The 52511-nt window shown below is 38.2% G+C and overlaps 1 protein-coding gene across 1 annotated transcript; it reads left to right on the forward strand.

Annotated features, from left to right (window-relative positions):
- The first annotated feature begins 7715 nt into the window (after window positions 1-7715).
- On the forward strand, window positions 7716-42050 carry LOC149289344 (alpha-protein kinase 1-like). The gene is made up of 13 exons (XM_089490732.1): window positions 7716-7833; window positions 14886-15040; window positions 25561-25759; window positions 26727-26786; window positions 28016-28102; window positions 29697-29773; window positions 31185-31280; window positions 32125-32229; window positions 33520-35224; window positions 36948-37101; window positions 39057-39219; window positions 40436-40622; window positions 41803-42050. Exons 1-13 carry the CDS (start codon window positions 7716-7718, stop codon window positions 42048-42050), a joined length of 3354 nt encoding a protein of 1117 aa, XP_089346858.1.
- Window positions 42051-52511: the final 10461 nt, after the last annotated feature.

Consider the following 52511-nt stretch of genomic DNA (forward strand, 5'->3'; position numbering starts at 1 on the left):
TAGCTTCCAGCATTCAAATGAATTGCAGAAACAAACAAAGCTGTTCGTCCATAGCTTTAAGCTCACCTACAAAACAGTATTTCACTCAGCAATCTGCTCTATGGTCAACCCCCTACTGCTATGAGTGGTCTTCTTAAACTTCTTGTTCAAATCCTATATTTAATTGAATGATTAAAAGTTAATTAGTCCCATGTTTTTCTGATTGTTTCTATATCAGTCAGGCCAGGGCCGAATGTGGAAAGAACAAGATCCTGCCCCTTGTGAAACAAATTCAGGGGGCGAGGAACGAATCACCTCATCAGGTGATGGCTAGGAGAATAAATGTTTTGAAAGTCAGGAAGCTCAGAAATACATCCTGAATAGGACAGATTCAGGTCACACCTATATGAGCTTGTCGGAGATCCTATTTCAAAACCATGGGCATTAATATGGACCCCCCATTTTGTGGCTATAAAAGCCTCCACATTTCTGGGAAGGCTTTCCACAAGTTTGGAGCGTTTGTGTGTGAATTTGTTCCCAAATTAACATTACCCTTCAGTGGAACTAAGGAGCATAGCCCAAACCCTGCAGAACAGCCCCAGACCATTATCACTCTTCCACCAAACTTTACATTAGGCACAATGCATTCTGGTAGGTAGTAGTTTCCTGGCATTTGCCAAACCCGGATTTGTCCATCGGACTTCCAGATAGCGAGGTGGGATTCTTCAGTCCAGAGAACACGTTTCCACTGCTCCAGTCCAGTTGTAGCAGGGGATAGTTTTCAAGATCTGACTTGTGGCAAAGTTGGCATCCTACTGCCACATTTAAAGTATCTGAGCTCTCCAGTACAACCCATTCTACTGCAAATGCTTGTCTATGCGACTGCTTATGTGCTTGATTTTATATACCTGTTAACAATGGATGTGACTGAAACACTTAAACTCAATAGTTAGGAGGCGTGTCCACATATTATTAAATAGGTAAGATCAACAGGCTACTTCTAAGAGTGTTTCACATGACCTTCATTACCGACCTGCCAGAGTCTACAAACAAAAATGCTACCTGAACCGGCCATCAATATCAAGGTGGCCCCCATCCACAATGACTCCTTGGCCATTTATATCCTCCCATATCATTTATATCATCCCATCAGAAGGAACAGCATTTCTGCCGCCTATAGCAGCAGTTTCACTTCCTCAGTCTGGTTGAGAAACACATTAATTTACCAAAAAGTCAGCAACAACCTTTACATCGAGCCATTTGCCTTGACCTTCTTTTCCTGCGCCATTTCCCCTCTCCTCCTGCATTATCTGTATTAGCTCCGTGTTCATCTTACATCAGCGCCACATGCATCCAGAATCATCTCCATCCATCTCCAGGAAGTTCCCTGACAATGCCCCATTCGGCCTATGCTCATGGGATAGGGTTATTTTGCCCCTCTGTCATTTTGCCCTGCATCTATCTGCCCCAGCATCTGCACCATTAGCCTCTTTATTCTGCACAATTTGTTTCCTGCCTTCTGTTTAAACTTTTTAACATCACTAGCAAAGCATTGAACATTTCAGGGGAGGAAGTAATAAAATTGCTCAGGACCATCTTAATTTTGTTTCCTCTCTAATGGCACAAGAGAGATAAAATTTAAGATGCTCCTGAGCTGGGATGCACCATGCGTCAGGCTATTAAGTGTCTGTCCATACTCGGTGAATTAATCTCAATTTTTTTTGTACTGTTTAAAAATAGTCTGAGAAAAACATAAATTTTCCAATAGTTTGATACATTTAATGGTCCATTTCCCACCACATATTTATACCTGGGAACAGCTCGTTCTCAAAGCTTTGCTTTAACTGATCGGGATGTGGAAAGCCAGTGTAGCCGTTAAAAAACTAGGGGGCAGGTAACAGAACCGAGGCAGATCCAAACGCTACTACCTCCACCGGAGATCAAATGCTGCCTCAAAGGCTTGGTATTATCAAGTGATTTGGGACAAACCCAGAGTTCTTAAGAGAACTGGGAACAGCCATCTTAATGTTCTCTTCTTCTTGATATAGATGATTATAATTCCTTATTAAGTTGTTTCTCTGTTTTTGTTAACGTTAACATGTTTTGTTAAGTTGCTGCCTTTATAAGCGTAGGTAGGCACTAGTAGGGAATATAAAATCAGGGCAGTAAATTGATATGCTAGTTTTCCCACCTTTTTGTCTCGACAACAATAAGCCAAAAAAAAAGGCTATAGATTTGTTAGACCCCCTTAGACAAGTTAAAACGAGTTACTTGTCCAAAATGGCACTATTAATCATGAAAAGTTTCAGACTGGAGAAGCACATTTTCTTTTCTACCTGTGTGAATATATATTGATTATGCCCTCAACAATAAATATTGTACGATATTTAATTTAATAACAGATTTTATAAACTCAGCTAAATATACTTTTTCATGGGTAACAGATTTAAGATACTGTTACAGGTCTTTGATAAAGTGATGTATACCTCCTGTGACTTACAACTGATCCTTCAGTTTTCTACATATTGAAAAATCGCTTAATTAAAAAAAAACCTCATAAATGACTGCCACCTAAATCTAAAGTGTTCAATTATCATTATAGCAAGTTCGACGGCTTAAGGTTGCATGTAGTGGTGTTACTAAATAGAAGCGATTCACACTCGCGTTTTCAGACTATCCAAGCGACACCTTGCTTATTCATGTTTTTTTGGCTGGTAATTGGCCGAGACCACCAGAATTCAGAAGACACAGATGTCACTGATAGCTTGCCTAGGGAGCACATTCATGCCCATCTGTTGCAGTCTAGAAACGGGTTCGTATATCCACAAGGCCTTCATTAAATTCTTGTCAGAAAGTAATGTAAATCCAGTTTACTTTCAGAAGTCGCCGGAGAGATTTATGCCACAGACCCCCCTGCAATTTACACACACTGTGGTTGTATAGGGAGAAAAGGCCAAAGCCTTTCATGTCTACGCATATTAACAAGAGAAGCCTGCCTTTTAAGAGAGTCTTTTTGATTGAGCTCTCTCATTATTTTAATGCAGCCTGTGCCGCTTCACCTTCATGAAAAGGAAACTCGGTTGTAAAAAACTAAATATGGGGGCAGGGATGTGGAAATAGCATGATACAATGCCACGTCCCAACGCTCGGGTAAATGCTGATGTTAAAGGTTCTCTGTAGAAATAGCAGAGTTCTGTGCTCTGTTGTAATGGTGGAAACACGATGGTTTAATTGACAACTGCTCATTTCTTAGATTATGCCTTCAAAGTGTGTAGCATCTAGAAACTGTAGTTACTGCCAAAGTGTATGAGCATGCTCTTGATTATTATTTTCTATGAAGAAGAAAACATTATAAACTTAAATACACGCCAATAGTTATGCGCTCGCTCTTCTGGTTCAATAGTTTTGTTAAGGTTGCTTTGGTGACTAATCTAGTCTCGGGTTTTGAAGGGTTTTATGAGGTATCCTATGGCTTCCTAGCTCTTTAAAAACCAAAACAGAAATAAAGCTGTCTCTTAAAACTTTCTTTCTTGGTTCTAAAATGCCACCTAAGTTTGTCAAAACCGATCTATAAACGTATAAGTTGAACTTGACGTTTTATGGAGTCTTTAAGTTTAATGAAAAGCCCATTATAAATGACCAGTTTTTATTGACCAACAAGTATGATAAAATACTTTTTTGTAGAACCACAAGAGAACATTTCTGATATGTGCTCTGTGTGGAAATGTCCAAATTCTGTATAGAAGGAAATATGCTAGGTTTATATATATTTTTTTAAATGTGATTCAAAACATGGTGCTAGGTAGCTTGCGGACTCATTGGTCAAAAATCACATCTTTCACTACTCCAGTTATCAAGGACTGCAAACACACCAGGAATTTTGATGATCATTGCCTGAAAGGCAAGTAGTTTAAATAACTTTTAATTGTGAATTTGGTGCTCAAGCTGGGATATCCAAGATACAAGTGGATCATCAGTTGTTGACTTAACTTTTATATATATATATATATTTGTATACAATATAAGTACCTGGGTTCCCTTAATGAATTTTCCATAGAAGCTTAAGGTATGGTAGTCTGTTATCAGGCTTGTGGGCAGTCTTTTGATCACTTGGATGGCATGGGCCATGAAGCCATGCCCGTTACCAGCAGATAACTGATTATCTAGATCTCATCTTTCTCCGCCGACCTATTACTGGCCCATCTCACTCGCAGTTGGCTCCACCCTGCTCCACCAGTTTGGCTCCAGTATGGACAGAAAGCCACAACCAGATAAACTGGAGGCGTATTAGAATATTAACCCCACCCCAAATATCCCTATTATCATTACCATTACAAAAAAACTCTTTAATGGCCATAACTATATTGACAGAATTCAATGCCATAATTCATCTTACCTAAATACACTGGCTCGTGGGAGTAAGCTGACCTCTTACTAATTCTATCAAATGGGCTATTTATCTTTTCTGTATGATATTTTAAAACTTATAATTAGTTATTGTAAGATGAGAAATGTAATTTCATAAAGAAAAAATAAAATGGGTTGCCTAAGTATTGAACTCAAGTACAGTAATACAGTAATATTTGGTAGAGTTACTTTTAAGCGTTTAAATGTAAGAATGTAGCAGCCTTGGACACAGAGTGATGCTCTTTGTTTGTTTGATGTTACCTCATTATTTTTGGTAGATTTGTTCCAGGTTCTCCTGGTTGGTGAGATCTCACATGAATGCCACAATTTAAAAATAGTGCAACAGATTGTTGATGAGATTTAAATCAAGTCTTTGAGTGGACATTAACCTTTTTGTTGTTAAGTGACTCTAATGTTGCTTTGCATTTGTGTTTTGGAACATTGTCCTGCTGGAAGATTCATTTCTCCAGTTTTTAGTGGACTGGTGTAGGTTTTATGATTTGCTACATCCTTCCACATTAACAGGCTCTGCTGATAAGAAGTGTCTACGCAGTACAATGCTGCCACTACAGTGTGGATGGTATGGTTTTAAGTGTTTGTAGTATACTTTGTCCTTTAAGGCTTAGCCACACAACTCCTCTGTCTTGGTCTCATGTGAACACTAACCTTTTTTCAAACAAACCCCAGACTTGCTGCCAGTTGGTTCTTTTCGAGTAATGTCTTCTTTCTTGCTGCACTCTCATACATGCAATTTTATGCAGAGCTCTTGGTATGCTTAACTGGTGTTCCATTACTTCACTCCCTGCCACCAAACTCTTTCGGGCCCATTTGGTCTCTCACGGTGGTCACTCTGTCTTTCATAAGTCTCCTCCTTGTTTGAGTGGGGTGTTTTGAGAGGTTCCCATTTCTTGGCAGTGTCTGAGTTATTGATCAGTGCTCACTGGGATATCCAAACCTTTTTAACCATATTCTGCCAATTTTCTTAGTATATAATTGGTATCACTTATCTGTGAATTATCCTATTTTGTCTTCATTTTCCTCCATGATCAACATCCCCACTAATAATATTAGCGTGGGGGGGGGGGGCGACAGGGAACTTTAAAATGTATAAATTGTGAGTTTACAAAATACAGGAGTTTTATATATGTGTGCAAACAGCATATTTCAATTTCTAATTTTCTTAATAAACAATAATTGATTTTGATCTTTAGTGTTTTAAATAAAACATCATTTTAATGTACCATTTGTAATTTAGGCATGTGAAATAATTGGTAAGGGGTCTCCATACTTTTTTAAGGTACAGCATTTCAAGATCATATTTTAGAACATAGTCTTATTGACTAGCTGCAATATCAATGTCAACCTTGGCTTTTTAGAACAAAACCACGTGTGAAGATGTAAGTCATATGATTGTCTGATTTCAAATTTAATTAATATTATTTTTCACCACTAGAGGCTCACTTTGCAAGTTGCTGCATTCCGATTTATCAGACCCAGTATTATTGCATCCAGAAGTCTGTCATCTTGTATAATTACTATATAATTGATTCTGATTTACTTTTACTTTCAACAATATATTAATGCAATATTTCTCTCTGGATAGGCCAGCTACTCGAGTAATATGCAACAAGCCCAGCTGAAACCTTTCCTTATTAGACATGTGAGGGCATATCACGCTACTTCATATACCACATGCTAACATGCTACTTATACACTCATCTTTGATGATCCCTGGCTCAACCAAGCCCATACCTGTCCTGATTTAGTATGAAAATCCCAATATCCTGAAAGTTATGCTTCCTTTGAGTACAAGCACGTGCACTAACGTACACATCCCACCGTTGCATCCGCTCAATTCCCACAAAAGCCATGCCCCAGCATTGAAATAGAAGAACATGAGAGTTGTAGTAGTAGTGCAGGTCAATACTTAAAGGTTTTCTGTATAGAATAGTAAGTATGGAGTATAATGCATTATTGTAACAATTAAAGTATACGGCACATATAGATGTAATCTGATGCATGCAGGGCCTATTTTTATAAAACCTACACGTTTTCGATATGAAAACGTTTGAAACAATGCCAATATAATGTTTTCACCTGATACTCAGAACAGGAGCTTAAGGTATATATCTAGCTTTAATACATACACGGGTAACAGAAACAGGGCAAAAAGTCAAATGTATACATGTTTCTATGATGTATATGAAAAATATAATAATTAGACCTGCTTAACGTATAATCATATATGAATTCATTATTCACTAAAGCTGCAGGTGAGCTCAGTAGTGACCCACCAAATCCACTATTCATTATGAAGGACCAACCCTAGTGAGTTTTCCTTCAAGATGAGCTTGGCTGGCCCTGTATAATACATAGTTAAATCACTGATATTTCTGGAAAGTTACCCGTTGAAAATATACATTAGACAGGGTCAGCATAGCTCCTCTTGCAGGAAGACTTACCATGGATGGTCCTTTAGAATACATGTTTCAATCTGTGAGTTAATACTGCCGCTCACCTGCAAATTCACATCTTAGGGAATAAACCCCTATACTAGACCATCAGGACTGAGAGTCATACTTCAATGTTATGAGTTTTAGGGTCCAAGACCATTTTACACCCGCAAGGTGCTTAGTGTCCATGTATATTATTGTTTCCTCCCTTGATACATTAATTTTAAACATACAATTGAAGCCAAACCTCCAGCCTTCTTAATTATAACAATTTGTTGAATGTAGCTATGTGTGTCAATAGCCCAAAAGTTCAAAGATATATCTGTTTTTATCTTTAAACTCTTTGAGTGTGGACCAATTGCTTAAGGAAAATGTTTGGAAGTCTTGTCCCTGACTATTTTCAGGTAACCCTTGTTATTTTAAGGAACGCAGTCTTACTGCAATTGTAGGCTTTCCTTATGCAGAAGGGTTATGAACTATCAGATATAAGTAAAATCTTCATCACGGCTAGTGTACACTCAACCATGTAATCCAACATTTGTTAATAAAATCTTTACATGAAACAAGACTATTATGCATTTCGTCCTTTCTGCTGTCTAACAGCTCGGCACCCTGCTGTAATTTCACACACTTCTCCAATAAAGCTCTCAGAAGCTGCCATGTGTTTTCATGTATTTTTTCCCTATTATCCATCCCTGGCTTGAGCCTTGCTTATAATTGATGATGCTTTAGTTAATCATCTCTTTTCCTCTTTTGTTCGGCAGGTACCTCACCCTTGAAAGATCCTTTTTATTCAGAATATGTGTCTTCTCCTAGGTCATTGATCACAGTGCACCAAGGGATACTCGATTCACAGTCAAGTGGGAAACAGTCATCATGAATAATCAAGAGGTTGTGGCATTGCTGGATGAGTGCAAGCAAAAGATTGTAGCGCTCGCTTCAGAGGTGTCACAGCCGTCTGAGGAGGAGAAGAATGACTACCAACGGTGCAGAGGTGAGAACCTTATGCAAGAGCACAGGACTGCCAGCAGGTTACCCCACCGCCTCTGCATCTCAGCCACACGCACTCGCTCCTGCTCTATTTTTCTTCTTTTGGCAGGCGAAGCTGGGGGAACTGTTGGGTTTGTGAAGAATGAATGGGGTGTGGAGCGCAGGCAGAGAAGGAAAGCTTACTTTGTTGGAGTGAATTGCTGTCACATCTAATTTCAGGCTTCAGTAAACACAGGCAGTCTAGCATGTATTTCTGCACGCAGAACAATAAGCAAAAGTTTGATGGCAGGTGATTTTTTTTTTTATATATATATATATTGGATAGAGAAGGGGCTATTAAGCCAATATGGCGCATACCCTCAATGAGTTAATAATTTGAATTTAATGACTTTGATTGCTAATTCGATTTGCATGAGTATTCCAAGACGTAGTGATTAAAACCTTTTTCTTCTATGAGGATTAAACAAACCATGAATGAATAGAAAATGAGTTCTAATGATGTGAGTGATAGCTTCTGGCCTTTTTATATGTTCCTAGTAGTGATGTTGTAATGTCGGCATTAAATAAATAAACATTATTATATGACCATTAAAAACAATTCCTATACTAGTTTGTTGCTGTGTGATGCAAGCCATCACTAGCAAGGGTTTGAAACTCTTTTCATTTCAAGGTTTCAACAAACAAGGTTAAATAGTATAATACGCTTTTCGGGACCAGTTGTTTTCATTTTGAGGAGAAACAGAGTTTGGGACACCAGATGGCAAATGAATTGGCACATCTAAACTTCCAATTTTGGGGTATGCCATACAAATTGTACTTTAGAATAAGTATTCTTGAATGTTCTTAGTCCATTACAATTGACATTATATAAGGTAATGATCTTTTCTAGATATGTGAATCTCTTCTAGATAAATGAATCTCTACACATACAATCAAAGTCGAAGGACATAATGACTGGCGTTGCTCCAAAGAGTGAGCACCCCTAGGTACTGTGGAACCAGTCAATGAGCCCAGGCTTTTAAGTACAAGTAGTGTTCTGGTTTTACACTAAATCTTTAGGGGTAGCAGGGACATATTGTTATTCCTATTAATCTTACAGTTTTTTAACTTAAGTAATAGCAGGATAAAAAAATACTGGTTTCGTGAGCTTAATAAAGATTATTTTGCAGAGAGGACTGGACATGATAAAATGGACCATACACCATTGTTCAACTTCAAGCAGCACCTAAGATTACTGTCATAAAATTCATATAAATCCAATGTGTGAGGTCCAAAGCATAGAAATGAAATTGTATAGTACTTTCAGAAGAACGAGCTGTGTATTAGATAACATCAATCAAAGCAACTCGTTAACTAGAAGTAGCATCCTACCTGAGAAGTTTGAAGGCCTTTGACTACATAGTTTCTTCCCAACTTGATCACATTCTCCCTAGAAAAAATCCTTTATTGGCTTTTATGCTATCTTTTTGTGTGTAGCACATTTTTTTGTAGACTAAGAACACTTTTAAGGACACCTTTCACCTCTTTAAAACCTATTAATTTGCCCTCCATCTTAGTAGCCCCTTGAACCACTTAATCAGATCTCTTTCTATGGACCATGTTGCTATTTCAAGGCTTTCGCCACCACAACAGGTTAGTGACAGAAAAGGAGAATGCAAAACTCCATAACTAGATTAGACACAGCTCTTCAGGTGAAGGGCTTTAAAATGTGAGAATTGATCAAACCAGAGGAAGGATTAGTGATCCACTGCAACCTTCTGGGGGCAGGCTGAAGTGACCAACTAGTCGGCAAAAAATGTATTAATAATTTCAATAACAATATTGGGTTAATTAACCTTTAAAGGGGAACTTCCTTCATATTATTATTTATTGTTTTATATTAATAAAATCATAATATTCTGTAGCGCTGTACAATGAGTAAACCGGACATAACAAGTAGTATATAACAACTTGACGTATAGAATCAACAGGTGAGGAGGGCCCTGCTCAAACAAGCTTACATACTTTTATATTCTTTAGTTTTTGTACTATGATTATAATTATATATATATATATATATATATATATATATATATAAACACCCATGCAGGTATTTCTTTAACTACTATGTGAACCATAATGTTTCAAGCTACTCCAGAAAATTATTTGTTTGGTACTTGTATGATCAATATTGTTTTTATAACATGTAAATGATTATTTTGCATTGCAAACTTTTAGCTTTTTTAAGAATATCGTTTAAAATGCATATGTACCCTAGTATATCATTACAATTAAATGTTATTTGTGAGCTACGTGTGAGTAATAATTAAAAAACACAATTATATTACCATTTTTTCTTTATTAGTAATTGGTTAAAATATTTTACATTTGATTCAGTATATTCAAAATGGCAAAAATACGTATTTATTTCTAAAGTTCTTTTGGATAACGTACTGCTGTATGAAGCTGGCAAGTATGAACTGTGCTACCAGGAGTTTCCATGAATGAAAGATGCAGGCGTCAGAGTTAATTAGGGATGGTAAAGCTGCTCTGGGGCAGCTAATGCCCCATGTGGTAGTCTTTGACCAATACCCCCAGAAATATTGTAATGGAAATAAGAATAAAATGGGAAAAACACTAACTTATAATAGCCTGTAAATCATTTGTTAATGATCTCGGCTTGTGTGACCTCTTGCCGTACTTATATTGTGGCATAGAACACTGCGGCACCCCAGACCCCTCTGTGCATTAGTCCACTTTAGCAATTAAGCCAGCCTTTTAGATATGCTGATGAAGGAATTAATGACTTGCTTTGCAGATTCCGCTTCAGGGCACTGATTTAAGGCAGTTGAGCGGGGACTTCTTCCGCAGGCAGGTGTCTTTTTCAGCACCAACGTTCACATTCGGATAACGGACTAATGAAAAAAAAAAGAGACAGGAGCCTACAATACACGAGCTTTAGTTAGAGTCACTATGGGATTCAGAAGGCTTTTGTATTTCCTCTTATCGCCCACCCCCTTTTTATGAGTAATTCAATGCTAAGTGGCATTGTCAAACCAAATTTTCTGCCAGAGTTTTCTATTTGATATATTTAAGTCGTTTATGGGCATTAACAGTACTGATCTATTAATAGGAATAAGGACATTGCTGCAGGATTTTCCCTTGTTATATATTTACATATATCATAATTATATAATTGTTTTAACAAATCAGTGAAAGGTCAAGTTAGAATGGGTATACCATTTTATGTTTAACAAACTGAGCATTTTGGCTTTTTAAGTAGAATTTTACAATAAATTGATTGTTTCATCTAGATCAAAGGGCTGGCATATGGTCCTCAATGTGTTTTTCCCCATATTGCCCAACATTCCCATAGGTTCTGTTGCATTACATCATACATTTCATCATATCTAGCCCTCTTATTTAATTTTCTGTATGGGATATGGTTATGCCAATTTAAAGGGTCAGTATTCAATAAAAATAATTTGATTTTATAAAAAAAAAAAAAAATGTGGCTTTTATTGGCAATTCAGTTGTAGCATGTTAGAGAACATTCGTCAAAAGCATGGCAGAGAGACACTAAGATAAAGAAAAACTGTAACACCTGAAATGAAAAAAAATATATATATATAATTTAACGATAAGATTAACTCACTCGACATTACTGGCAGAGTAGAAGAAGAGGGCCCTTCTCTTGGTATCTTACAATCTATTAGGAGGTTGACGGCGGATGAGACAGAAGGAGATGGACTTCTTGGGTAAGCAGGGTGCTTTTCCGTGAATGTTAGAACAAAAGTAGTAGAGAAAGTAGAGACTCTGACACAATGAGGTGAGCAATTCGACTATAGGTACAGATGCTGGATATGCAAGTGGGAAGGGTTGACAATGGTAGAAGTATGTAATACAAAGAACAAAAACAGCAGTTAGGAGAATATTTGGTTAGATATTATAGATTAGAGTATAGATACAGAAGGACACAGTTTTGTTATGGGTTTTATGGGTAAGGAGATTAATTCTGAAAGGTATGGAGAGCCACTAGAAGACTGGCGCAGTGAGGCAACTGATGAAGAGCACTGATAATAAAGTCTAGCAGAGTGGGGAAGCCGGTTAATAGGGAATCCAAACAGAAGGATGAATTGGTATTTTAGTTGAGTCTTGTGTTAAAAAAGAACAAACGTAACAAATTTTGCAGAGGAAAGCCTCATGATTTGATGAACAACTGGATATGAGGAGCGAATGGAGTCAAGACGACATACTTAGTGTGTTGGATAGATTAAGGTATTATCCATAGTCACAGAGATATAAAAAAAATTGTTAGATAGAGAGATATACTCTTTCTAATTGCATACAACGATACTAACACATAGACAAAGATGAGTATACCGTATTTGCTCGATTATAAGACGAGGTTTTTTTCAGAGCAAATGCTCTGAAAAATACCCCTCGTCTTCTAATCGGGGTCGTCTTCTAATCAGACCTCAAATAGAGGTCTGATTAGGAGACTAAGATCCAGATCCCCCGCACCGCTGCAGGGGACCTGGATCCTCCTGTCTCACCCGACTCCCCCCCCCCCCATCATACACACACTTACCGGTGCTTCCTGCTGTGTTGCCGGGGCAGCGGGTTGACGTCTACGCGATCCGCGTAGACAACGTCCGCTGCAGCCGGAAGGAGGTGTGGCTAGCAGCGGGGGTTGTCTGCGTCCGTCGCATAGACCTTCCCCGACTGTCAGAGATCAGAGTTCCCCGCACCGGTGCGGGGAACTCTGATCTCTGACAGCCGGGGAAAGTATACGCGACGGACGCATACAAACCCCCGCTGCCAACTCCACCTCCTTCTGGCTGCAGCAGAAGGCGACGTCAACCCGCTGCCCCGGCTGGAAGCACCGGTAAGAGAGGGGGGAGAGCGGGGGAAGGGGGGGGGAGAGTGTGTGTGTGTGTGTTAGTTAGTTAGTTAAATGGGGGTATAGGGTGTGTGTGTTAAATGGGGGCATAGGGCATTTCTGGAGTGGCGTTAAGGGGGCATTTAATAGAGCACTCTGCCTCCTGAAATGCCTTATACCTCCCTATATGCCACTCTGCCCCATAATATGCCTTTTAACCCCCTAAATGGCAGAGTGGCATATAGGGGTATAAGGCATTTCTGGAGGCAGAGTGCTCTATACAATGCCTTTTAACTCCCTTAATGCCACTCTGCCTCCTGAAATGCCTTATACCTCCCTATATGCCACTCTGCCCCATAATATGCATTTTAACCCCCTAAATGCCAGAATGGGATATAGGGGTATAAGGCATTTCTGGAGGCAGAGTGGCACATAGGGGGTCAAAAGGCATACCATGGGGCACAGTGGCATATAGAGGGTTAAAAGGCATATCATGGGCCACAGTGCCATATTGGAGTGGCAAGCCTGGGGGCAGATGTGCGTAACTGGGGGACAGGTTGGAAAATACAAGAAATAAAAACAAAAAAAATCTTTTTCTCAATCATAGCTTTTATTAAAAAAAATAGTTTACATGAATTAACATTTACTGGTAAAACTTTTTTCCTTTGGGGTCGTCTTATATTCAGGCTTTTTCTTTTTTTCCTAAGTTAATATTCAGATTTTGGGGGGTCGTCTTATAATCAGGGTCGTCTTATAATCGAGCAAATACGGTATATTCATGCTTAGTTTGTTTATCGGAACTTTTATAGATAAATCCATATCATAATATTTATGTGTATACATATATAATATATATATACATATATACATATATATATATATATATGTGTGTGTGTGTGTGATTTTGAACATCTTAAATGTCCCTAATCTCATAAATAAGAATAATGTAATAAGAGGACACACTTTTACCCCATTCTGACAGGGGCCTTTTAATTGGACAGTTGATCTTATTACAAAGTGTTATTTAACTCCTTTTGTCCGACCAACAAACAAATGAACAGATAACTCTGTTATCTGCGCTAGACAAGCTTCACTGGGTACTCCCATGCCGCTGTTTATGTGTTGGGGCACCCAACCAAAGAGATGCTTGCCCTATAGCCCAAGGCAATATCACTTAGATTCCTCTGCTGAGTGAAAATCTCTATTTAGGAAGCATATCCGTCATGCGGAATTCAGACTCACTTTAATGTACATTTTGGGTGGCCTGTTTGTTAGCCTATGTTAAATGAAGTAGTTATTTGTTTTTAATTACGGAGATGTTGCAGGTCACTACCACCATAAATATCTTATGAACGTAGCATTATTCTTTTCTTGGGAAAAGGACAAATTGTATCTTTTGAAGATGTAACGCTGCATTGTACTGTAAATGCAGGAAACCATATCTCTGTCTAGAAAGAATGCAAAGTAACATATAAACCAGTACACAGATCCTTTCAACTGCGCCACGGTAATTTGGTGCAATTTATTAGAGGTCAGCGGCCGTGTTCTCCATTGATGTTTCCAGAAGCTTCAAGAATTTGCAAAACACATTTTGTTATTTGGAGTAAGACAGAGATGTCAAAGTCCAAGTCATCAATACCGATAGAATTTTTAATGCTAGTCTAAAAAATAGATTTTTTTTGTGTGTGCGTTCAGCTTTAATACAAACTCACAACAGAATAATTGAGTGGTCAATTGTTAAAGGCATGAAAATGACCACAGACATTGGGATGTGTTTATATAGCTATCCTGGGGCAATGTTCTTAAGTGGCAGACCTGGGAAAACACTTTGTTAGCAGTTGTCCTTTTTACCTCCTGATTATAAACTTGACAAATTCACTTCCTGATAAGAGAGAAAGACCATGTTCAGTATGGCGTCTTGCAGAATTTTCCAAAATGTTTTGCTTTCCTCTAAAAACCTTTTTAATGGATGATTGCCTCAGTGTACCTTAAGGGTAGAACAAAATAGTTCTCCAGCTGACAGACATTGTCTTATTATTAGTGTTTTGGTGAAAGTCAGGAGTGTATAGCAACTACAGGAAGGTGTGTGGAAAATTGATCTTGTGAGGTGCACAGTTTAATGCTGGGAGAAGAATAGTCCCTTAACCTATTTCACCTATAGTAGGTTTGCTAACATGTACTTTGACCTCTTACAGCATCCCTCCCGGATGATCTGAAGACTCTTATTGAGGAGGCAAAAGAAATGAAGTGGCCCTTTGTGCCTGAGAGGTGGCAGTACAAGCAAGCTATGGCCGCAGAAGACAAAACAAATCTACAAGACTTGATCAATCCGAGGTTGCATGACCTTCTGGTACGTATCAGCTTACTTTGTTCTTTTGGCTAATAATTGAAATCAAGAGAAAAATCAGGATATGATATGCCCAGGATATGCCCTATTACCGGGAGGGGGGGGGTCTGCAGTAGGCCACTTCATCAGAAATGTATGTGTCCATGGGCCGGACTAATATTTCATTGAGAGAAAATATAAAGCATGACTCCTATCATTATATAGTGAGCCAGACACCGGGGGTACAGCATAACACCCATCACTATTTACTGAGACAGACATAGACGGTGGTACAGCATAACTCCCATCTCTCATCTTCATTTGCATTTCACTGCTCTTACTCCCTTTCTCGCGCTTACTCCCTCTCTCACTCACTCTCTCCAAGTAACTCTCTCACTCTCTCATGCTCTCACACTTTCTCTCAATGATTCCATAGCTTCCCCGCCAACCACTTCCTCGTCACTGTATCCTTTCCTGCAGCTCCGCTTCTTCTTTTGCCTCTTCTTGTTCTTCTGTCTTCGTTTTTCATCCGCTTCTCTGTAAAGGCCTCCCGGAGCACTTCCACAAAAGGGCAAAACTCTGGGCACACACTCTCCCACAATTAGAGAAACAGGGGAGAGGCTGTCTCTGTGGCCTCCACCTTTTGCAGACAGATTCCTTGAGAAAGAGAGGTGCTGAAAGAGAAGAAGCAGTCGGTGGAGGAGGTAGGGAGACCCAGCCAGCATAGGCTTCACCCCCTAAGCGAGGCTCTGGTTGGAAGTCATGTTACCTACATGTCTAGTGAGCTACATTTGGCCTGTGGGCTGCGTGTTGGATGCCCCTGTCCTATGATGACTGGCCAGTTGGGGACATTATAAGATAAATTTATAACCAAACAAGTTGTACAAACAAGGTATGTGCAGACCTCCATACCATCTTTAACTTGTAAACTAATGCACAGTGCCATGATATATAGAGGAGTAAGACTAAGGTATGTCTGGGAGGGGAAGGATGATGATGCGCTCCTGGGTCACACTTAGGGCAGAAACCACTATATACAGATCACTGGGCCCAGTGATGTATTTACCTTTAGGACTGCCTTAGGGCCGACCTAGGGTCTCCAGGACCTGCCACGCTAGGCCTAGTTAGGCTAAACTAGGTTACATCACTAACTGGGCCCTATTCTGACTCTGGGCAGCTCCTCTAGCCATCCTCCAGATATACCATACCTAGAATGTCCTCTTCCTCCATCTTTTTGTGCAGAGTACAGCATATGATGTAGGATACTAGACCCAAAGATGGTACAACTAAACCTAAAACATGCCGCAGACATCTGCACAGACCATTGTCATATATTTATTTTATCTTTATTTACATACTATACTTCTTAGGGAAGTTTTTAAGCTGAATATTTGTGTCTGTAAAATTACCTTATTAACCTACTTGCGTAGTAACTTAGATTCAAGTAATGGTAAATATATTATTAGGTAGCTACTTGGCCGGTAACTGGCTAACTGAATATATATGGTAAGAATTAAATTATATCATTGCAATTGTATAATATTATTCTTTATAATCATTGATTTGTATCATGCTAATGAGACTTTATAACTTTTTTATGAATGCTAATGTCCAACAAATTTCTGAAACAACAAAACAAAGCAAAACAAAACAGAAAAAGGTTTGTAACAAGTGTATAATGAATGATTTTTACATCTGATGTCTAAGCCCACTCTATTAAGCATACTACATACCTGGGAACCTTTAGGCTCAGCTACCCAGAGCCTCCCCTCTCAGAGATGTGGTAGGTGGTCACGCTGACGTCAGTGTGTGTGGGGGGGTACCGCTGACATTGGTGGGAAACTGGCATGGTTGGTGGGGAGTGAGAAACCCGGAGCGTTCCCAAGGTATGGTTATACTGCCTTGTGATAAGCTATAGAATGTCTCGGTCTAAGTCATTCAGAAACACCCTCTAACCCGCAAGGCTTGAAGTAAGGGACTTTATAAACATAAAAAAATTGTATGATACTCTGTGCTACATAGATATAGATATATAATATATTTTTTATAGATATTTTTCTTCCCACAATGAGACCTCATTACCAAAGCACGAGGCATACTTTTACCCTTTGTCGGACATGCCTTTGGAAGTAAGCAATCTCATTACATTTGGCTGGTCTTGTTGCAACATTAAACCAATTCTGCATTGTCATTTTATTTCTGCTTTTTTGTGACCTTAGACAGAAATTTATGGCTGATTCTGACCTCTTCTCTGACCCCAGCAAAGCTTCTTAACTTAAAAGCGTACAGTCCTGATTCTCCCAGAATAAGCACCTGCAGTAAACGCCCCAAGAAACCTGGATGGATGAGAGATTAATGTGGCTGTAATAGCGGGCCCGTGTTTTCGGCATTATGCCCTCTCCACAGGTAGATAGGCCTTTTCTGAGATGATACCAATTATTTATTGCCGAAACATCTGTTGATAACTGCAGCTGGCCCTTTAAACAAAGCACATCACAGGGTCATAGACTATAGAGACCCGAAATCCTCGCCTCATGCTAGTCTACACTATTCACAGGCTTTCTTGCTCTTATACGGCACCCTTCCCCCTCAACTAAAGGCCCTGGGAAGCCGGAATGTTTCCTTCTTAGTCAACATGAAGCTGCCTTTTCCTTCTTACCCAGTTTGAAGTATCATTTAATCTTATAGAGTAATTTATATTTCACAGTTGGAATGGCATGAAGGACAAGAGAACTTAGAAGGCCTGGATAAAAGCATCAACCATCTTCGCCTCCTCCTTCTCCTCTTTTTTTTTTTTCCTCCATGTGAAATGTTGATACTTTGACCTGCATAAATTGAAAAATAAGTATCCATTCTTTTATGGGGGTTCAAGTGTTATTCTCACGTACATATTTTTTAACATATATTTTTGATAATTATCAGAGTTGCTTAAAGGTTTCTTTATCACTCTGGTGATTATTAAACATATACACGCATATATTAAAGGCTTCTATACATTGAGTTATTCCAGGTATCTTTTTAAAGAGAGATGCACTAGAATGCACTTAATGCATCCATCTATTCTGTGCTGGCATTTAGCAATACATGGTGTATATTCAGAGACCCTGGATCGAGTTTAACTTCCCTGAACATTTATTTATTGTCATGGGTATTGACTACATACAATGCAAAATCACAGTTTGTATGTCTACATCGATCCATGATTTATCCAGTACAGACATCCAAAAACACAGACCATACATGAACCAATCATTCTGGTGAAACGTTGTCTTGTCAGTACAGCAACAAATAGAATAATTATTATTTATTGATTTCATATAGCGATATCATATTCTGCAATGCTGTACAATGCTGTACAAAAGTATTGCATCACACAACAATACTAACATTATAGGTTATGGTATAGAGAGCTTAGAAGTACTAAAGTTGGGCAAAGAAACGCATCATTTATTTCTTTTAAAATATGGGAACATAACATTTTGAATATATTATAACTGATAAAATGTTATGAATGGAGTATACTTCTTTGACAACTTAGTATATGCTTTTCTGATAATTATTTAGTGGCCTAATGGTTCTGCTGACTTTTCTCTGCCTTGAAATCGGTCTTGGTGGGGAAACTTTCCCCATTCCATTGTATAACAGACATTTCCCCTTTTGTTCCGCCTGGCTCTTTATTGGGGGAGAAGTGTTAGAAGGAGGGTTTGTTCTTGTTGTCACCAGCTGGCAACTCCCCTGTGAAATCAGGAGCTTCTCCCTATTTGTGTGATGTGAACAGAAGATGTGAAGCACAGGCGCACAATAGACTGATGACTTCTTTTGGAACGCTGGTGATATAATTGAGTTTGATCACGTGTGTGTATCTGGAACACTGATAATTTCTGTATTGGTTTTCCTTCTAAAAATGGTATGTTTCACTGACAATTTAAAGGTAATACAAAGTTGGTTTGCCAAGGAAAAACAATAGCATACTTAAAAAAAAAAAAAAAAAAAAAAAAAAAAAAAAAAAGATTGTAAAGGTTAAAAAGGGGATATGGAAAACATGGACTACTTAGGCATCAGCCTGATGCCTATGGTGCTGTTCCACTTACTCTGCTAAAATGAACCCCTTTGTAACTAAATACAGCATTAGAAATATCATTTATATTTACTACTAATTGCCAAAACATTCACATAAATAAATTTTGTGGAACACTAATAGGCTGTTGTTGTTACCAAAAAAATTTAATAATGTAAGTAAACCTTAATACAGAAAACAGATCTGCTAAGTTTACTTGCTTAATGTACTAGAGAGTACAAAAAAACTTTTTAAAGAAGCTTTTCCAGCTTCTATGGCAACTAGTTATCACTGCCGGCTTTTGTGTCACATGACTATGCTTTTTTTAGCCCAAAATTAACATGACTTAACATGAAGTCTTCATATTCAGCTTTAGAAAAAAAAAATCTTTGTATTCTGCAAATATTTGTATACATTCCTCGTATTCGTTTTTCTCTTCGTTTTCTTACAGTTTTCTAGCCTATCTTAAATCTTCTGTAGTATAGCAGGGGTTAATGCGGGAATCCAAAAGGGAGAAAAGGCTAATAGTGTGAGCGCTCTAACCCAAAAAAACTAATAGCATGAGAAAAAGAAATCCCTAACACTGTAAATCCCTAACGCCGAGATGTACTTTGGCTTCATCATGGCGGGAATCACTAAGCGGAAAACCTGGCTTTGGCGCCAGGATTTAAAGGTCCATAAGAGCGACTCTATTTGTCGCCAGCAGGGGGCTCATCTGGCATCAACCAATGAGGAGCAGCTGCCCTTTCCCATTCATTCTTTAGTTTGAATGGGAAAGGGCAGCTGTTCTTCATTGGTTGATCCCAGACGAGCCCCCTGCCGGTTGCATCTTGGCGAAACGAGTGTCAGGTTAGAGTGTTAGGGATTTATTTTTCTCACACTATTAGTTTTTTAGAGTTAGAGTTAGATCCTTGTGGATTCCTATATTAACTCCTGCTATACTATGGAAGACTTAAGATAGGCTAGAGGCGACGACTTTTATGGCGGAAGGGGGCAGGTAGATTATCTAGGAGATATTTAGAGATTTTGTCTTAACTTTTAGGCTAGCCTAGGATACATACGAACATGAACACAAAGAAACGAAGATTCTTTGTGTTGTGCGTCTTGATCTTCTTGTACAATTATCCGCCGCCATATTTGTTTCTTCGTTATTCGGTTTGATGAACGAAAATGCAACATTCGTGTTCGTTTTCATGTTCTCCCCAATACGAATGCACAAGTCTAATAATTATTTCTGCGATGGGTTTGGGTGCTTTAACAGTGATAAAGATATAGAGTTGTACTGTGTAGACAGAGAACAAATTTGGTAAAGGTGATTTATTGGCAAACTGACGTATAATGGTATAATATGCCTGAAGAAGAGACCTAGATAGCCTCGAAAGCTTGCAATCCATTTTAGGAGTATGTGAAGGGGGCAAGACACCAAAGCAAAAGACATGAAAACACATATAAACTTTCCATCCTTTATTGTGAGGAACATGGCATCCGCAGCTGCTTTAAAGAGTCTACATCGTATGCAGCATTTAGAAATGTAGCCATGTGAGGGAACTTCGCAATCGTTCCTACTGGATGTTGGCATTAAGAACTTTTAATATGCCTCCTTATTTTTTCCTTCCATTTTTGCAATCCTGAAAATGCTTATTTTCGGCATACGTGTCGGAATCATTCATTAATCACTTCCCCTTCTACCTGCCTGACGTTCAGGTACCTTGCTGCATGAACAGTTATTTGGAAATGTTGTGACACAAAACAGTCCACTGTGAATTATTACATTGCCTCTTCAGAGAATGATACAGGCCTCTGGTCTTAGTCGACTCTCACAAGTGAGCCTATTGATACTCACATACGTGAGTAATGACTTATCACATATCCAGAAACAATTTCCATGGTCATACTCATTTTGATACAAAACAAGATTTGCCCTGCTTTAAAGGTGGCCCTGTGAAACTAAAGCTACTTTTTACCTTCTGATAGAGTGTTGCTTTCTGTGTTGATGTGCTTCTTACATTCTCCAGCAGGTGGCACTGCTTCACCCAGTTTTGCTACATTTTCTCCCCTTCATGAATTTCAATTACAACTAAAATACATTATTGCTTTTACATAGACAGAGCTACAGAATTAATTCATGTTGGATTGCACATAAGTCTATACTTGATCGAATTAACAATGTATTTTTCCTAGTGTATTTCTTTTGAAATGGTTCATTGTGTTTAAAAAAAAGATTGGGTTAATCCCAAAGACCAGTTTTAGGCTATCTCTGCAGCTTCTGTAGGCTACACATTAAATAATGACCAAACGGCCTTCAGCTAGCTGGAGTGCTATAGGCAACCTGTCCTGTGTGCTGACAATTGTACAACATTGATACGGTTACTCATCACATGGTAAATTTAAAGGAGTATACAAGTCTGGCAGCATTGCACTTCTTGAAATGTGGCTTTATGATACCATGTTTGTTTTCTGTGAGGTTTTTGTTTATATAAAACAATGCGTTTATGACATATATATCGCCATGTAGTTGTTATATTTAAATATAAAGGTGATGGAAAACCCTTCCATTTAAAATTAAGGGGGTAGTAGAAACATTATTAAACACTCATCTACAGACACCAGAGAAGCCAGAAGGCTTGTTTTTTCCTCAGAAATCTCATGGCGCTTTCACAACCACAAGGGATTCTGGGTAGGCGCATGCAAATAAGGTCAACAATGATCACCTTTTGCCTCTATATCCACTTTATACATGGAACCCTTGAAAGTAATTGCCCGCTGTACAAGACAGCCTTTATATTCTATGGACTCACCTACCTATGAGCCTCTGCTGGTTGTGAAGCTAGCTTCTGTGACTTGGAGAGCTCAACGTGGCACCAGTTGACTTAAAAGTGACGCTTTGTGCAAAGTAATTGTGTAATTATGTGTCAAACATCCTTATGCAAGCCAGGTAATGTAGCAAATATAAGGAAATGCATATTTATTTGCGACAATACTCTAGCTTAACATATATGACTTCTGATGCCAGTTCAGGCTAGTACCTCCTTACAGTGTCTGAAGTCCGACTAGGGAAGGCAACACTCAACTGTAGTGAACACGGGATGTACTTTAGGTAAATCACTCTGGGAAAACATTGGTTTCTTGCTCTTGTGCCTCAAGTAACAAAACCACGCATTGCTAGGTAACCTATTGACAAAATAAATGCGACACCTACAGAACACAAAAAAGATAGTTCTCCTTTAAGAGATGTAAGGTAGGTCAACCATAGTAAACAATCAAGTGAATTTTAACATTCAAACCTATATGTAAACAATTTTGAGGTCTGCTCTCATGTTTACAATGTAGAGTAACCATTAATCCTTCTAAAACTCCCATTTTGGTTGCTGGGTTCAGCCTACTTTGCTGATTGAAACCAAACCATGCGCTGCAAAGAATGAAGTGGGCAAGACACCAAAGCAAAAGACATGAAAACACATATAAACTCTCAATCCTTTGTTGTGAGGAGCATGGCGTCCGCAGCTGCTTTAAAGAGTCTACATCATATGCAGCATTTAGAAATTTAGCCATGTGATGGAACTTCGCAATGCCACCTAATTCTTTCAAAACCTGGCACTCCCAGCCCTTTGTCCAGCTATAGTTATTAGATGTAAGTTTAAGTGGTATGAAAAGTAATCATTCCTACTGGATGTTGGCATGAAGAATGTGTGAGTATATATATATATATATATATATATATATATATATATATATATATATAGTTGCAGAAGAGAGCCCTAATTATTGTAACTGTCCACTTTGAATCGGGACAGTTATGCGGTATGCTTGCTCGCTTATAAAGAATGTCTGCATTTCCCCATTTCAGTAGATTTTGGTTATGAAGATGACACAGTAGGCTCTCGTGAATGCCCCAGCAGCAGGCAGACATTCCCAGTAGAATGGGATGCTTGGTTTAGGTCTAACACAATGCTATTGAAGTGCTTATTTTCCTCCTGAAGAAACACAAACAGATGCAAACTTCTGTAAACACTTTAGCTATGAATTCAGTAGCTTTGGCCTCTCAGCAGCGCTCAATAGGTGACAGAAAAAATGTCTAATTAGTGCAAGTGGAAATAATAGGGCCACTTGGATTCCATCCATCCTCCACTAAGTCTGCTTTTCCGAGCAACTCAAAACCCTTTTGTTTCGCAGGTCACTCTCTTTCAGGCTTTTGTCCTCTAATCTAAGAAGAGGAGAAGCGGAGGAAAAAACAGAACAGGGTTGGCATGTGTTTAAATATATAGTATGTGTGTCATCAAAGGCAACGTTCTACAAGTGCAGCTTACAAGTGCTAGAAGACATCCCTGTATTGTTTTAAAATAACAGGTAATCTGTCCTGAGCCAGGTGGATGCTGAGAGTACGTTTAATTATTACTCAAAGCCTTGGTTTTCACATGCGTTGTGGAATAATAATGATGCGCTGGACATAGAACCCTGTGCGGTTTTAAATGAGAAATATTACAATTAGTATCCATCTATCTGTTAGTATATATTAGTATCCATCACTATTCCCATATCCCGTCCTTTGTAGTTCCTCACACAAAAGAACCTATATAGTGATGTTTATATGTTACAAAAGATTTTAAATACCTATATATATCTATGAATATAGCAGCTATGATCCTGTTCTGGGGAACTGGATAATTATTTGGCCCTTGACTGGTTCAGAGAAGATGAGAAGAGGACAGAGAACTGAAGGACCTGCTAATTTTGTCACTGATCTCTTTTTTGTTAGGTGAAGATTATTAAACCATTTAAAAAAAGAAACTTATACTGATTAAAAAAAAGCAAGCTATAGGTAGTTTTTTAAAAAAAACACAAAAAAATACAACAGGAATACTAAAAGGTAAGATTTTATAAACTGATTCCTTATTATGAAATGTCTTGGCCAGTCTTGCAGGAGAAATTAATCAAGGATGGCTATTGATAATACATAGTTCATGTGGCGAGATAAAACATGTTATATAATCAGCTGGTGTGGGCAAATAAAGGAAAAAGGACCAGGTATATATATATATATAAAAAACACTTTTAATCTGTTTTATACAAATGTATCATAGATTAAAATCACAGCATAAAGTACACAAGTTGGTAAAATACATATCTATAAACAACACATGTGCAACCTCACATGTATCAGTAATTCAAGTTGAGCGGCAATGAACCTGACGCATTTCGCCCTATGGGGGCTTTTTCAGAGGTAAAGCATGTTGAGGTTAAAAAATAAATCCGCACCCTGGATCAGAAAGGAAGAGAATGAAGGAAGAAAAGAAGAGACACAATGAGCTACATGAAACATCTCTAGCAGATAAAATTATTATAGCCATATTTATGAAATTTATCATATACATACATTTATTAGCAAGAGAATATATTAAATAGTCATCTCCTAGATGTGTAGGTTCAAATGCAATAGAAGAAGAACCTGTACAATATACTGACTTGTCTTTGGTACTATTGGGTATTTTCTGTAAATATATTAGTATCATTATTTTTGTAATATAATGTGACGTGGCAACTTGTAGCAATTATATTTTACACATGATTGTTCACATAATACAATGTCCATTTTTGTCTTCCTATTGCTCACTGTTAGAAATTGTTACAAATCATACTTAAATTCTTAAAACAAAATATTTTTCCATAATTCATATAAATCTAGGCCAAACACTACGAGATGATATATATCATCTGCAGCTCATAGTTTAGTGTATGAACATTGCACTTGGTTATTTACTTACATTACAGCATACCGTAATATTAATCATTTAGGCTACAAGTGCTAGACATGGCACATGTAGGACAGCAATGCCTAAGGTTATAACATGATTCTCTATAGGTGTATTATGCAAATGTATAGATAGAAACATACATCTGAGGATTGTGGATTGGAAAGATTTCAGAGGCTAAAAGTGTGGTATCTGATTGTCAGGTGGCTGGTACACTGATCTCTCAACAGCCAAGGTAGCTTCCCATTGCATTGCTGATTCTCTGCATACTAGCTCTTTTCTAGAGTAATCGTACAGGTGTATCCCTGCTCCCTCCAAGTCCAGCCCAATGCCATTTTTACACTGAAGTAGGAGGTCAGGGGTGATCCTAAAAAAAATATACTTCACTTTTCCATGTTTTCTAGCCTGGCTGCTGGGTGGACTCTGCACACCAGGCTCATATTGTGTGATGCTGCAGAGAGGGTTGTGACCATGAACCCATGCATGTACAGGTTATTAACTTTCACCCGTGTCCACAAATCTTCCATAAGTAGCCCCTTAGGCCGGTGGAAACTGCAGGAAAAAAAACCCTGTAAACATTGTGATGTTTAGGTCATGCCTAGACAACAGTTATGCTAACTTTTGATCTATACAATGTTTCTTTCTAAATTTCATTTTACTACTATTTCCTTGTATTTACTATTTAATTATGTTATTTATAACAGAGAATTACTGTATGACTGTTCTCTCTCCATTAGTTTTTCTTAAAGGCCTCTGTCACAGTAGCAGACAGTGCTACTGCTGCTGCCATTGTGTTCCTGGTTGATCGCTTTCTCTACTGGGCAGATGCCTCCACCAGACTACTGAGCGTGGCAAAGGCTCTGCACAAGATGTGGCCTGCCACTCCAATAGCGCCACAGGTGGTTATACGCCAAGCACGCATCTCGACAAACTCAGGTGACATAATACCGTAGTGATCTTTGTATGTTTTCTCAGCTTATTCCCAATTAGTAACTACTTGACTTTCAAGAGGACACTGTGTGCCATTATACGGGTGATATTCCTCTGCACTAAGGGGCTTCTTTTCAGACCCAGAGCCAGATTCCCTCTGCAGTCACAAAGGAATCAGGATAAAGAGTTTCTCAACCAAAAGAGGTAGCGAGATTTATGAAAGGGCGTGGAAAATACTAATTGGGGCTTTTGTTCCCTAACAAATATTCCCTGCTGGTTTCAAACAGGGGTATCTGAATTGCTTTACTTCTGACCAAGAGCCTCTAAAACAAAGCTCACAAACCAGGTTCTTTCTCAAGCCTTTCCTATCTGCTGTTATCACTGGGGCCACTTGACCAAAGAAACAATGCAGCTAACAAAACACTGTTGTTATTTGATATATGTAATATTATTTATATTCTGTTCTTTCTTAAGTTTGTTCAGTTTTCCCTATAAAGTCAGTACAGTCTTTATATATTTTTAAATGTGAAGTAAAATGATTACATTGTTTAGATGTATTTATATGCTGGAGTGGATTGGTAAAAACCAAGGTAAAAGCAGTATACAGGGCAGTTGTAAAATACTGTATGTTTTCACGTGCAGTACACATGCTTCCGTTATAAAGTTTCTCACATCCTATCTAGGTTACACATTGAACTGTATTGCCCTAAAAGTGCCACTGGCATTAAGGACCGTTAATGTACTCATGTTGTGCACCATAGTGTTTTCTCCCTCAGTTCAAAATTACGGTACAAACGAATAAAAAAATTGTATTTATGAAACGATCAACAAATTAAGGGTTAAATGTCTTTTTTCAAACTGGGGAATTGCTTAAAACACATTGAAAATGTTTAGGCTTCTGCATTAAGAAATGCGATATAAAACGAAGTCTGCCTGCCATTATATTTGTTTTGAACTGGGTTTTTATCCACAGGAAAGCTCTTAAAAGCAGAATACATTTTAAGCAGTTTGATCATCAACAACGGAAGAACAGGTGAGGTATTTTTTAAGTACCTGTGAGGTTTTCTGTTCTAATACAGTGGTTAGGTTTTATATACGTGTATGTATTTTTGTTTTCTTTTATTTCAGTAGGATTCTCATTGGATACCAATAACGATCCTACTGAAATAGCCAAAACACGCATCTATAGCACAACACACACTATCACCGCACAAAAGTACTTAAATGTGGGTTCCTAGGGTGCCTCGTAAAATATCACCAGATAAGTGCTGCAACATACAAAGAGAAGTAATAGGAACTTATGTGAATGTATTGCATTGATTTATTTTTCTCCTCAAAGCTCTCTGTCACTGCATTAAAAGATTTATTGAGATAGAAGTTGAGTACTGTCACTCTTCGAAAGCCCTCCTTACATCAAAGTGACCATCCCAGTCCCCTCTAAACTAAGAGACTTTCAGGCAACCCCCACATTCTGTGTTGGTAGCAATTGGCAGGCAGTGAAAGCAGAGCAGTGCAGAGGGGACAAATTAAGAGGCCCTGCTGGAAGTTTTGAACAAGAAGCTACAGAAAAACAGTACATTATTTTCAAACAGGGATGTGTTTATCTAACATGTATACAAGGGTAGCACATGATAATTTAAGTATTGAGGAAAGTTGGGGAAAACATCTAAGTGGAACCGCACCTTTACATGATTCAATGATGAACAAACAAACATATGTTTTATAAGAAACAATAAAAAATAAATGCAAAAAGCAGTATTAAAAAGGTACACAAACATTTTAATAGGAGATGGAAAAGTGCTAAATGTATCGCACCTCAGGAGGATTGGTGGAGACTTTACACCTCACCTCGTGGCAGCCTCCATAAACCGATCCGAGCGAAAGTTAATTAGACAGAACATTTAAACAACACAACACAAATGCACCCTTAAACGGGAGGTAATGTAGGATGTAGGTAATGTAGGATAACATTGTCTAAAAATCTGATTTCACCACTTTTTGTTCCAACAAGCCTCCCTTATCTGTAGACCTGGAGGCTGCCGTTGTTGTCAGACATGTTATATTTTGGGTGACTTTCTCTGCACAGTCACCTCACTGAGATACTTTACGGCAATGCCATGAAGTCCATTGATCCATAGACGTGTATTTGTCAGAATGTTCAGATGGTTGATTGAAAAGGAACAATTGTAGTGTTTACCACAGGCATTATGATACCGAGCCAAGATATGTGTCTAATAATTACTATTATTATGAAACAAATAGGATCCTGGCGTTATTCTGATGAAAATGACCGGGTTTTAGTGCAATCTGTGTGCATACAGATCAGAGGACAAATCTTGCAGAAACTAGGTACGTAGACATTATGGTATATGTTGTGGTAAATTTAACCCAAAGGGTGTTTTTAACAAATGTTCTTTAATAGAATATTGTCCTGTTTGTTCTTTCGCTGTTGTTCTCATTTGACTATACATACATTATATCACTTATAACCCTGTTTTTAGCAGGCACCTGTGTTAACTACTTAATTCAAAGTAGTAAGAATCAGTTTATTTTCCAACTTAAAAAACCCAACTACCACCACCCAACTTCGAATGCATATTATTAAAAAAATTCCTGTTTCTAGGACACCATTACAATACCGTCCAGGTTTCTGTCTTTAGGAGGGACAGTCAAGGACACAAAACCCTTGTTCACTCATACCTCCCATAGTGTTCATCTGTTCTCTGGAGGTCAGAATGTTTGGTGAACATTAACGTATCACAGTGTTCTATAGCCCTAGAAATTACAGTAATATGTACACAACATACAGTATCTACCAAAAGTAAGTATAACCCTCACATTTTTGTAAATATTTTATTATATCTTTTCATGTGACAACACTGAAGAAATGACACTCTGCTACAATGTAAAGTAGTGAGTGCACAAACTGTACAACAGTGTAAATTTACTGTCCCCTCAAAATAACTCAACACACAGCCATTAATGTCTAAACCTTGGTGTCATGTGACTCATACTGGTCACAGGAAGTTCAACATGGCACCTCATGGCAAAGAACTCTCTGAGGATCTAAAAAAATAATTAATGTTCTACATAAATATGGCCTAGGCTATAAGAAGATTGCCAAGACCCTGAAACTGAGCTGCAGCACGGTTAGCAAGACCATACAGAGGTTTCCGGGTACAGGTTCCACTCAGAACAGGCCTCACCATGGTCGACCAAAGAAGTTGAGTGCACGTGCTCAGCGTCATATCCAGAGGTCGTCTTTGGGAAATAGATGTATGAGTGCTGCCAGCATTGCTGCAGAGGTTGAAGGGGTGGGGGGTCAGCCTGTCAGTGCTCAGACCATACGCCGCACACCGCATCAGATTGGTCTGCATGGATGTCGTCCCAGAAGGAAGCCTCTTCTAAAGATGACGCACAAGAAAGCCTGCAAACAGTTTGCTGAAGACAAGCAGACTAAGGTCATGGATTACTGGAACCATGTCCTGTGGTCCGATGAGACCAAGATAAACATATTTGGTTCAGATGGTGTCAAGTGTGTGTGGTGGCATTCAGGTGAGGAGTACAAAGACAAGTGTGTCTTGCCTACAGTCAAGCATGGTGGTGGGAGTGTCATGGTCTGGGCCTGCCTGAGTGCTGCCGGCACTGGGGAGCTACAGTTCACTGAGGGAACCATGAATGAAAACATGCTTATTAAAGTCTTAGTTACAGAGATGGCTGTTAATAGGTCATAACATCAAATACAAATCTAAACTCATTTAAAAAAAAAGTAACCTATGGATTTTTGGAGTGTTGGAAGGATTGTAGTAGGCTTTATTGCATTTTTTTAATATTATTACTAATAAAATGCATTAAACTCTCTTGACAAAATACATTTATTTAAGCTTTCAGTGATGTCCCCCCCACAATAAACACTTTACTCATGTGCTTTACCAACCTGCAGGTATGTGGTATGAAGCAGCGGAACTGATCTGGGCTTCCATTGTTGGCTTTTCGGAACTGCCCATACCAGACAAAAAGGTACAGCTTTTTTTGAGCACCCCATGGAGAGAATTTTTGCAGAAGTTGAGGTGGGGTAAGGCTCTTTCACCATCAGAAGGTGGTGGACTGACATTTGGCATCCTTCTTCCACCTCTGTAATCTTTAATAAGAGTTAAGGGTGAGACGGACCAGCAAATGATATAATGACAGAGCTGTCTTGGGTGCAGTCAAATGTATCTTTTCTTTCCGCTCATAATGAGATGCAACAAGGAAATTTCTGCTTGCAGTGCGATGAGGTGCGCTAATTAGTGTTTTAAGTAATTGATCAATTATTAAAGTCTCGAAGGGATGCTGCAGATACAGAGTAAGTCTCTCTAATCCTTTCCTTTGCAGCATTTGGTGACTGTAAGACCTTCCCTCCCTCCCAGCTATGTGGACTTGCACAGTAAAGAGATCATTTGCTTTGTGACTACTATACCCTTTGGTACAAATCCACTTTGTTAACCTGTTTTGGTGTTTGGGAACACTCCCCCTTAATTAAGGACAGTAAGACATCAGGGACCATGCGCTAAGCCCACTTTTCATTTGTATTCCCCATTTGCTAAAAATTATTTTTCATATAGAAAAATCTATATAAAAGCTGTTGGCACAGAGGTACATTTAGCTTCAATATACTTTATTTTAAATAATGTATCATTTTCCTTTTTTGTAATGTTTTAGCATTTATTTGTATTCTTAAAAGTAATCTTATTAAATTTGCATATTCATTGCACTTCTTGAAGATAGAATCTTAAATCCTTTTAACCTGAGCTATGTACGGTTTAGCACAGTGGCAGATCATATAACAAAGACCCTACTACCTCTCACGGAGTAACAGGAAAAGTACACAAGAGAAAATGATAAAGAGACTGTGATTTAATATAGATGATTTTGGATGAGAACTAAAAGTGCTAAAAGATGTTCTTATTTACTAAGAAATTCTGTGCAACTTAATCACAGCACACCCTAGGAACTCCAGCATCACTTTGCACCTTCGCTACTCAACCTGAATATTAATATTGAATATTAAGCACTGAGGGCTACTTACTGTGGTTTTTGTATGGGCACAGGCACGAAAAGTATCTAGAACATAAATGGCTCACACAAATATAGAATTTTATTGTTTCATTTGTCCAAAATTGTAAATGAAATGCAAGACATGAGAAATGTATAAAAAAATGGTACCAACTAAAGGGACTGGGAGAACAAACTAATCCTAATGGTTCATTATTCACACACATTTTTAATTGAAGTAATAATCTTAAATCTAGCAGTTACCTTTTGACCACACGTGCAATGAAAATTGTAAAGTTAGCTTCTGCTCTAATGTAATAGATCCTTTGTTTGATGAATGTGATTTTATGTTAATTTTATTTTTGATATGCTTTACCCCATTTTATATGAATTGCAGGGAATAGCTACGTCTTTAGGAGTCTTGGCAGACATATTCATCTCCATGAGTGCAGAAGACTACCAGAGGTTTAAGAACAGAAGTCATGTCTGTTTGGTAGGTACTAACTGAGTAACAGTAGCATATATTGGTCTGTCGCAGCAGTGGGCACTGCAACCATAGAGGTAGGTCATGGGGGGTGGGGTGGCTGGTGCTCAATCACCACTCAATCAAATGTATACTGCATGTGCTTCACTAGCTAATTCTAGGTAAGGTGAATGTCTAGACATGTCCATACTCACGCACGTCCATCACACTATTTGAAGCTGCTCTTGTAATTCTCCATGGTGTGTGCCCATAAAAAAAATGTTCAAATGCCCCAATGCCATAAACATACCTAAATGCGATGAGTTTAGTAGCAGGTTCCCTGCATTCTTTACATACCCTAATAATAGTATTTATGTATGATTAAATGGATGATTAAATGCATAGTTAAATATAAGAGTGAGTGTTTCTTTTTATTTAAGATAGAACAAGCAATAGGGATTGACCGTTACTGGACATAGTAAACCATCACTTAGAACATGTTATAGTTTGGGGTATTTAATGAAGTTCACATCCGAAGGTAACTAAAATACTTTCTTGCTTTTGAGTCCTTTTATATCTGCGGGACGAATCCAGCATAGAAGGCCAGGTCTGAGACCATACGGCTGGCTCACCTATCTCTAACTGAAAGTTTAATGGTACACAAAGAACAAAGACTAATATCTGCTTAATATAATGCTATGCCTATCCCTATATGTGAATATTAATACCGATTGAATCCTACCATAAAGAACTTCATTTGTTATAAACCGAATTAATTAGTACAGGATCCCGTCCGTCTTTTCTTCTGATAATTTGCACATCAAGCTTTGAGTAGCAGAGGAAAGCTAACCACACTATTGTATTTGCTTGGCAGAGTTTACTGGAAGAATTTGATCATAGATTGCTGTCAGCAGCAGAAGCATCCAAACTGGCAGCAGCCTTCAGTTTGTATACACCACTGTTTGTGCTAACCAATTTGGTAAATGACTATAATTTACTACTTATATTAAAGTTTATATATTTAAATGCTGTTTAGTCATTCTGGGGAGATTAAGGATCCATCTGCAAACAGATGAGTATATTCCTTCTTCTTAAATATTGGTATAATACAGGGGCGTCCAACCTGCGGCCCTCCAGCTGCTGCAGGACTACATCTCCCATCCTCCTCAGCCAGCCCCTTAGCTGAAAGAGCATTATGGGAGATGTAGTCCTGCAACAGCTGGAGGGCCGCAGGTTGGACGCCCCTGGTATAATATGTACCCACAATTAATGTAAAATTGAAATTGCAGAGTTTACATGGAACCTCGTGTTATTTTGTAAAATAATTGTATTACATGGGATTTTAGAGTAGAAATTGATGCTCTTTTAGTTGTATTTTAACTTTTCCAATAGGTATAGACTAAGTAGTATAAGGAGTCATTGTGCTTGGTAGATTGGTCAAGCAGATAAATAGCAAGAAAATTATGCAAAAACTAGAACCGATTTTTAAAACAGCACCATATTTCTGAAAACTCAGATATAAGGTGATATTAGTAATAAAAAATGGTGGAAATTCCTCTTTAGAAAGAAGTGAGATTTTATTATTATTTAAAGCAGGGGCCATTAATGCTTTTTTGTGAACTATAAGTGATGCAACAAAACAATTTTTTTAACATATAAGCATACAAAAAAGATGAGTGATATAAATATTGAGGAGGGGAGCATATATATGCATAAAATGTGTTTAAATCTGTTTACATCTATTACAAAAAATATGAATGGTTAGTTGAAATGGATGCCTTTAGAATGGTTTATAGTATGCATCCATTTTTCTTATCAAGAGAAACCAGTAAAGCGGTAATAGGATATAGATAATTGGCCTACCCAAGCAGAGGTCAAGATGCAACTTTACTAATTAAAGATGAATAAGGTACTCCACCACCGGGTTGGCTCTTCAGAAGCTCAGTGAGGTTATTGCAAAGCTTCTGCTTCTAGTTAAGGTTAGTGTCAACTGCAAGTTAATTTAATTAAGGAATACTTTGGGGTACCCTGTTGGTCTATACTAAAATGAAATTATTAATATTAATTGACATGATTTTATGAAGAACATTCTTGCCAAACAAAACATCTGGCCTTCTACAATGAAGAGTTGTTGTTAAAGTTAAGATCTAGGTGGTACTGTCGATATAGTCTGTGAGGCTGCCCTTTACTTCTAATAATGGATATATATTTTTGTTCTTGACAGCCTTTAGAACATTATGCTAAAAAAATTATTTTGTTTGGTCTCTAGAACATCAGAGGAACATGCTTATTATCCTACAGTCTTTCAAAGGATTGTCTTATGGGAAAAAAACCTCTTTACCTTTCTGAAGCAAAGGAATCATTTGAGATCGGTCTTCTCACCAAGAAATCAGGAGACCTTGTAACAAGCAAACAGGAATTACACAGCTTTGTTAAAGCAGCTTTTTGTCTAGCAAATATCCATACTTGGCTTCAAATGGACAGTGTTCCCGCTAAAGATGTGAGCTTGCTATGTGGTGAGGCCATGGAGAAACTAGCCAAATATAGTATGTTAACAGACAAACAAGATAAAGGTAATCTTGCCAATGACATCATGTCTTTGGTAGGTTCTGTTAAAGAGTGCCTACAGGTTCAACCTTTTGCAACCTCAGATGACCATTCATATGTGCCTGACAGCTACAGAGACTGTGCGAAGAAAACTATTTTGACTGGGAATGTAAAATTCAGTAAAGTGTTGGAAATGTTTTCCCAGCATCACAGATCAGTGTGTGAAGCATTTGAGAGTTCCTGCAGAAATCACAAAGCCACAGATGTAGAACCAGGAGCTTGTGTGACTGCTCTAAAAACACACACTATTAGTACAGCAGAAGATAGCAGCTGTCCTACAACTGGAGGCAGTGACCTATCCAGTGGCACACATGGCCGGAGAAGGAAACTTGTGCGCTCCAATGCATTGACCCATTCTTTGGATGGTACAAACAGAAAGTCATTGGGAAAGATGCAAGAGAGTGGTAATTCTACGTCTAGTTCATGGTACAATGTGTCAAATTCCTCTTCCAGCTGGGAATCATTAAATGTCACTAATGACAGTGAGCTAGTTAAAGAGGACAGTGAAGAGACAGATAAAATGAATAACACCAGTGCAATCACAAAATCTGATTCAGGTTCAGGACAAAATAAGGATGAACAAGATTTACCAATTCAGGACTTATCTGTCCATGAAGGGGAAGAGGGCTTTAATCAAAATAGTCCATCGCCTCTGGTTAGAAGTGAATCAGATGCTTCTAGGTCTTTACTTGGTAATATGCCTGATGTTTATGGCCAAACTTCAAATGCTGAATACTATGAAATTGTCGATCGATGTGCTGAAACAGAATCTGCAACTGACTGTATTAGTCACCCACCTGATGTAGGTGGTGATATTGGGCACATGGCAAATTGGGGAATAGACCCAGAAGGCGAGACAAAAGATGTCACAGATGATATAGGTACACATGAAGGCTTGTTCACGGAGTCTCCAGTTTCATTTACAAATCAGGACAAAGATAGATATCAAAATCCTGACTTACTGACTGGCAGTGATTTTAATGTCATTAAGCAACAACGATCTGTGGATAGTTCCTCAAGTAAAAAGTCACTGTGGCTACAGAACACTGCCAGTAGTTTAGACTCTGGAGCTGACCCTCTAAGTGTATTGCCAGCAGATGCTGATTTTTTGTGCGTAACTACTGAGGAGGAAGAAGATAAGCTAAGTAGCAGCTACGGATCCAGCTCTTGGGCAATGTCAGCACAATTTTCTGGAAGCATATCTGAATCAGTCTCCAGTAGAGGCTCGTTTGCTCTGATACGTAAACAACCTTCATTAGATGCCACAGACTGTGAGAAACTTCTTTCAGGTGTTGACAGTGATTGGATTCTGGAAAGGCTGGGTGGTACTGAAAGACTTGAGGCATTACCACGGGAAAAAACATACAGTGAGTATTAAACTGTGGTACATTTTTTTTTTTGCTTCTCTTTATGTTTCCTGTTATCTGTTAGGTTTCTATTCATAAAATGCTATAATGCAACCACAGTGTTTTCTACATTCTAATACTGTTTATGCACATAAACTGCATAAAAAAATATTTCTTCTATTTTTAATATGTAGAAATGGGCTATTAATGTACACATTTATTATGAACTTGTTTATGCAATTATTATTACCTTGGTTCATTTGATAAGAAAGCAGATATGATGGACATTAGAAGGGATTAGCCTCAGACTCTATTGGCTCCTATTGTCCCAGGACATCAATAATTCCATGACCTGCTGCAGGTGAGCTTGGAGGTGGCTTAACCCCATCCTGGGACACATGCCTCATTGCAGACTGTCCTTCTGATGTCGAGTGATGGAGTATCCCTGGTAAGGTACTCAATAGGCCTGAAATACCCCAGGGTAGCCCTGCTTTCCAGTATTTTCTGGGTGCAGTCCAAAGCCCACCCTCTCTGGATTGACACAGTTGATCTGGAAGGAGGAAGAGAGGGAGGCTCTACTGCATGTCCTGCTTGGGACAGTGCGGTGTAACAAAATACTGCCTATATAATACCCAATGATAATAACCAAAACAACTCACAGTTTCTAATTACTTATAGTCTGTTTCGCTACTGCCTTATGAACATTTTTGTATGTACATTAATTTTATTTGCACTCACTCCTTTTTTTCCATGATAATACACACCTACAGTATGTTCTTTTTATCAGCATTTATAGGATGTTAAAATATTTGACGCAAGTCATTAATCTTCTCAATGCAAAAGTTGTCCACACTCCATGCATTTTTAATATGTAGCAGCTGCTGGTAGCTCTTCACCAAAAAGTACTAAAAAGACAATTTCACACTGCACAGAACCCCTGGGGAGAAACCCAATACTGACACTGTGTGAAACTTTATTCACACTATGTACAACTTATCTAATTGTTCACATTGTGTAGAGAAAATATAGACTTTAAACCCAAAGAAAAGTCCAATGGCTGGTTTGTTCCTCCTTTGCCTTCCTTAAAAACAAGCCTTTTAGGCTTAATTTCATAACTAAGATGAATTTAGTGCTCTCCCCAACTGACTGATGGGGACTGTGTTATAGTGGAACTTAATTAGTTACTTTACTGTATGTCCCCTAACATCAAACACAGGAGGTAAGGCAGTGTGTTGCAATTGAGGACACAATCATTTGTATCTCTTCTGTTAAGCTATCCCCATGGTACCAATAAGAAAAAAACCATTGATGATCTCATGGTACATGTATGTAAATATTTACATACATATGTATGATATATATATATATGTACATACACATACACACATACATTTCATATAGATGGGCAGCCTTTTGGCTGTTGGCTACACTGAAGTGCATGTCTTAGTGTCTTAATATTGTATTGTTATTTAATAATCTCTATATACAAGGTGTAACCTTTGTACAGTGTTTTCATCAAATTTCTAAACTACCTTTCAGCATTTCTATTCCCCATGCCAATCCAGCTGATTCAGAATGCTTTGAAACCTCTTACAGTATCCACTAAGAATGGATTTTTCGAATTGTAATATATATGATTGTAATATATGTGAATTGCAAAGGCTTGTGTCCATTTTGTATCTCCAGAATTATTACACATAGATATCACTGTATCTCTATTGTCACATTTATTGGTTTTGTTCAGATGCTATGCTCCTGAAATTCTCCAAGAAGTCTGAGTTATGGACTGCCCACGAAACCTGTGTGTATTTTGGTAAATATGTAAAAGTTACAAAAAAAGGCCATCAGAGAAATGCTTTCTGGGTACACTGTCTACACCAGGAGGAAACTTTGGGAAGGTATATTTTTTTCTTCTCAGCAGCTCTATGAATTTGCATATTGTTCTTAAATTGTCATTAAATAATGCATTATTATTGCTGATATTTACTTATTATGGATGCATCTTTAAATATATGTATCTGCCTTGTGGTAATGTAGCTGCTTGGTGGTAAGGCTTTGGTACCAATAATCTTTTAAGCATCTGAACATGTCTCCTATTTTTGCTTAATTGTCAATTACATTTGCTTAATTTGTCAATTACATTTGCTTAATTTGTCAATTTAAAATTAGTTGGATGATCTGAAACACTTAATTAAGACAAAGACGACACGAGTAAACACAAAATGCAGCTTTTACATGATTATATTACCCATGTGAATAAGTAATTGCTCCCTAAACCTAATAACTGTTTTTGCCACCCTTAGCGGCAAGAACTGCAATTAAACTGGCCCAGAATTGTTTTGATTCAGTCATCAACTGCTTGAATCTGATTGAGATAGTGTGGTGAATACTGCCACTCCATCTTAATCAGATTCAAGTCAGGACTTTGACTAGGCCACTTCAAAACCTTCATTTTGTTTTTGTGCCACTCAGAGGTGGACTTGTTTGTGTGCGTCGGATCATTGTCCTGCTGCATAACCCAACTGTGCTTGAGCTTTAGGTCATGAGCTGATGGCCGGACATTCTCATTCAGGTTTTTTTTTGTAGAAGACAGAATTCATGATTCCATTAATTAGGTCCAGTCGCCCAGGTTCTGAAGCAGCAAAAGCAGCCCCCAGAGCCTCATACTACCACCACCATGTTTGATTCCACTTTTGACTTGTCAGTCCAGAGAATATTATCCCAAAATATTTTTTGGCAAATGTGAGAGGAGCCCATGTGTTCTTTTTGGTCAGCATTGATTTTCACCCTACAACCATTTTTTCACAATTTATTTTATTAGTTTGGAACAGTTTGAGGCAAGTCATGCCTGCAGTTCTTTACATGTTAGTCTGGGCTCTTTGGAATCTCCTGGAAGAGTCATCAATGCACTTTTGAAGGAATTTTGGTAGGTTGGCTACACGTGAGAAGGCTCACCACTGTTCCAGGTTTTCTCCATTCGTAGATAATGGCTGTCACCATGGTTCACTAGAGACCCAAAGCCTTAGGCATGTGTTTGTAACCCTTTACAGATTGATAGATGTCAATGACTTTGTTTCTCATCTGTTCTTGAATTTCTTTAGATCATGGCAACACGTGCGGCTTTTTGAGACCCTTTGGCCTACTTCACTTTGCAAGACATGTTCTATTTAATTGATGTTTAGATTCAACAGGGCTGGCAGTAAACATGCCTGGGTGTGTCTAGTGAAATTGAACTCAATTAACAATTACATGTGGTTAATTGGTTGATTTATTAGCTAAGGGGGTAATTATTTTTTCACAAAGGGCCAAATATGGTTCCATAGCTTTTTTTTCTTTGTATACATGAAATCATTAATCCAAAACTGGATTTTGTCTTTACTCAGGTTATCTTTCTCCAATATTAAAATTAGTTTGATGACCTGAAACATTTAAGTGTGATATATATGCAAAAATAGAAGAAACCAAGCACTGCACTGCATCCAACATGCAGTCTACCACCCAACAGAGTAATACAGGCGTTCAGTGAAGTCACTCTGTTGCAAATCCTTTTGTATTCCTGAAATATGAATATAAATATTGTCAGTGCCTGTGACACAAGGTGTATCCTCTACTAATAGAATGAGTTTCTGAAAATTACAAAACCATTAGTAAAGTAGAAGACAGAATGTAGAATATCATGTATAGGATATGCTCCTCTAAGCTTTGTAATGGACACGCAAATGAATGCTCTATACGCAACAATGACTTCTAAAGGCCTTGTAATGGAAACTGTGCTTGTCCCTGATTATATGTAACACATCGTCAAACATCATTTAAAAACCCAAAGAATAATCTCCCATTCTCTATGTTTCAGATACATTGGGAAGGAATACAAAGAGCAAAGGAATATACTCCACCATTTTAAAGATGTTGAGAGACAAATGACTGCTCAGTACTACGTGAATGAATTCAACAAAAGGCTATATGAGATGAATATCCCCACTCAGTTATTTTACATACCCTCCTCCTTGCTGCTGGTATGAATATTAGAGTAACACTTAACAAGTATCCTTAACAAACCTTTCAATTCCCCCACATACCGTATTGGCTCGGATATAGGCCGCACCCAAATATAGGCCGCACCCAAATATAGGCCGCACCCTAAAAGTTAGGTGCTTTTTTAAAGAAAAAAGTTTCTGCCCCCCCCGAGATATGCTGCCACTTTGTCCCGAAGATGTACCCCCCGAGATATGCTGCCACTCTATCCCCCCTCCGAGATATGCTGCCATTCTACCCCCCCCCAGATATGCTGCCACTCTGTCCCCAAGATGCCCCCCCCCACCAGACTTACCGGTGCAGACTCCACGGGGTCTTGCGGGGGACATCTACGCATCTACGCACCGTGGGAAGTACCGGCAAGGAAGATTGTTCGCGCAGACGTTCACCGGCAGCGACGATGTGAGCATGTTTACGCGCATCGCTGCTGCCGGTGAACGTCTGCGCGATGCGCTTAGACAATCTCCCGTGCCGTTACTCCCCCCGTGGGAAGTGCTGGCAGGAGAGGCTGTCTGAGCGTATCTGAGAGTAGGATGCAGGTCCCTTGCACCGCTGCGGGGGATCTGTATCCTAACCCCGCTGCGGGGGATCTGTATCCTAACCCCGCTGCCTGCTCGGTGCCCGGGACTGCATGTCTTTAAAGACTTAAAGTGGGGGACAAAAGTGCGGCCTATATTCGGGCCAATACGGTACATCCCGGCAGCCTTCCTCACCATTTCAATCCCTCAACCATCCAAAGGAAAATAAATACATATTAGCAGGGTTTGTGTAGGCATGCATCCACTGATAGTCCATATACACAAACACTATTATGTAATAAAAATCCAGATTAACTTTTTTATAATTGTTAATGTTTATGTAGTTTTGGTTTATGCTGTTTTATATATATATAGCAATGTGAATATATTGTACGTCCTTAAGAGGCGGAATTGACAGTATTTCACATAATATTAAAATGCTCGAAAGTAAGCATGATGACCAAGAAGGGGGTTGGTCCTAGGGTAGCATCAAACATAAATACCTTGCTGGGTGTACCACTGACTAGCACCATTCGAAGGCCTTTGAAGGCTGCATAACACTATGATGCACTCAGAACCGGCAAACATTCCGAGCTCCTAGGTATTTGGGTCTGGGAAAAAGGTGTGACATTTCTCCTATTATACCTTGATATACTGTTAACACGTTTCATTTATTTAGATTTTGGAAGATGGAATAATTGAGGGATGCGTCACAATGGAGCCGTATGTTCTTGGAGAATTTGTAAAATTATCTAATAACAAGGAAATTGTGAAAATGCAATATGAAGCCACTAAATATGGGTTGGCACTTGGACATTTTGCGTATGAGTTTTCAGGTCGCTCAGACATTGTAGTGGATTTACAAGGTAACTACATGGTTGTGAAAGCCATGCAGAATACTCAATGACCCTTGTTGTAATTAGCTAGCTGCCATAAACCTTTGTGAACCTGTATTTGCGCAAAGCTGATCATATAATCTTGTTTAGCTTTGTTACAGTATGCATTGAGATTTACTAAAGGCTGACCACCATCATGCGAAAATGTTAGGTATCTGATTTAAATTGCCCTTTTGGATACCAGTTGCATAGCATGAATCCCCCAAGCTCTGTTAAGGCATGTATGAATCCTCTTTTGAGACGTATTTGTCAATCTCTTAAAAACATTTACTTGCCCGTGCATGAAATAGCCCTGCATTTATGTGCAGTTGTAGTAAATAGCCCATGATGTAATAATAAACATCAATTGTATTATTGAAGCCATTACCAAAGCCATTAGCAACAGATGCCATTAGTGCCAGCTTTAAAGGGACAATTTGCTCACCAAGAAGCCTTTGGGAACCATTGAGAACTGATAGTCTCCTAAAGATTACATTAAGGATCTCCAAGGTTAGAGGAACCCCACCTCTAAAAACGAAGTTGTGGTAGGGCATAGTTACCACATACCTAGTACTGCGCAGGGCACATATCTCCTAAAATACTTATAGTGTTTGACTTGTCGACAGCTTTACAGTTTTGTTATATATATATTTGTTTGCTATAGTGGACTGTTATTAAAACAATCTTTGACTTAATGGCACATTTCCACTTTCCACCAAAGTGAATCATAATATATTATAATCTTGACAAAATACTGCTAAAATATACCTATGCCGAGGACACATAATCTTTAGTTTCCATTGTGTATATTTAATACTCAGGTTTTATGTATTTTCCATATCCTTTCTTTTAAACAATGTTTTTTTAAAGTCGAATTTTTAACAGTGTAACAGTTTTTTTGTTCTCAAAAGGTGGTATTTTGATGAATATTTGCTCTGTCAGTATGCTAAATAATACTCTTCTGAGAACATAGTGTGTCTGAAGCCACTGGAGTTTGACACTTTTGCCTTCGAGGTATATGGGTAAGATGTGGCAACAAGGGGCCCCCCATCATAGACGAAAGTCCCACAAGATATTTGACATCACTTTTGTGTCTAGCATGAATCTTGAAGCCTTATTGTTTCTCTGATGGTTCAGATCACTCACCATGCATATTTATTTCTTCTTTTAGGTTGGGTGACAGGAAGTAAGAAAGGGGAAGCCCTTATTTACCTCACAGATCCGCAATTCCATTCCATTAAAAACACTTCACTGGAAGCAAGTCGCCACAGAGGAGCAAATTGCACTAATTTTGGGAAGAGAGGAATAGAGCTTTTCTTCACAACGCAACATGGAGAGTGCAATGAAATATGCCATAGTCTTTCCCTAACAAGACCCAACCTAGCGGAATTATATAAACAAACAGGGGATGCTATATAGTCAACATCACATGGATATTGGCATTTTCATTTTTTTGTGAGATCAGCATCTTCCTTTCTTGTCTGGAAAATAATGTTTGTTTAGATACAGAGACCCTGTGGCTTCACAACAGAGGCTAAATGTAGTTTATAGAGATTATAGCATGCAGGGGGTGAATGAAATCCCTTTACTGTGCACACACGCTTTCACTGTTGAGGAGCGGTGCAGCTGCAGAGCCAATAATCCAGTGCTTTGTGGTTAATCCTTTGAGAATGCCTCTCGCAAACCACACTGGCTTTGCCAGGTGATCTTGAACTGGCTGGCCGATGTGTGCTTATTGCCATGGCCTGTTCTACTTGTCATCCCGAAGGCATTTGCAACTTTAACCCAAGTGAATAGCAAGAACATTTGGAATATCCTGCAGCTGAACAGCAATATTATCATACATTATATATCACTGCAGTACTTTATACATACACACTATGGTGACAAGGTGTGCAGGTAAAAGTCTAAGCTATTGTGTGCATAGCTTTTCACACAGCCCCCATATCTCATAAACGCAGAACCTTATTAGAAGCATAAAACACAAGGCTTGGTAATGTCAAGAACTCATGTACGTATTTAAATGTAAGCATTGTATGGTATAGTATTGTAAATCATGGTTTATGTGGCGTTCCAAGACACTTTCTCATTTTGTGTAAGTCGATTGAAAAATGAAGTATTGGCAGCCTATAACTTTCCAACTGCCAACATACCGATCCCTCATGCTAACACTGGCCTCTTATAACATACAATTTAGTCCTCGATCCTGATTTTCATGCAACAATAGGATAAGTGCTGCTAAGGATGTTTAAATTCACAATCGACTTGCTTCCACATGTCAGATTTATTGCCGGATAAGACAATATGCTAGAATATTTGAGAACCATGCTGATGCAGGAGGAGGCAGAAAATGTTATGCTTTAATTACTTGATTGTTCAGAGGACACACTTTAACTGTGAACTGCCATTGCTCTACATAGGCCTTTGAGGAAATGTCACTTGTTTTGCTTTCACATTATTGGCAAGGTCATAAATATCCTCATTGAAAAGGAATATAGAGTAGTAAGCTACGGGGTACCTAAATCTAAATTCAGAAAACAACAATTTAAAGCTCTGGTTATGTATTTTTTTTTAGATTTTTACTGACTTCCAAATAATGGCCGTGAAAGGCTTTAACACCACAGGAAAGGTCACTTGGAGTGCAATGACCACAAGAATCTTCTTTGCGCAAACCGACCTCCCATTTAGCCAAAACACTAATGCCAAAAAAATAAGTCCACACCATCAGATAAAAATAGTGTTTCTATATGGCTATTAATTATTTTCTCCCCTGAGTTGGTGGTTGTTATTTTATTCATAATATATGTGTAAGATCAATGAATGAAGGACTTTATTTATTTATTAATGCAAGTAGCTCTAGAGGTCTAGTTGTCTGCTCATGTCCATCTGGGGTACAGGGCACAAGCTTCTGTGTTGTTGTAAGATCACACCAGCAGCTCCTGGAAAACAAATTATTTGACAATCTTCTACGCTAATGATAAAGTCCATTCCCAGTCTAGAATACCAGCAAGTATTCACCATCCTAACATTAACATATTTGTGTGCAGTTCTCTTCTGCACCCTACTGTAGGAACAAAAATACAAGTTACTCCATACCATGGGATCTTGTATTTCTTTGTTATGTATCTGTTGCAGGACTTAAATACATGACACACATGGAAATGTATATGTGCAGTGTTAATATCTGTGTTTCCTTTTTTAGTGGAAGCCCACCATGTTCTACAGAATCTGAATGGACCATGGGGAACACTTGATTTGTTTCATTTAATGCAACTAACCTGAGCTTGCACAAAGCGGTTAACATTTAGTGAAGCAATCCCCAAGTCTGTGAATAAAACAGGTGGTGGCTCGGCATCCTCTTGAACAGGTGTGAAAAGAAGCTTCAAAAGCTTCACCCCTTGCTATCACACCTGCAGTAGGAAGTATGGACACAGGATCTGAATGGGTTGTAATGGGCAAGAGTCATACAACTAATTATATATTGCATTCATGTCTTACTCGTCGCAACAAATACCTGTCACTCTCTTTACAAAAGTTATTTCCAGCATATAAAAATACATTTACTACACTTTTGTCACCACCAGTGGCTTGTCCAGCTTTCATATTTAGGGGGGGAAATGGGGGGAAAGGGACCAAAGTAGGGGGGGCAATTATAAAATGCTACATATACACTATATATATATATATATATATATGCGTTAGACATGCATTTTTAACTACATAATATGTAGTTATCTCTTTGAAGTAAAGACCTTGATTTAAAAATAACAGCTGAACTGGCAGTTATTTTTCATTCTTTAATATTAGATCCTACTGCCGATATATATAAACATTAGACCCTGCTGCCAATATATATAAATATTAGACCCTGCTGCCGATATATATAAATATTAGACCCTGCTTCTGATATATATTAACATTAGCCCCTGCAGCCAATATATATTAATATTAGCCCCTGCTGCCAATATATATAAATGTTAGCCCCTGCTGCCAGTATAGATATCAATATCAGACCCTGCTGCCGATATATATTAATATTATACACTGCTGCCAATATATATTAATATTACACCCTGCTGACAATATATATTAATATTCCACCCTGCTGCCGATATATATTAACATTAGCCCCTGCAGCCAATATATATTAATATTAGCCCTGCTGCCAATATATATAAATATTAGACCCCGTTGTCAATATATTCCGCTACCACACCAAAAAAAAAAAATTTGCCACACTGACTGCAGATTAGGGGAAGACTGTCTTAGGGGAAGTCAGTACAGTCTTCCCTCCTTCTGACTGCACCGTGACATTGAGAGGTCCTCTCCCCCGTAATCATCCCAGTGTCCCCTCATTCACTAAGCCACACCTCTCTTTTACTTAATCCCTGTAGTTCAGGTATAGCTCAAATAAACAATACATGGAAACAGCACGTGCAACTGAATAAGACATACAAACCCTGTATTTGCAGGTATACATAAATAAAGTATGGAAACATAGCATTGCAGGTATAGATCAACAGAACACACAAACCCAAAATTGCAGGTATAGATCAACTGGAAATCACATGTAAACTCAGCACTGAAGGTATAGATAAATAAACAACACATAAATAAACACATGGAAACAGCACTCCAGGTATTGATCAACTGAATAAGACATACAAATAATGTATGAAAGAAATAGCATAGCAGATATGGATCGACAGAATAAGACAAAAACCCAGCTTTGCACTTTTAGATCAATTGGAATTCACATAAAAACTAATTTAACGTATAGATAAAACCCCCTTAATAACAGGCATAGGTCACAGGTTGCACACCCCAAAGGCCACCCTTGGCATCCACACTGCCCACATAGAACCTGACCAGCACCCAAATCACACATACATAGGACGTGCCATCTTTGTCCCCAAACAGCCCAGCGTACAACATCTTTGTTACAGTCACTCACTAATTCACTTTCATTCATGCAATTTATTCACACAATAATTTATTCTTTCACTCTTTCACACAAATTATTTACACAAATTCATTAATGCATTATCAGAAATTAATTAATTCTCTCACTCATTCACACAATTCATCCACACATTAATTCATTTATTCTCTCCCATTCACACAATGCATCTACACATTAATCCATTCATTCTCTCTCTCATTCTGACTCTATTTCAATATTCTTGCTACCCTCCTTTCTCACTATCTACAGCCTTATAACAAGCAAAAACATACAAACAGTTTTTATTAATGTATTGTGTGAAGTTAATAATCCATTCAATTATTAGTTATAAAACTATTAGAGCATAGTTGCAAAATGTACATATATAGGTCTAATCACAGAGTGAGTTGTGTCAAGTTGCTCAACAAGGTCAACAGTTGGCTAAAATTGAGTAGCTCAGCTATTCACAGAAGTCGAGTCAACTGTCAACACAAAGTGCTGTAAAAAGCATAGCAACTCGTCTATTCGTGGAAATTAACTTTAAATCCAGTTGGCAGAAGAGCTGAAAAGGGGTTCAAAGCAACATGACAAAATTCAAAGGGAGAATTTGCAACTCGACAGCAACTTCAAAAAAATCCTTAGCTTCTAGAGTTGTCAAACGAGCAGGATCGACAACTTCAACATTAGTTAATAGACATGTCAAATGAAGGTGTCCAAATGACGTGAAGAAATGTATTACTACATATAATAAATGTAATTTTAGTGTCTGCTAATGTCTGTACATGTGTGTGAGTCATACAACATTAGATAAAAAGCCGAGACAGCAATAAAAGACTGGAGAGATGAAAAAAGGCTACTGGTAGAAATACAAAACACAGCAATAATTGAGCGCATACCCAGTGAATACCATTCAAAAACACCTATCCAAGGCATAAATATTGGGGATTCCGCCAATACGTCAATATACTCCAAGTTTGACAAGTCCTAGCTCATTTTTCACGACTACATTGCTTACCAAGGAGCTGAATCAATGGGACTGCATTGTTTTTTCAACCAAATAAGACTCTCAAGCAATTTAAAGCATCCCCTGGACACCAGTAAGGCTTGGTCTGGACCTGCAGTGGCAGGCTAAGCAATATATGGTCATAAAGTGTGGCTGAAACATCAATATTTATGCCTTAGATAGCAGTTTTTTTAATGGTATTTGCATTGTATGTGTTGATTTCTTGATTTGTTTTGTCTACTTATTGGTCATTATTATTATTCTAGCAGCAACCCCGAAATCTGAATTTTTATGGCTTTTATGCTTTTTAGGTTGTTGCGTTCCTCTATTTTTGTATATTTTTTGTATTGGTAGAAATATGCTTGCTTCAGGGCTTCCAATAATGAATTGTCTATGTCTGGGGTTGGGCAAGGAATCATCACAAAACAAATAAAAAAATGAGGGTGGACTTGAGTGTTTGTGTTACATAGACAATTGGTTAGAGTAATCTCTCACCTTCCTGTACCCCATGAAAGATGAAGGGAATGTGTCCAATTAACTGGAGATTAAATCCATGATATGTTCTGAACCAAACAAGGAGCTTGGCTTCCCAAACTGTGGTGATCCTAGGGGACTTCACAGTGGGGGCTGGGACTATGTGTTGTCACTAATAGAACATTCCACCCAAAAGCGTAAGTAATGTGAGTTCATTGTTCCCCAGTCTTCAGTGTTAGACTAAACTACAGATATCTATTTTTTTTGGTGCTGAATTAATAAATTCACTGGTTTTTAGTTTTCTTCAAACATCCTTGACATCCCATTTCGACAATTATGCATAATATCTTTTTATCTATTAAAAGAAAAGAAAATGTTGGACAGATACAAGAGCAAATATAATTCTAAGATACACATGCATGTGTACATAGAATTATATTAACCCTTTTAGTACCTTTATATTCATGAAATGGGTTGTATGAATCTGAAAGAGTTAAAACAAAAAAGAGTTTTGACAGCAGTGTCATCCGTTAAAGCGGAGATGAAGTGTAAACTATGTGATTGTTGCTGTGGGCTTGGGGATGCGAGTCCCCTAAGACTGTCATCATGTTAATTAAGGTTGATTTGTAAATAGCATCTTTCTCCTCCCCTCATCCCTAACCCTGCCTTGGCCTCGGCTTCTCTACTCAATGGCACAGATGCTGCTTTTTAGCTGACTGGGACCAGGGAACCATTAACAGCAAATCCGCTGGTGGAAATTAATGAAGGGGTGTGCTAATAAAAGGCTGTTCAGGACAGCTATACTAGTTTGCTCCAAGCAGTAATTAATTTTTTAACTCACTAAGGTAAATAAGCCAAAGGCATCAGGCCATCCCTTTGCCTTTGTCATGAGACAGAAAAGGAATAACTAAGTGATTGCTGCTTAGGACTTTGAGTTGATTAGGCAGTTGTCTCGAGAGTACTTTAACAGGCTGTCAAGATGTCTATATATATGGCTCTTTCATGGTACAAGTAAAATCTCAGAATATTAAGGTGCACAAAGGGGAATATTAAAACTAATTGGAAACTTCAGTTAAGTTTACTGGAAAAAGCAGGACTTAAATGCTCTACCCAGCCAATATATCTCAATAAAGCATATGAGAGATACACACTCCACCAAGCCACATCTTACCAATACACCTCAGAGGAACATGCTACTCCCCACCACACCAACCAATACTGTATACTTCAGTAACTGCAAAACATCCCACTCCATCACAACATGACCAACTCAAACTCGCTTAATGAGTCTAGGTCATCATCTGACGAGTTGGAACCCATTACTGCTCTTGGTATTGCCATCTACATTCCATTGTACCATTTACTTTCCCTCTAACCCTATGTCTCTTTTGACCATACTGTCAATTTCATTTACCACATACCCTAATTTTTCTGCTTTCCAATGTCCATTTCACCCATTTGTCCTGTCCATGTTTATATCTCCACGTGTTTCTTTCCCCCTCAACCTCAAATGTCTCACTATTCCCTATGGTTGATTTTCCAACACAAAACGTTCAAGGTGACCTAATTTTGGGACATGTTTCCTGCTTGCTTCTCCATGTGTGCTCACTTATATCCCATTCTTATTAAGGTCTGATGCACATGCAAATGTCTAGGTGGGTCATAGAGGAAAAAACAATGTTGTCCTTGACCTAAAACCCTGGTAAAGATTGAGAACAATATACTGCTCTTGTGAGCTTACAGACTATTGGGAGATTGAAGGAGATGGAGACAGAAGGTGAGGAACTGTTTTGGCAAGCGAGATTTGATCTTATTGAGGTTTATGATGCCAGTGAAATGAGTAACTTGAAAATTGGGACAACATGTTTTTTATTTTCCAAATTTCAGTTGATAAGATAGGTAGGGAATTCCAGAGACAAGGTACAGGGACCCCCGCTCCCGCGACCCAGAGGATTCAGGCGTTGACCCGGAGAACTGGATAAGCAGTGCTTCACCTGGAGTTCTCCGGGTCAAACCAGTATCAGGATTGACTGGATCATTAAAAGCTGGGGAGGACATTTAGTATGGACAAATTAACAATGATATTAAATTTGACAACATACGACCACAAAATTAACACAAGTTAAGACACACTGGTATTGGTACTGCAAGCAGGTTCTTGTTGATAGGTGCCCCATCTAACCACCCAAGAAGCACTTTAAAAACCTTTTTGCATCAGATCATCTTTTGGGATGGGATGGTGACTGTGACAGGACATCCTGGGGGAAAATTAAAAGTCAATAAATCAATAAATAACTGCACACCTGGCATGGTATCAGTATTGACTTAATCTTGTTTATTATTTTTTGTTTATTGTCGACAATGACTGAAGGAAAATGTAGAAAACAGTGGTCGATGTTCACAATTATTATTAATTATTAAATTATTCGCTGCATTTGTTATGTCAAAACAGGATTGTGTTGGTTTTTTTTGCATCATATGAACAACATACTCTGTATTTGCTATACATGCATCCTGTTCTTTACCGGTATGTCGATTTCCATATCATTTTGTCATATTGGTGAACAAATAAAGAGAATAAAAAAAAAATTAAAGACATACTGTTGCGAAAAAAGAAGAAGGCCTAGCTTTTTTGTAATTACAATCTAGTAGTTGAGATAACTTGATTTTAGGTGCTTGTTATATTAGGTGCGAGCTTTATCTCTGAATATAGGGGTGCTATTATTTAAATTAACAGAAATAATACAAAAATAATAATATTACAATGAGGTGCAGTAAACCGATCGTCTAATGATGCAACAAATATAAGAGCTGCTGGAGGTAAGCGGGTGCTGAAGTGTATTCTCTAGGCAGCTCATTAATTCATACGTGTTTTATGCAAAGTTTGCGTTCTATGTATAGATGTGTGTGTATTATAGATGCTTGCATGTCCTCCTGGTTAGTCACACACCTGTAGGGGACACATTCACAAAAAAAGAAACGTATGGATGGAGGTTAATGTAAATAAAAAAAAAAGTGGTACTCAGTATTTACTCACTCCTCTTGTTATCATCTCTCCTGGACCACTGACTGCAGAAATCAAGAGACCAAGAAATTGTTAAAAGAAATCATGGAGCCCTCAGGAGAAGCCTTTTTTTCATTATTCCTGTTCCTTGCAAGATTTATGTGCAACATGAAAGTCAGCTCAAGCAAGCCCTTGGGGCTCAGCTTTTGTCACATTGGCACTAGTTTGGTCTCTTGTCGCTATTCTTATGCCAGCGAGGGCAATAAACCCCCATGAGAGCCATAGACCTGCCCCTTCATCCTTAAGACTGCAGAAGAGCTTTTGTGGCAAAATACAATACACAAAGGGATCATAAACACATTTTAAAGGAAAGATGACCTTTGTGCGACAAGAGATTAAGCTTTTATGGCAATGTCCTCACAAACTAAAACCTTTGATTTTTTTCTCCAATTCATCTATATGAGATCCCTGATTTCCTTGATAATTCCAGATTATTCCTAAAATCCAGATTTCAGCAAAAGGTTCAATAAAAATCCCATTCACTAAAAAGGGGAGAAATGTTACTTTTTTAGTGCCAGCATAATCAAACGAATCATACTTCACTGATAAAAAAATATATATATCAAAAACACCATTAGGTTAAATGGCGCAAACTAACCCAGATGAGTGGGTTAGTAGCATACTGGAATAGTTTAGTTTACATTTAAGGGAACATGGGCAGATAAATGTAGAAGTAATGTAGATGGATTTCTTGCCTCGCCTGGCAAGTGATAAAAAAGCAGAAATTTAACAAAAAAATATCACTTAGCAAATGTATCCAATATATAGAATTACACATATATGTATATTGCACGTGACAGTATATAATTCACTGCAAAGTAGACACACATAAGATATGGTTTATATACCAAAACAATAGCAATAAAAACGAATATATAAGATACATATACCGGTAAGATACATATTTCCCTATACCGTACCACAGGTGCACTTACTTTTGTGGGTTATTGCACTAATCACCCTCATGAGATTTGTAGTCCACAAGCGATCCGGTGCCCTTTTTTATTGTTTTATTTTTTTTTAGCATGGAGGATCATATACTATACCAGAGAAAACTATAGCACAGAAAACAAAACAGTCGCTTTCAGGGTTCGGGCAAAGAAGGTAAGAGTGTCATTGCATTAGATACGCAATTGACGCTGAAGGAGTTAAAGTACATTTGCCTATACTAAAGCTGGTGGGTAGCCCATCTAAAATTTGCAGTCATCGGCATAGAACTATAATATAGACCCCAATTCTATACTTTTGTCATCAGGGCACTCCAAGGAGACCATACAACCTTGCTATGATCTAAGACATGACAGTGTTACTGTCTCTACTCTGCAGCTAAGGTTGCCTGATAGTTAGTCCCCATTTAATTGTCTGCTTACACTATAGTCACTTTATAAGTACAACTATAAAACAAACTGGGTCAGCTCAAACAGTGGGGTGTGGATATGGCAAACTGTACATCAGCAGCTGGCTTACCTGATACATTGATAGTGATACATTTATTTTCCTTAATATGAAGACTAAGCTCTGGGCTATGTTCTTGTGACTTGGAAAGAAATTATTAAGGAATGGGTACTAGTGCTAGTGTAGACAATTAGCAAGATCTACGAAATATGTTTCTGAAAGGTTGATGTCAAGATTGCTGAGCATTGCCAGTGTCAATGGGTAAGAGAGCAATGCTGTGTTGTTGATTGGGTAGTCACATATAACACTTGGACTATAAGGATCAGTGGGAGGAAGCCATAAGTAGTGACACATTTGGTGACACATGTGACACATTTGGTGATCAAACCCATGTACATTGTAGAATCTACTCCCTGATATGGATCACTTCAGGATCACAAATGGTTCTATATGGAAACTGCAGTCTAACGACACCTCTGTAATAATGATTGATATGATGTATCTCATGTCATCTCAGAAACCTATGAAAGTATTAGGTGTTATATTAACATTCACACATGTACTGCCTTAGTGCCAGCTATACCAGTAATTCCTCTGCAGTGTTTAAGTAGACCACTAGTAGAAATCACTAGTAAAGCATTGTGGGTATGCACAGAGATAAAACACATGTACTTACATTTGCTTGGAATTTCATCAGCTTGATATATAAATACATTTAAAAAGAAAACTTTTTAAAGTACAAACTTGCTGTTTTTCATGAAAAAATATTACTACTTTACTACTTTACTTAACTAAGACATAATTGTGAGAAACGGCCAATTGAAGAAAATATCTGTTATCTTTTACATTTTGGATTATGACAAAAATATCACCTACTTACTTTACCAGTATATGCATTTTTATCTATAATTTGAGCAGGAAGAAAAAAAAGAAACATGATGGTTAAAAAAGAAAATTAGTGTTTTGCCATATGGAATTTCATTGAAAAAAAAACCTACTTAA

Source organism: Sceloporus occidentalis, unplaced genomic scaffold, assembly GCF_023333645.1.
Source record: "Sceloporus occidentalis isolate IW3139 unplaced genomic scaffold, rSceOcc1.0.p SCAF_46, whole genome shotgun sequence".
Lineage (NCBI taxonomy): Eukaryota > Metazoa > Chordata > Lepidosauria > Squamata > Phrynosomatidae > Sceloporus > Sceloporus occidentalis.

Coding starts and splice junctions, on each gene's coding strand:
- LOC149289344 (XM_089490732.1), top strand. CDS start 7,716: ATGAATAATCAAGAGGTTGTGGCATTGCTGGATGAGTGCAAGCAAAAG. Junction 26,787..28,015: donor CATCAACAACGGAAGAACAG/GTGAGGTATTTT, acceptor TGAAACAAATAG/GATCCTGGCGTTATTCTGAT. Junction 32,230..33,519: donor TGTTTGTGCTAACCAATTTG/GTAAATGACTAT, acceptor TTTGGTCTCTAG/AACATCAGAGGAACATGCTT.